Consider the following 72,089-nt stretch of genomic DNA (forward strand, 5'->3'; position numbering starts at 1 on the left):
AACAAAACCAAAACTGATACATAGGATTTTTTGTCCTACTCAGTACATGGCGAATATTTTATCCATTAACCCACTCCAGACGTCTTTTGGAGTATTTACGGGATAAAGGAGTCTCTGTGAAAAGTACGACTGAGTTACTCTAGTAGCTAGCGTTAAATTAGTGCCTTACCAAACGTTGGGTGCCATGTAGTGTAGTTCCTACATTCCCAATAGGCTTTGCGCATTGGAATAACATATCCTATAGATGTGACGTAGGACTGAGGTCTATTAGGTCTCTATCGAATATATTAGATTAATTGTGAGTGCCAGCTAGCTCAGAGGTCACTAGAAACTTTCTTGAATAAACAAAAGGGGTTAGTTTCGGACAAACGCAAAAACATGACAACTTTGTTTCCCCAAGGTAAAACTGATCATCAGAGTCATGGAAACAATGGATAGATATTTCACTAAGTCAATCGTGCATGCTTCGTTTCACCAGAGGTGCAGAGAAATAGATAGACGGGCGTTTTCAATAAAAAGGTTTTATTGAACAGTCTTCTTTCTCAAGCATAAGAAATTAACTGCTACAATCGTAAAACTGTTTGCAAAATATAATGCATATAGTATAATAAAGAGTAGAATAAAAGAATACTGTAAGAGAATTGTATGGTGCCTAAACGATAGATAAATACATACATAAATAACAGAGGCTAAAAGTACTCAACTAGTGCTTCTAAAATACGCCTATCCAGATGTACCTAACATAAGCACGGTATGAGGGAAGAAGTAAGTGAGGTGTAGCATAAATGTAGTATTCTTTTTGCCAAGAATCTGTCCAAGATTTCTCTTAGGATCTAATCAGCTTTGTACCTTAGTTTGGAACGAAGACGGTCAGGCTCAGGACTAGATTTCCCAACAACCCGCAAGGGTAGCTTGGAAACACTGAAGCTGGATTTCTCGGCAGGAGAAAAGAGAGAGTCTCTCTCAGTGCGTCTGCTGGAGGGTCGGCTTCCTTCGGCACTTGCAGTAGCAGGGCGTGTCGGGCAAGTAGATACTCGAACTGCTCCAAACCACTGTGTGTTTGCTAAGGCAAGTGTGGGCATATTTATACCTTGAAGTTGACGAGTTTGACGTAAAGGTGGGCATAATAACTTCATTAAAGACTCTCACTTATTTGAAAACTCCATGAGTTCTTGGACAAGTCAGTTCTCTAGTAAGGGAAAATCCCTAGCTGCTGAAGCCAAGTTTTCATTTTTTTTTTCACCATCAGTATTCCATCAGTTTTTTCACAAAATGTAAACAAAAATGATTAAGCCTCAAAATGTATAAGTGATATATAAAAAAAATAATACCAAGAAGAAACAATAGCATAATACACAAGAAAAAAACACAGAATATTACATATCAGAAATGATTCTTAGACACTTTCCATCGATAATCCGCACTTATGCTTGAGGTAATTAGATCCTAGCCTCCCAGTCCGCTATCGGAGCCCAGATGCTTTTTCCCAGCTTCCTAGCTTTCCATCCTTTCTTCTCATATAGACCTTTTTCCAAATTGTACATGGCCAGAAGCCTAGAGACCCATTGTTGGAATGTGGGGGGGGGGGGGGGTTAGAATCTTTCCAGGCTGCGGCAACACAAATCCTGGCAATCGCCATGGCAACAAATAAAAACTCTCTGTGCGGTATTACAGCCCCCTCCCTAAAAGTGCCTAAGATCATTAATTCATTAGATAAATTTACTGTCATTTTTAGCGATTGATCCAAAAAGGACTCTATAGCACCTTTCCATTGATTAAGTTTTGGGCAGGTTGCGAACATGTGCAAAGCATCAGCCTCCAGGCTGCCACACCGTGGACAGCTGATTCCCGTTTGTCCTCCCCACTGGGCTATTTTCGCCGGAGTATAGTAAAGATTAAAAATCGTTTTAAAGTGTTGGGCTTGTAGGTTTGCTACCTTCAAAACCACGCAGCCCATTTTGAGAGAAGTTGCCAATTCACTACCATCGATACCCAGCTTCTCCCTCCATTTCTCAGTATGTTTAGTAAGATAATCATTTTGTTTTTCATTTAGCTCACCATATAGTTGGGATATGGAGCAGCCTTCAGGATTTTGCAGCCTGTCCATAACTACTTCTTTATCCAAACCCTTTACCCCCCCCTCTTTTTACTTAAAGCTGAGCGTATCTGTAGGAATTTAAAAAACTCCCTTCGATCGAGGTTAAACCGACTTTGTGCCAATTCGAATGTTATTATACCGTCAGAGTCCATTATATCACCAATAGTTTTTACGCCCATCCCAATGCTTCATTATATTATCATGGAACGTCTTTGGAAAGCTGGATTTCTGAATAAGGGAGTATAAAAGTTCATTCTGCCTATTCCTAGCATTTTTCTAACAGAGGACCCAACTGAAATTGCCGCTCCTAGAGTCTTAAATTTCACCTTCTTGTGGTAGCAAGCCTCGAGAAACCTTAGAAGTCATTTGTGTGCCTCACCTTTTAAAAGGAGCCCATATACTTCTGGCACGGTTTTATCCTCCCTCCAGTTATCAGTCACAAATGCCCCCAGCAACCCCTGCATATACTGCAGTGCGGTTGCCCAATAATATAATTTTAGATTGGGAACTACCTAACCACCTCTCTCCCTTGGAAGCGTCATAAACGTATAGGCTCTTCTCGTCCATCCATGGGCCCAAATGAATCCATTAATCATTCTCTCCATCTCTTGAAACCAACTATTATCAAATTTTAGAGGTATTGTTCTAAAAAGATATAAAACCTTTGGGAGAAACAACATTTTAATAATGTTGCATCTACCTAGAATTGTTAGATGTAAGTTGTTCATCTTATCTAGATCCCTCCTTGAATTCTTAATTATAGGAGAGATATTTCTTTCACCGACTTTTGTTAAATTAAATGAGATTACCACCCCTAAGTATGTGGCTGATTCGGTGACACGTGAATCTACTAGGCTAATATGCTCATTAATAACTATCTGAGATCTTCCCCTGTTGAGTTTGTACCCAGAGACTACCCCAAATAGATCTGCCTCTTGTTCAATTTCAATCAAGGCCTCTGCAGGATGAGGGGACATAATAGCTAAATCGTCAGCGTAGCCCAATATTTTTGTTTCAAACCCATTAAACTGTATTGGGGCAATGTGCCTGTTTGAAACTATTTTTCTTATAAATGGGTCGATGTAAAAAGCGAATAGGAGGGGTGAGCACGGACACCCTTGCCTAGTTCCTTGTTTGATATCTATAACATCACTTTGTCCTCCCATCACCCGAACCCAGTTTTTGTATAGGACTTGAAATGCTCTTAAACACCCCCTGCTGATGTAAACTCTTTCTAGTACTGACCAGAGAAAGCCCCACGAGACCCTATTGAACACCTTTTTCGCGTCAAGCAGGAAAAGTGCCGTAGGGTCTCGCATGACTGATGTACCATCAAGAAGGGTGAAAACTCTCCTCACATGGTCAGCTGTTCCTCTGCCTGGAATAAAACCATGTTGCTGAACAGATATCACTTTTCCTATAATCAGGCTAAGGCGATTGGCCAGGATCTTCGGGTAGATCTTGGAGTCGCTATTCATTAAGCTTATTGGCCTATAAGACCCAAGTTCAAGGGGGGGTTTGCCTTTTTTATAAAACACAATAATAGTAGCCCTCCCCATGTTTGTGGTGGTGTTATACCGATCTGTACCTGTCGCAGTATGCTACCAAAACATTTATTTAGCAAAGAGAAAAAGATTTAATAAAATTCCAAGGGAATGAGATCTGGGCCGACCGCCTTTCATGATGGTAAATCAAAAATGGCTTTACTAATTTCTTCATCTGTAAAGTTAGTTTCCATTGCATTTGAATCTTCTGGAGAGAAAACATCAGCCAAAATTGAATCTAAGTATTCCCTATTCCCCTTGGGATCTCTTATCTCATCCTCATTATATATTTTTTGGTAAAACCCTTGCAAGGCCTTACAGATATCCTCCAGGGTTTTAGCAACCGTACCCTCTACTGATTTCACTTCTGTGATCTCCCCTTTAGAAGCTAACTGTCTTGTCCTTACTGCCAATAAATGCCCTACTTGCTCGCTCGTACCGTGTTTGCTTCCATGCTAGAAATTTCCCTGCTGCTTTTGCTGCAATAGCTTCCCCTGCGGTCGCTTTTGCCTGAGTCAATTTGCACAGGATCTCATCTATATTCAAGCCATGAGCAATTGCCTTAACCAGCTCCTCTTCAAGATCCCCAATTAACCTCTGCATAGACTCCCTTTCACACTTTTCCAACCGGCTCCTTCTCAATGAGTAGCTCATTGTTTCCCCCCGAATTCCAGCCTTAAGAGAGTCCCAGACAATTCCAGGTTCAGCACTCCCCCAGTTAATCTCCAAGAAATCCTTGAGCCAATTATTCATAAGGTTTACATATTCAGAATCGTGTAATAAAGGTCGTTCAAATGTCCAATTAGCTGTTTTTTTGCCCCCCCCTCATTGGTCTGGATGTCTAAAATCAAAAGGCTAAGGGCTATGGTCCGATGTTAGACGCAGTAATTTCTTGATTTTGCAGGCTGAAATAATTGAAAGGGAATCTAAGAAGTAATCTAGACGCGCCACTATCCTGTGAGGTGCAGAGTAATAGGTGCTACCGGTGCCTAGGGAATTATAATGCTCCCATACATCGACATGCCCAATATCCTCAATCGTTTGGGTTACCGCCCTATGGCCCTTCTTTTTCCGGCCTGTAAATTTAGTTGGATCCCCCTTCCATAGCCCATTCATACAATTTATATTAAGATCTCCACAGTAGATAATCGGGAGTGGCCAATTTGCTAGTTGTTGGTTAACTGAATCAAACATCTCTGCATCATCAACCGTGGGGCCATAAACCGAACAAAGTGTGAATTTGAATCCTGACATTTGACCCTCTACAATTACCCATCGACCATATTTGTCTGACAGGCACTTTTTAAACGTTAGCCCACTGCTTTTAGCCAATATTGCCACCCCCCTGGTCCTGGTTCCCTGTGAGGTACAAGCTATTAGTTGAAAGCCTAGTTGTTCCAAAAGGTACTTGCGTGACCCCTCAACATGTGTTTCTTGTAGGCAAATTATATCTGCCCGTAGCGTTTAAAGATATTCGCTCACCGCTCTCCTTTCAACTGGGTCATTCAAACCACAGATGTTAATTGTAATTACTCGCATGAACTATAAGGTTTAGCGTAATACCAATCATAATAATCTTGGCCTTTTTGCCAATCAGCTTTATCTTCTTTATTAAGTTGGCCATTTTTCAAACTAGATGGTGAATTCCCCCCCCCTTTTCCCTCCCAAACCCTCCCAGCAGATTCCCCCTCCCAAAACACCTCCCCCCACCTACATTGTGAAGCAAGCAGATCTAAGGTCTCTGTGATGGAGCCTGATAAGTGACCCTCCTTGCTGCAGTCAAACCTCTTTATTTCTGTGCAAACTCTACAGACATCCCTTCATAGCTAACCCTGTTAATAACCTATATGTGTGTCTAGCCTATCATTCCCTCATTATCTTACCCCATGTCTTTTCAGACTCCCCCCCTTTTAAAATAAACTACCCCATGTTTCAGCTGCCCTAGCTTACAGATTCAAGGTTTGTTTGAGCTCGAAATATACAGCAGGTTTTCAGTCCACCTGTGATTTATAAAATGAATCCATATAAGCCTTTGCTTGGATCTCTGAGGTAAAGACTTTGGATGTGTTTTTATAAATAATTTTTAATTTTGTAGGATTCATCAGAAAGGCCTGCGTACCCAAAGCTTGACAAGGTTGGATCAGTTCTCTTAGCCTCCAGCATCTTTCCACAGTTGCATGACAGTAGTCTGGCCTGGTGAAGAAAGACTGGTTCTCAAATGAGCGTTTAGCATTGGGGCGTGCCTTTGCGTAGATCTCTTCTCGTAGCAGGAAATTTCCAAAGTAGATTAAGATTGCTCTAGGTAAGGTGGATCCATGTTTGGTCGCATACGATGATTTCTTCAGCATCAAAGGCAAGCGATGAACGCGTTGAATCTCAATCTCCCAATTGCAATGTTGTAACTAAGGGAAGGCACCTTTCATCAATTTCAAGATATAGGCGCGGATGTTGTCGCTCTCTGCGCCTTCCTCAATTCCAAGAACTCGCAGGTTATTGCGCCTTTGCCTGTTCTCAAAGTCCTCCATCTTCCATTGAAGATCGACCAGTTGTTTGTCAAGCTCAGGTTTACTCGTATGAAGCCAAGTTTTCCAAGAAATCATTGTAGATTTTCGGAACTAGTGGAAGTAGCCCTGCCGTATTTGGGCTGCATGAGCTATGACTAGATATGGTTATGATTCTTATGCCTTTATAAGGACATAGTGATTTATACCTATATAAGGGCATGAATCGAGAAATGTACAATAGTGTCCTAAAATGGTTCACAACAAACTTGCATCCCAACTTCACAAGACATCACACAATTAATTTGTCACCACAATCTAACACACCACACGATTTCATACTCATGCTTCCACTGTTTCCACTGCACCATCAGCATCTGTCGCCCTCCATCAATCTTCGTTTTCGCCGTCATCTACTCCAAGTCAAGAGACCAATTTTCTTCTGCTTTTTACTCTAATTACTCATTCTCCGGTCATTTTAGAGGCAAACCATCCTCTGCTACCATTTGATTATGCCAAATTTACTCCTTGAGTTCCCTATTAGATACAATACAGATGGTCTTTTAATTGCCTGCTGAAACTGATTGAGGGGAGCAAAACAATTCAAGATTATACTTACAATATAGCCATGCTTAACCCTTTCAGTGCGCGCGTCGGCCAATGGCCATCACAAGCACTACCTGGCTAGTGCTCGTGCACGTTCTTTGCCTACGCAGCCCTGCCCACTCATTAAAACTCCTGCACCGCGACGGAATTCACACCACGGTTATGGAGTTAAATGACCACCAACTCCGAACTCTAGTTTTGCGGATTTATTATACGGCCAAAATTAATTGAATATAAACACACCTTAATATCAGAGAATATAGGTACATGAAAATCAATACAGAGCCTAGTCTATAAATATAATTAATTCGGCACAAAAGGCATAATGTGATGAACTCCAAAATCAAAATGCAACACAGAATAGATGCGGAGTCCAATTCTCTTTTCATTGAGAAGAAGAACCAAGTTTATCTTTCCCTACACTGCTCTCAATGAGGGTCCTGCCTACCTCCCTTGTATCATACCCCAAAGGAGTCAGTTCGTGTTGATTTCCTAAGAAGTACTCACGTCAAATGGGTCTGATAGCTTAAGGCTATAGAGCTCACTCCAAGATGCTCCTTCACCTCCCAAAAATGCATAAGCCTCCCTACACTGTACCTGCACATCACACAAAAAGACAATGTTCTGCCCCAATACATCACATGAAAAAACTTTTCAATTGTAACTGTCTGTACTTTTCCACAGGAGCCGTGTTGTTCCGCTTCTGCTCAATGGCCTTGGTTCCCAGATCAGGCAGACACGAAAGGCATCCTCCCTTTTCGTCTTCTTGTCTTCTTCCAAGACATTCCGGGTATATCCTTTAATCTAAGAATAATGAGGTAGAATTCCTGCCCCTGCAGTAGAATGAGAACATACTGTCTTTGCATACAAGAAGGATTCATTTAATTAGTTCTTGAGCAACCAAAGAGAATAGAAACAAAAAACAACCTGCAACTTTGGGCCTACAGTGCAGGCACCTTAAACGATACACGGTTACATTATATGAATATAATGTCATCCTGCACATTATGAATACAGCAATTATAGTCTTTTCTAATACATACATTTCCTACTGCAATGTGCATACAACATTTTAATGCTTATATGATTTGAATAAATGCATCCTAATAGTCATGAAATACTGTAAACGATCAAATATATGTGAGTGCATTTGGACCATGAGTGTAATGCACCTATACCATTTAGAGTGCTGTAAGCGCTCTATCAGTCCTAACTATAAAATATACACACTTGGCTTCACATTTATAAGGATGACTGGCACTCCAAGGCGATCGCCAGTAGGTAGTTATAGTTAGGACCTAGTTTCCCTGGGAAAAACTTTTATATATGTGTTTTGCATAGCATCCACCCATCTAAAGGCAGCAGTGCACCAGCAAAGAAAGGCTATCGTGAGCCACCAATGCTTCAGAAATAAGCAACCAAAATATAGCAGAGTTTGCTTCCGACTTCTCAGAATGGGTTTTCATGAGAATCTTATTCTAAGTTTCACACTGGACCTAACATTCAGCTATGGCATATGGAGAGAGCAGACTGCTGCGTGTTTTGTGAAAATGTATATTTTTTAAAAAAAAACTGCAAGCGCTCCTTCAAGGATAGAGTACAACAGCTAAGTTCAAAAGATTGAGAAAAGGATATCGCTGTTGAATATTCATTAGATATAGTTTCCCCAGGAGCCCTCTGTTGCCTTGCGATGTGTAAATACTACGTTAAAAAAAATCTCATCTACGCTGTGATAAAGTGCGTATGCATTAATACTTTGGAATGTAGAGGCATGTCTCAGTGTTGGTATGGAATATAAAGGTCTTAACCTGTTTAAAATGAGAAAACGAGTCAACACCAGTTTTTTTGCTATTTAAATTTCTGTAGCACCGTAAGGCTTGTTGGTCTCCTGTTTTTCGGGATATAAATTCTAGCCATGTTTTCTGTGAAGGGTCTCAGCGCATGCTGACACCGTGAGTGTCAGCTCCAGATCCCTTTAATCAGAGACTGGATATGCATGATAAAACGGATAAGGGACTTTAATCAAAAAATCCGCTGGTCTGGAAACGTGACGCACTCTGCCAAACACACTCCATCCCGCTTTTCTTGTGCCACTGCCAAGATTCCGCGCATCATGAATATGCATTGGACATGATAGTACATTAAAATGTGACACTGTCGCGCCGTGCCGCGTCGTGATGGGGATTCAGAGTTTACCAAAAAAAAAAAAAAAGTGAGCGGTCGACTTCGACAAAGTTTTTATCCCTGGTGGGGGTAAATATCCTTCCTAACGCCAGTGTGTTGCTTATAGAAAACAGAAGCTGCAAGATTATGCTGCGGAATTTGCAGCGGAATTGTAGCTGCCTTAAAATCTAAAGAACCTGGTATTCAAAGTAAGGGCAAACACCTGTGAAAGTGTTATTTAGGGCTTGATTGTATTTTAGAAGCGTCTCGTTAGTAATCATTTAAATCAACCAGTTCTTCTAATTGTGTTACAAATAGGGAACTTGGGGGGCGGTGGGGGGGGGGGGGGGGGGGTGAGGGGTGATGGGGGAGGGAGGGGGGGTCTAGTAGTAGGGGAAATGGGAAAATGTGCGTACCGGGCTTCCATCTGTTTGGGGCATATGCTTATAAAAGGGAAAATGAAAAAGAAGGGGTTGTGACGACTTGTCCCACTTACGATTTGAAGAGAGAAAAAAATATGTGAATGAAATGTAGAGGATTGCAGTAAAACACACTATCAATTGCTTCTTGCACCTGGCAAATTCGAGTATGGTTTTAGGTATACACAAGAAATGGACGGTGTTCAAGTACATAACTCACAAATGCCTTCTTTTTGTGTTCGATACCTGCTGCATAAAGTATGCATTGAGGGGTTCAAAGAAAGGTAGACTCAGGGCTTTAATTCGGATTAAGAGAATAAGGGAGTCTCCAAAAGGGGTGTGACCTATGTTATTAAGGGCGTCATTCGTGTCTCTAGTGTCATTAAGATCTAAACTAAAATCCTATGGTTCCCAAAGCCATCTGACCAGCAATGCTGTGCCTCTTTCAGGCTTTCTGTTATTTGATTGATGCACATAACACAAACATATGCCTAAAACAAACCAGAACTATTGGCTCTGCCAGTGCTTATTTACTGTCTGAGATAAATGAGTAATATTGATTTTGCTGTACTGAAGATTTTTCAATTCTGAAAATAAGAGACTGTGAATTAAACATTACCAGGGTCTGTGGAAGGTGTAGTGGTCTTGGTTGTTGCTAACACTCCCGTTCTTTCCTCCAGAACACTTTCCTCCGCAGTCTCTCTGTGTTAGACACTAGCGCCCTCCCCAAACCCATCTTTCTGGAAATCCTCCATTTGCACACCTCACACCTCATTTTTTCTCTCGTTGCACCCTCTTTACATTTACTCCTGCATGCACTTCCTTTAATCTGCTTCACTTATCTGCCCCCTGTACATACACCCACTATCCTGTAAGCACAGCATTTTCTTTAACTGTTGCCCTGTCGGTATTAAGACAGAAGTGTATCTTCTTCACGCACTTTACACAGTTACAATTGGCACACATGAAAGTTCTACAGAGGCCCTGTGAGACAAAAATACTGCCTTCAGTCTGAGCTCCAGATCTTTCAATCCTGCGCCATTGTAAGCAGCCACCCACAACCTGAACTCACCCTGCCACCTACAGGCGACCCAGTTCACGGTGCATACTATACAAATGTAATATGCAACACGAAAAAAACTACAGAAACACATCTTGGAAAAATAAACACTTTTATGGGATGCAAGATTTAGTAAAACAAATCAAATGTAAGCAGGGGCAGCATGGATTAGCTTAATATAGCATAATAGCCCGCTGCCAAGAGCTATATAGGTTGCTAAAGGCCCAGAGTCCAAGTTATAGGCCCAAGCCGCTGGTGAGGGTCTTTAACGAAGGAGAGGGCCTTCAACATCTGGTATAGCACGAGGCAGGAGGGCCAGCAGCGGCTCCTCCACTAAGGCGGAGGAGCGTTGCCCCACTGCTTTTCAGCAGTGCAAAAAAGGAAAAATAAAATGATAATAACACAATGTTATTATAGTTTATTTTTCTGTGCTGAAGCCACGTTTCGGGCCGGGTGATAGGGGACTTGGCTGTTGTCACAGCCAGCAGGGGAAGGAATGGTTGGTGCACTTAAGTGCACATGATGGTCTGGCCAACCGTCTTGGGCTGTCCAAATCGTCATGCGCACTTGGCATGTTCTCCACCTGGCTGTTTTGGACAACCTGGGTGAAGAACATGCACAGGCTCCCACTCCCTGTCTGTGCACCAAACCAGGCTGCTCAGATCAGTCACAACGCTGTTGCCATGCTGGTGAGAGCAGCGTTGTGATTGGCTATGGGGCGCTGGTGTGCTTCCTGCTTCTGGGAGTCAGGAAGAGAGGTGGAGGAGAGACGACTGAGGAGAGACAGCAACCGTATTTTTTTTCACCCCCCTCATGCCAACCCCCATTCGGTGCCAGCTGTCAATGAGAAGGGCTATAAGGCTATTAGAAGATTCTATCCACTAAGGATTCTAAATTAAAAAGGGAGAAACATGAAGACAAACATTGGAATATCAGAGCTCGGGCTTGGAGCTACTCCATTGTCTTGAACGGAGCACTCAATTCAATTCAACATTCCACTGTGGGAATGGTTTTTACAGCCATTATTCAGAAATCGTGCAGTGGTTTTGTCTGTAGAGGGAATGATTTAAACTTGGGAGTCCTATAGTGTTAATGTTTCCTGACTGCTGGGACTTAGACCCAGAGGAACTTGCTGCACTTAAAGTCTGGGTAATATGCTTTAGTTTTCCGTTACCTGTAAATGTTTTTAAAGTAAACATCTCTCCTTATAATATCCACCTTAAGTATACCCACCTTGTGAGAATTGCACCCTGTCGTCCACTTCCCGAATATTTCCTGTATCTCTTACACTTGGGGCTTTCATACCTACACTAGATGAGTAGACACAAGTAGGAAATGCATTGCTTAATGTTTGCGAATGACTACTAAGTTATGACTCAGTGGTGGTTATTTTAATGACAGTTCTCTTCCCACTACCTGTAGAATGCAAACTATTTCTTTAAAGAAAATACTTAAATACAAACATATATATAGTATTCACATGTTCCGAACACACCACACAGGCAGACTACACGTGCATATATATATGAAGGTTTGTGAATCATGTCTATTTTACGCACACTTATTCCATGGTTTCTTCCTGGCGTTAACCACACTTACATCTGGAATAAATGTTTGTTAATCGGACCAATAGAACTTCCTAGATGTAAACAAAGGGCATGCAGCAATCAGAGCGCGATGATTTCTCATGGAAAGGGGTTTAAGTGGGCATTTCAAGAAAGGTGTCTGTATTTTGTAAGCAGGGTTATCTTCGTTTGACTCACAACTTGATTACAAAGTTTGCGCACTACATGAAGTTTTCGGGACCACACAGGTTTCTTCTATGGATGTCACAGTTATAAAATCGAGGAAGACGAATACCTCTTTTTAAAGAAATAGTTACCAAGTTCACTGATAAATTAAGTTCCAGCCCATTTTAAAATTAATCTCAGATGAATATAAAAATCGCTCGGCTATAGTTTGAGAAGTTTTTGCGTTTCCCAAACAAATGTCCGTCATAGGCGATACTTTTGTCAACAAGTTCAATGGGTAAAATTGTAACGGACTAATTTTGATGTATTTATGGGCGTCTTCTTCTGGGATTTTTATGTGGATCGCTACAAAGGCACAGGGGGGCATATTATCAAGGGGGTTTATCTCCACTTTTTTGGCTTTAAAAGCCAAGAAAGCGGAGATAAAATGATCTCCCTATTACCTAGCTGTCGCTAACACCAGTTAGCGACAGCTCATAGGAGATAGCGACCATCTTGGGCCCCGCTTTGCATGTCAGTAATATTTATCACTAATGACATGCAAAGTGGGCGTGCCAAGATGTTAGCGACTGGAAACAGTCGCTAACATCGCTATCTCCTATTACGAACTTTTGGAGATATTCGCGCTAAGCTCGAATATCTCCAAAAGCTAACACCTGCCCTGAGCAGTTCTTAGCCATGTTATCCAATGGGAGGTGGATAACATGGCTAAGAGCATTAGCTCGGTAATGCCTGAATATCACTGACTTTTCATCGATATTCATGCATTTCAGCCGATTTTTATCGCTTAGGAGATAAACCTTGATAATAGCAAGGTTCCTAAGCGATAAAAATCGCCGCAGCTCGGCGATAAAAATATCCCCGCTAAACCAACATAGCGATAATTATCACTAGTTGTTGGTAATATGCCCTAACCTTTTTATTTAAAATCTCTTCAATTTTAAGACTTTCAAAGCTCGGAAAGCACACTTTTCCCTTTCTATGTTGGTATCGTGAAAAATATGTTTGGCACTTGATTTCTTGGGGCAATTTAATTGAAACAAATTGATCTGTCCTACTTTGACATTGACCAAATTGTATACCTTTGAATTATTGTGAGCTCAGAGTGTGGATATTAGCAGGTGCACAATTTGCACCCGAATGCAAGTTTCACACCTCACAATCAGAGAAAAAAACGCAAAAAGTGCATTGCGTTCCTATCCCATGGTGAGCAAACAGTGATGTGCACTGTATGCTACCACAATTTGTGCCAAATTGTAATCCCGTATTGGGCACTAAATGGAATTAGCAACCAAAATGGGTTTTCTGACCCCTTCATTATTGGACCATAATATTTAAAAAAAGCCTTTCTCCTTTTTCTAGGCTCTCTCAGTTTTAGAACACAAGAGAAGTATGAATCTTGTACTTCTGTAAAAAGAGGGATGCACATATCTTTATTCAATTTTTGCCACTTGAGTAAATCAAAAGGGATCCCAATTGGACTTGAAACTTGGTAAAACATTATGCAAATCGATTTCACACTCTTGTTGCTATGCTTATAATTTTTGGAGGTTGATTGACATTTAATCCACTTTTTAAAAGTGGAATAAGAGTCCATTGTTTGAGGTATATCAATCAGTGTGCTCGATTCTTAGGTCTCATATCGAGACAACATTACTGTCTTGCCAGTCTCTTGATCGTTAAAAAAAAAAAATCGTAATAAAAGTGCATACCTAACCTATACAAATACCTCCAGGGGTTTCCGGTTCTCCCCCCCCCCCACATCCTCCCCCCCTGATATATTGGTCTGCTCAGGTCTCCTCATTCACATTTTGCGTCTATTACAGCATACAGCCTGTGGCAAGAGCCTGCCCACTTCAACCGTTTGCTGTTTTGCACTCTGAGGGATGTCGTTTTGCCTAATAAAATGTGCACAGCCACCTGAAAATAGCAAGCTTCAGCTCCAGGGCTTGCGTGCCGGGTTTTCTGTCCTACTCATTTATTTTTATATTAAATGTATACTATTTCTTGCATATTGCATATGTTAGCAACTAAATAGATATATAAATGCACGTTTGCCGAGAAAATACTGACTTTAGCAACGCATGTTTATTATTTAAGAGGCACAGATAGTTGAATCAGTTTGTTTAATTTTTCAAAGGTTAATTCATGGATTAGGATTACTTTGTTTGGTTCTCTCAAATCTGACTCGTTTAAAATATTTCGATGGTATACCCTGGAGCAAAATTTGTTTGCTCCATTCCATATTACACAAGATTCAAAACTGGTGCAAATTGATTTGCTATGTTTTTTGCACTGAAACAAAGTTTCTGTGTTATGTCCACAAGAGATTACATATCGTTTTCATGAAATAACTCGGGGGCATATTATCAAGGGGGTTTATCTCCGCTTTTTTGGCTTCAAAAGCCAAGAAAGCAGAGATAAAATGATCTCCCTATTACCTAGCTGTCGCTAACACCAGTTAGCGACAGCTAGTAGGAGATAGTGACCATCTTGGGCCCCGCTTTGCATGTCAGTGAAATTTATCACTAATGACATGCAAAGTGGGCGTGCCAAGATGTTAGCGACTGGAAACAGTCGCTAACATCGCTATCTCCTATTACCAACTTTTGGAGATATTCGCGCTAAGCGTGAATATCTCCAAAAGCTAACACCTGCCCCTCAGCAGTTCTTAGCCATGTTATCCAATGGTAGATGGATAACATGGCTAAGAGCATTAGCTCGCTAATGAATGAATATCGCTGACTTTTCAGCGATATTCAAGCATTTTGGCCGATTTCTATCGCTTAGGAGATAAACCTTGATAATAGCAAGGTTCCTAAGCGATAAAAATCGCCGCAGCTCTGCGATAACAATATTGCCGCTAAGCCAACATAGCGATAATTATCGCTAGTTGTTGGTAATATGCCCCTAAATTTGGTACATTTAGGAAGTGAGATTACAGCTCAGGTTTTCAGTAGTTGCAGTAGACACACCCGTTAGGCAGCTGGACCACATCACTCATATGATCCTGAATCTGGGGAAATATTTCTGTCTGTCTGTCAAAAAATGTCAAGCTATCACAAAGTGGCCAAATATAGTACTCCACCTACTTCAAATAGGAAGCATTAATCCTGATCGGCATGCCTTCCCTCTCATTTTTCAATTTCACCTATATTTGCCCTTGCATTTTTACTTCCAGTTCAACATTAGTGCTTTGAAATTACTCTAAGGTGGTATATGAACTATAAGCACGGGACAGCACACAGCACAGAACAATACAGCCGAAAACCAAGCAACGCCAAAATACAACAGGTAAGTGCATATTGCTGTATAACATATTTCATAATATATTGTAAATTACTTTTTACCTAAGATTACCTCATTTGACCAGACATTAAAAAGTATGGCATTAAACAGCAAAGCGCAGTCTTATAAAATAGCAAACAATAGGAACACATCGGGATATGGAGACCTGGCGCATACACCTTTGAGGTCGACACCAGGGATTCTGGTGCCACAGTGGGGTGGATGGACCCGACTGTTATGTGTTTTTTTAGGATTCATCAACACAAGTTGAGTTGAATAGCTTGAAAATAATGCTTGCTGAATGTAGTACTCTATTTCTCGAGGACACCACCACTTGCTCCGTCGCCTCCACCTTTTTATGAGGGTTTGATGACTTTATGATCTGCACTTATTTACTTGTTGGAGAATGACCGTTGTCACATTTATGAAAGTCATCAGAATATATGAGCTTTGATTACTACTTTGCCTTGATGAAGTCCATTGCTATGGATGAAACACGTTGGCTATTTCTGTTCTAAATACTAGCAACATATATGTGTATACAATATTGCAAGAATCCCCCTAAAAGCACAAAAAAGAATAACATGAAGAATGTAATCTATTTTAATTGTATTTGAAAATTCAGTCACTTTGTAACCCTTGTTGTTCACCTTTACTGTGTTTTACGTTTGAAAACACCCTTTTTGTAGGGCTGCAACTTGGCAGCAGGTGCTAATACTTTTTGCATGCACTAAATTCAATGTTCCGATCAGGTACTGTTTAGTGACAAGGGGTAGGTGCGGTGCGCTGGGGTCCGCTGCAGTTTCAGAGTTTTAGAAACACAGAATAACCTTACACAGCACAGTACTGCATACTTCAGGAAAGCACAACGACACATGAACTAAACCAGCATAACTTAACATGATATAAGAACAGAGCAGAGTATTGCCTGGACAAGCATAGCACAGCATGCAGTATGAAAGAACATGGTGTATCATAGCATAGCTTGTCTCGAGGTTTGCAACGCAGGGCTCAAAAGAACAGAAGAATATGTAATATAGCGTAATATAACAGATGTGCATGGCATAACATGATAACATAGAGTGTGCTGTATTACTATAGCCTTATAGCCCGCCGTAGAGGGCTATACCAGCTATTAAAGGCCCTCTCCAGCTTTAAAGGCCCCGAGCTGAAGGCAAGGGCCTTTAACAAGGGAGAGGGACTTTAATAGCGGTATAGCCCATCTACGAAGGGCTATAAGGTTATTAGAACATTCTGTGACTAGAGGACAGAATGTTCAAACAAAAAAAACAAAGCCTTTTGGGAGCGTGAGGGGATTGGAATCCTCTCAGGTTCCCGAAAGCCTTTGTTCACAGCCAGAGCTGTGAACAAAGAAACATTGGAATGTTGGAGCTCCAGGTTTATACCAGCCATTATAAGCCCAGAGCACTCCATTGTTTTCAATGGAGCTCCCAACATTCCAATGTTCTAATAGTCAGCATGTGTTTTACTTAGTAAGAAAACAAACCATTCACTGTGAATATTACACTGAAGTGTAGTACTATAATTTCATTTAATTTTCATAAAATGGGGTTTCTGTTGGGCTAGGGTATGGACCTAAGCCAAGCAGGACCCACCACTCTAGTCAGGGAAATGGAGTTACACACTTAAAATAACCCCTGCTCACCCCCTTGGTGGCTTGGCCGAGCAGTCAAACTTATCCCAGAGGTAATGTGAAAAGCATTTGCACAATACACACACACACACCAGTGACACATTAGGCACACCACAAATAGAGACTCCACACAAGGTTATATAAAATGATCCTTTGTATTATACATAACACTTTAGACTGCAATAACATAAACCACTTTGCCAACTAGGCAACTGTCATGACGTCACATTGAATATAAATCACTCTGCCATAAGGCAATGGTCATAAACATCACAGATAGTGCATTCATGTAAATACTTCTAAGTTGCATTTGTCATAATACCACCATTAATGCACACATAACGTATACTCTGAAATAATACTGATTATCTTGTCAAGGTAAGGTATGAAATGACCTATACCTGGGAACATGAAATGCAGCATGTAAGGGAACATGAACATTAATCATCACTACTGTCCATGCCTGAGCATGCACAGCACCACTACAATATGCAACATTACATCAGGGCATGAAAAAGGCAAGCAGTTGGGTACAAAATACAAATGGGTCACCAAAACATTCCATATGCATATGAAGTAACGACAATCTCATCACATAGGGCACATCGTTCCTGTGCTCCTATTATATATATATATGCAGTAAATTCCAGTTTTCCCTTTAGAGTGCAGCAGCCACTGCAAGTCTAATGTGGGGAATATGGTAATCCACGGAAAGAAGCCCTCCAGCTGGGACCTATGTGGAGAATCCAGCCTGGACCATCACCCACGATGTCCAGTACATGTGTGTGGCCCCACCTCCACGGGTACGGCACAACAAGGTGTGGAGTAAGCATGGGCGAATTTTGCGGATCTCGCGTTCGCGAATTTTGCGGATTTGCGGATTCGCAATCCGCAAAATCCGCGAATTCCCGCAAATTTGCGGATTTTTTTTTTTTTTGTGTTCGCCCGTGTTTCTGCCAGTTCGCGAGGGTTTTTACAATTTCGCAATTTGCGAACTTACCTGTTGGGTCGCAAGTTTTGCGAACTTGTTGTTTCTACGTGTCCAGCCTGTTTAGGACACTCTTCTTCATCACTGCCACTCTCTGTCACCACTGCCACTCTCTGACTACTCATGCCACCCTCTGGCCCACCCATGCCACCCTCTGTTTCATCACCACACCCTCTGGTTGTCCAGTGTACATTATTTTCGGCAAAGCAAAGCACACCTTCCCTGCCTCAAGTGACCTGAATTAATTTGGGGCTGATTAATGTGTCACAGAATATTTTTTTAGCTGGCACCTGCTTCCTTAGTGCGCCCTGATTAGTGATCTTTTGCACTTGCTAAGTGCTTTCATTGTTGCAAAATTAGTTACAACACCTGCCCTGCCCCAACTGACAATAATGAATTAGGGGCTGATTAATGGATTTTAACTTCCAGCCTGGCTCCTGCTTGTCTCCCTTAGCTGTAATTCAGGACCTTTGTGGCATATGTGTAACTATTCTGAGGTTCAGAGCAGGGTCACATAATAGTTTCAACTGGCAACTGAACTCTGGAGGGGCCCCTCAGGAAGCACTACAGGAAATGGCTACTAATGATGAGCCTGAACTTTTGAACCTGGTAAGTAGTTACTTTCAGTTTTGCTAAAATCGTATTTCTGCAATTTTGCACTTATTCGCGGGGCGCGAACTCACGCGAACTCACGCGAACAGTGCGAGCAAAATCCGCTGCTCGCGGATTTGCGGATTTTGCGGGAGATTCGCGAATCTCGCGGATTGCGAATTTCCCGAAAATCCGCAAAATCCGCGAGCGGAACGGATTTTCCGCCCACACCTAGTGTGGAGGGGTTGCCCACAACAGAATCTGTGTGAAGCCCTTGCTGGATCCCCCACATTAGACGCAATCCAATGCCATGGACTCCAAGAACAAATGGGACCTCCATTTTGGAGATTACGGTAATGCCCCCACTATGGCGCCAAACATGGCTGTGCCCATACGCTATCGATGAAGGTGGGGGAAACCTCCTTGGGACCCCGGCAGCAGACATTCACTAGGCATTCTGCCTGCAAGAGCAGGGGCCAGCTGCCTCATCACAACCCTGTGCAAGAGCCAGGCCAGCCCGATATTGCTTCTGACGTGGACGTCAGCTTGTGGGAAGGCTCTGCAGTCGGGGGAATTCTTCTCAGGCTGGCTCAAAGCTTGTTTTCCCTGGTGCGGCAGCTGGTCGCTCAGACTTAAGAGAGCATGGCGTCGGGGGAAAAGTCCAAATACTGAGGTTCGTGCTGCTGGCGGATCGGGCAGAGGGGCTCAGTCACAGCCCCCATAAACAAGGTACCCACCACACACAGAGCGGGCTGCTAGATACCCCAAAACGGACACTGGTGTCTGTGTACACCGGTCATCACTTGACCATGGAAAAGCTTAGGGAACCGTGAGCCCACCGATGTGGATGCCTGCTTGTTAACTGGGTGCACTAGAGAGTGCAGCCTCCAGAATAGGCCGATCTGAGGCAGACAAGGTGCCCACCATGTGCAGTCCTTCAAAGTACACTGCCAGCCCTTCTGACACTCACAAAGAAAGTGACCCAAATGTGACAGTCACCAGCAAAAGGAGCAGAAGTCTGGAGCAGACCACAGCGCTCACCATGCGCTGTGCTCTTGGGAGAGCATTCAGGGGCACACAAGCAGGGAAGCAAGCAACAGGACAGCAAACTAGGTACTCCAAATGGCGGTTCCTCCAGGCGGCACAATAGACCCCGGTCAAGGTGTATTTTTGTAGAGCCAGCAGCGTCTGGTTACAAGTCAAACACAGTGTCTAACAAACATGGGGTCACAGCCCCTCTACTTATACCCATAAAGATTTTTGCAAAACACCCCCAATCATTCCCCAGCCCTGGCTCTAGACACACTCCAGGGTGGCGGAGACAGCATTGTGAAAGGTAGGCACAGCCCTATTCAGGTGCTGGTGACAACTCCTCCGACCACTCTAAATGCAGACCAGGCCTATTCAGCCCAACTATGAGTCACCCAGGAAAGGCAGGACACACCCCAATACCCCTTGTGACTGTTTACTGTGAATACACATTCCCAGGTCCTGTCAGTCTAAACCAGACAATGATTACACAACCAGGCATAGCACAAAAAGTCATAAACGCAGAAAAATTCCCACTTTCAAAAGTGATATTTCAAAAATAGTAACCACAAATATTCTTTCACCAACAAGCAGGATTTATCGCCACTATTCCAAACATACCAAACATGGCCGCGCTACCCCTTTCATATCAGAAATTACAACTGAAACACATAACAGGGAATTCCAATGCAAACCGATGAGAGGAGCAGCCTCACAGCAGTGAGAAACCAAATAGGTTGTTTGTCACTACCAGGACATGCCACACAACAAAGGCACATTTCCGACCTTTTGCCTACACAGCACACTGCCCATTAAGCTACCTAGGGCCTAATTTAGGGGTGACCTATATGTAGTAGAAGGGGAGTTTCAGAATTGGCATACACTTTAGATTCCACTTTAATCTGGCAGTAAACTGCGCACGCAGGCTCTGCAGCGGCATAGCCTGAGGCAGGTTTGAAAGGGGTCATCCATGGGTGGCGCAAACAGTGCTGATCAGCAGTGGTAAATTGTCCAGAGTCATAAAACCAACAAAAACAGGTCTGAAATAATACAGGACGAAGGCAAAAAGTTCTGTGATTATCCTACAAAAAGGGCTAGGTCCAACAGATAACTAACACAAAACTTGTCTGACTAGTTTAACGGTACTATAGCAGATAGGATCCATTTGACTCCCAGTATCAACACTTTATTGGCCCTCATTAGGGTATTTCTCATTGTGCGATAACTCTGGGTGAAATTCCACAACTCAAAACAAATCTCTCTGGACTCAGGAGTATCAGGTATACTCGATAATTCAGGAGCCAGAGACTGCGGGCAGGATCACAGCCTGGCATCTGCCTAACACCTGCAGCAACACAGGGAGCAAACAATGGTCTCTCCAGGCAAACAGAAGTCGGCCCACACCCCCAGACCCTAGCTCCCTTTCCTTGCCCCCCACAGCCCTCCCGCTGACACTTTCTGCCTACTCAGAGGAAAAGGAAAATGCCAGTATTTTTTGAGTGCCAGAATTGGAAATGACTGCCTGGTGATGGACCCAGTATTCTCCAGGTCCGAACTGATATTCCATATTCTGTGGGAAAAACTCATAATTGTCAAACTTTGGTGCATGGATAGCTGCTGGAATTGTAGATTGAAGCTACCCTCTATCTCCAAACTAAACGTTAGCACACTGGTATTGAGGGCCTCATTGAGGGCAGCACCCCCACTCTTGTTCCTGCACCACTATGGAATGCGAACCAACTTCAGAAAAAAATACTGCCATAAACCATCAAAAGTTTTCAATGTTTGATATGCATTTTACATGGCTATTTTTATTTTCATTACAGTGCTTATTGCTGTGTACTGGTAGGGCTGATTTACTTCTCTTAGCTTTTAGAGGCAGACTTCCAATTTTGTTTATCATAACGCCATCAACGACAGGTCACTTTATTCTGGCCAACATCAATTGATCAACATGCACTATCTCAAATGACAGGTTCAGTTATTCTCTCAGTTGCCATACATAGTATAAAATATGCAGTCCTTTCTTCTTTTCACCCCAAGATGTTTAAAATAAAATCCGAACCACTCTCCTCTGAAACCATAATGTATTTAAAGGCTCAAGGGCATATTTATCAAATAACTATGCAGTACAGCAAGCCACCTTGCTGTGCTGTGTGATAGGGAAATGACCGTATTTAACATTATATGGTGCATTCCTGTCATTTTCCAGGGCTAGCACACAATGTGGTGCCTAGCACCAATGCAGGCCGGTGTTTTAACCTTCCTGCACAAAAACAATTCCTTGAGGCATTTTCCTCTTTCTATGTGGGCTGCAGAATGCAGCCCACATTGAAAGAGGAGCAAATGAGAAGAAATACACCTCCCCTGGGAATTTGTAGCATTTTGATGCGTTCCCAGCTCTTCCAGTAATGGTAAATCTGGGAATGTGCCAAAATCCATGGTCGATGCGTGGGAACACCCACACTCCACCCATGGAAGGCCTCCCTAAGGCAAAGTAAAACCACACAGTGATTTTGCGCTCCATTGCATTACTCTAGAATTATGAAGACACTCATGGCTCTGCAAGGTGGCTTTCCGTGGCTTGATAAATGTAACTCAAGAGTTGCATTGCCTTTTCACCCCATTGCGAGGCGCAAGGGCAATGCAACTCCTTCATAAATATGCCCCTTAATGTAAACACTTTATTTGGTGTGACTTATATAGGACTGGGTCTCTTATGGGATAATAAAAGAGGACGGTGGTGTAGGGCTCAGGAAACTAGCCCGTGGTCCGTGGAGTGACTGGATTGTAAAAACAAAGAGCTGCACAAAACAATTCAATAAATGTATGACAGGAGTTATTACAATCCAATCAAGGTTACTAATTTTATCAGCCACTGAAAGATTCATTGAGTCTATTGGGGTTCAAACCTATGACTAGCAAATTGCACAAATATCAAAATAACAAATATAAACACACTGCCAGCTGTTGCACTACCAGTGCTTAATGGGTAGATTTTGGGTTATTTGTATGTTGTTTGTCTAGCGATCTAGTTATTTTATTCTTCAGTCACAGCCATGATAGATGTTTATGATAGGGTAAGAAATAACAAACTGTGCAGAAAGACTTCACTATGCTTTGCCCCATTTAATGTCATGCTCACATTTATTTCAGACTAACCCCGGTTAAATACTTAGCCCTCAGCTTGAGGTATGCAAAGATTCCTATTTTGTGAGATCCAGGAAGCTGCACATGACAAATTAACACTTGTGCTGGCTGCTGTGGTTATAATTGGGCATTCCTCACACTCAACTCTGTTAGAGCCCCTTTTCAAGGGCCGGACTGGTCTTTTATTCCATCAGGCATTTCCCGGTGGGCTGGAGCCAGAAGAGACTGGTTTTGCAAATCCTGGGCCGCTGCTGGTGCCTCTACCACTTTCTCCAGCTCCCCCCAGGTTAATTGTAGCAGGCATAGGGGGCTTCCAAAGACGGGGGTGGGGGGGAAGTGTGGAGAAAGAGGGGAGCGAGAGAAGGAATGGATGAAAGAGATAGGTAAAGTGAGAAGAGGAAGGGAGCAGGGCTATTTTGAGCACTTTTACCAGGGTTGCTTTTGGTTCCCCAGTCCGTCCCTGCCCTTTTCTCGTTCTTCCTTCCCCACCACGGGAACCCTGAACCCTGCTTTACTCCATGATTGGTTTACATCCTTGTGCAGATAGTAAGTTCAAGTCTGATCTCTTGGTTTCTTTACCTAATTATATCTGAGTCATCTCAGCATCTATATTTCATTATATCATGTTGAACCTTCTTGCTCACCTACATTCCATTATGTGTGCTATTGTTAGTATAATCTAAGACGTATATTTCCATTTCAAAGCTTAAGGTGCCTGGAGGATTCCTTGAGACATACTTTCCATAATCTCAGTCCTTCTCCCCATAACATCAACCCATTAATATATTACCTCATGTTTGAACCCAAAGCGTCAGTACTTCAGCCGAAAAGTTCAGCATTGCAACATATATTAAGTTCAGTCCTTATACCAAAGACCTCAGCCATTAACCCATAAACTCAATCCTTTGACCTTTAACTTCAGCCCTTTAACCCCTAACTGAACTGCAGCCCATTAACTCATAACCTCAATCCATTAACGTATAATTGTATCCTTTCTACCTGCTATCTTATTACATCAAACCATTGCTTCAGCGTGTCATCCAATAACATCAGGCCCTTAACATATAGCCTTAGCTGACCTATCTATAACATCAGTGCTTCAAAACATAACCTCAGACCTTTGACTGTTATCCCCACTTCTCCGTTTAATTTCTTCACATATGCCCAGAAAGTCAGTACTTTATATCATAATGTAAAGAAAACTTCAATTTTTTCACAAAACTTCAATTTTTCAACCCATCACCTCAATGTATATCTTCAATCATCCTTTCCATAACCTCTACTCTTCGATTCAAAACCTCTGCACTCGAATTTAGAACTTTAATGTTTAAACAATAACTTTAGCTATCAACACTTCAGTTCTTTAACCCGCAGCCACAACCCTTTCATACATAACATCAGCAATTTGACAATCTAATTCAGTACAAGTAAACTCCTACCTTTGCAGCCGCTATATATATGTATGCACACACCAGTTAAAGCATTTAGAACAAATCATGATACATATGCCACTAACACTGCGCTGATAGGTGACATTGACTGAAGGGTGAGATGTTGAGAAAGGGTTGGTGGGAAAGTAATCAAATCAGAAGGAAAAAGGCATATGTACATATTTATAATGTAACCTCAGCCATCAAAATTCAAACTTCAGTTCTTCAACGCTTAAGATACGTCATTCATCCTATTGCCTCAGCCATTAAACTCATATCAGCCCTTTAACCAATAACCAAACCTTTTCAACCTATAACCTCAGCATTTCAACCCATAGCCCAAGCACTTCATCATATAAGCCTAATCGTTCAAACCATAAACTCTTTGCTTCTACCAAACACCTATCTCCGTCCTCCCATAAACTCAGGGTACCAGACTATATCTTCAGCCCTACCACTAAGACCAAAGTTGTTTAAGATGTAATCATACCACTTTAAACCATAACATTAGCTCTTCAACATGTAACCTCAAAGACAAACTCGTTAGTGTAGTAATTTATGAAAGAATCCCCTTGGTTCAAACCTACACAGAAGTACTGTGGCAGCGAGTCTCTGAAAGAAAGCAAAAAGGCAACCTTTATGTTTTGGTGCTAACATGAACTCGTGGTAGTTGGGACAGACCAGCATGCGATCAAACTTCCTATCAGCTCGTCCAGAAGATACATTTTATTTGCCCCTGTAGCTGTTCTCATGAATTCTCGTATCTGTTATTTTATAGAGGAATTTCAACAAAAAGGGCACTTAGTATAAGCAAATGAATAGCAGCATCAAAAACATATAAGACGTGTAAACAATAAAGTCACCGGAAAATAATATATGAATTATATATGTATATATTTCTATAGTTAAGATTGATAGGCAATTTAATGATACATCAATCTTTAAATACAGTAGCCTAAATTCATTAATAATTGCTGCAATAGTCGAGTACCTTCTTACAGTTATTCCTTTTTATTCTTTAACTTAGGATGTCACATCTCCTCAATTATATTTTAATGAATCTACACAGACTGGCTCTTTAACAGCAACAGACAACATTTCTAAATGAACAAAATTCTTAATTCAACTGCTGGTCATGTTTGTAGGCCAGCTGCAAGGTCCAAAGCTGTATAAAAGCGCTCAACCTACAGCCTTTACATGGCACTGGGCTCTTCTATCAGTGATCACATCCAGGCCTCTCATGACCTGCATCAAAAACCTGGTGCTGAGCCAACCTGGATGCTACATCAATTTGTTGCTAGGTGCCATGAGCACCTCATCCTAAGTATAAACCAAGCATTGGCAAAGCTAAGAAGTCTGGACCGCCTACAATTTGTATTTATTTATTTATGACAATCATGGAATAGGAATTTAAACTGTAAAAGTAATAACTAGTATAAATGCCACTGTATGAAGGAATTGTGGTGTGTATATGTTTGCAAAAATAAAGTAAAAAAAGCCCATTCCAAATAAAAAGAAAAAAATGAATGCAGAAATGAAAGCAGAAATTATCGTATCAGCCCTGGCACTAAAGTGGACTACTTTTCAGGTGAAAGTGCACATGTGCACAAACAAAATACCACAATTCACAGTGGAAGGAGCCAATGGCTGAAAATGATTTACCTACTATGGCCAATGATGTTTGCTATGATGGACAGAAGCAAAACCTTAATTGTACTTCAACAGACCAATGGATGAAAAAGACACCATAAACTTTTTTATATATACATTTATATGTATATGTTTTTATAATGTTTTTTTAGGAAAACATGTAAATAATAGCTAAAGCTGTCTCCAGGCTAAAAAAACACATGTCCTACAGGGAAAGAGAAAGCAAGGCAGCTTCAGCATGACACTATCTCCTGATATTGACATGTAAGCTGCCTAAATATTAATAAGAAGGTAAGGATTCTGTTAAAATATGTTGCTGCAAGAGTATTGGGTCCTGAAAAGCAAGTGGCCTGGTTCATAAATCTCCCACTGCCTCCGCTGCTGACGACCCTGTTCACACCCCTAGTGTTCTCACTTGAAACTACAATCATCCTCACAAGTAAAAAGCAAAATACCCTAGTGGAGTGAGACCACAATCTGAGAAGCTGTATTTGTTTATCTGCAGATCAAGCTCCGTAATCTGCAGTACTTACTGAATTCTCCCAGTAAACAACTGTTCACATGCATGTTAAAGAAAACTGGGCTTTTGCCTTTGTTGCTGATACTGTCCCTATGAAATACAACATGCTGGCATGTATCTCAGAGATTTAGCTCTGCAAATAATATAACATCTATGTTCTTTGTATTTGTAAAACGCACTATCATCCATGAGGGTATCCTGTCTCTGAGCAGGTGTGGGTGCCTCTCCCTGCCTATGGAATCTTGGTTATTTGAAAGGCCAGGTCTTTAGCTTTTTGAAGATTTCAAGAAGAGAGGAAGAAGCTCTAATGTGGAGTGGGAGACTGTTCTTCATTTTAGGAGTGATGTAAGAGAATGTCTGTCCTCCTGATCTGGGTCTGTGTATGCATGGGGTGGGTGTGAGTAGGAGAGGTGTGAGTTTGAATCTTGCCGAGTAGATGTGACTGGTATTTTGGTGGAAGGAGTTGTGACTTTACTGGTAAGTGGGGCATGACTTGTGTAATGCCTCAAACGTGTGTGTGAGGAGTTTGAATCGAGCACATTTGCGTATCAGGAGTCAGTGGAGTTCTTTGAGGTGTGGTGTGATGTGATTTCTGTTTGGAAGGTTTAGGATGAGTATGAGCGCTAAATTTTGGATGGATTGTAGTCTTCTAATGAGTTGCTTGATGATCCTGGCATAGAGGGTGTTCCCATGGTCCAACTTGCTGGTAACTAGGGCATGAGTGACAGTTTTTCTAGTGTTGCTTGGGAGCTATTTGGATATCTTCCTAATTATCTTCAGGGTTTTGAAACAGGATGCAGTGATGGCATTGACTTGTGCGGTCATGTACAGTTTGCTGTTTCCGATTATTCCAAGGATCCTGGCATGGGTTCTGGGTAGTGGTGTGGTTCCTAGTTCAGTCGGCCACTAGTCGTTGTCCCCTGGTGATGTGTTCCTGTTGAGGATCACTACTACTCTTGTTGGTTTTGAGCTGCAGATAATAGACTTTCATCCATCCAGTTAGTGAACTTGCTTCTTGTGTTGGCACACTTGTCTGAGAAGGAGAGTATGAGTTGCATGTCATTGGCATAGGACATGATGTTGCTGTCCTGTGCATGGGTTACGCTGGCCAATGCAATCATGTACGTGCTGAAGAGGTTGGGGCTCTGCCTTGAAGTACTCCATGAATGAGTTTGAGAGCTTCCGAGGAGTAAGGTGCCAGGCTGACAGCTTGTGTTCTATCTGTTAAGAAGGAGCAGATCTAGCAGAGAACTTGTCTTTGGATGCCAATTTCATGCAGGCACTGATGAGGATGGGGAGTGAGACCATGTCAAGTGCTGCACAGGGGTCCAGAAGAAGGACGGCTGCCGTGCCTCCTCTGTCAAGGATCATGCAGGTGTCATCAGTAGCAGTGATTAATGCTGTTTATGGACTGTGGTTAGGTCTGAATCCAGATTGCGAGGTGTAGAGGAGCTGGTTGTTGCTGAGATGATTGGTAAGGTGTTGGCTGATTAGTTTCTCTAAGCTAATCGCAAATTGAGAAAGTATTCTATTATATTTTATTTTGCACCTTATAACCATGAAGTCTTCATGGTGATAAGGTGCAAAATAAAATATATTAGAATACTATCAGGCACAGGCATCAATATTGCATTTTGCGATTCCTTAATTGCGAAAAATAAGGAATCGCAATTAAGGAATTGCAAAATGCAATGCATCAAGAAATTGCTAAAAAAAATGCGATTTCTTAACATTCCTTAATTACAGCTCACAATTTGAGAGTCGCAATTAAGGAATACCTCCCCTATGGGCCTAGAGGCCCATAGGAATGAATGGGAAGACATTCTCAATTTGCAAATTGAGAATGCGATTTCAAGGGTACAGGGGTGTCCAAAGGACACCCTGTTGCACCCCTGAAATCAATCTGTGCACATATGTTGTGCACACACATGCGCTTAGGGCATGTGTGTGCACAACATGAAACTTTGAAAAATGCACAAAAGTGCATTTTTCAAAGTTTTCGCAAATTACCATGAGGTTCAACTTCATGGTTATTTGCTCCACCTAATTGCGAAATCGCAATTTTTAAAAGTTTCATGCATTGCCTTTAAGGAATCGCAAAATGCGATTCCTTAAATGCAATCGCAATTCGAGAATTCACAAATATTTGCGAATTCTCAAATTGCGAGGGCCTTCACCCTTCATGCATTCAAAAAGCAGATTTTGCGATCGCAAACGGCCGATTTTTGCGATTCGATTCGCACCATCTGCGATCGCAAAATCCTTTGATGCATGTACCTGTATATTGCTGTACCTGCCACCTATCCCTTTGTCATGAGTGTCACCTTCATACAGTCCTCATTTTTGCCTACCAGCACTCTGCATGCTGTCAGTTATACAGGTCGATACTTAAAATGTGTAAAATTAAACTACACAGTGCAGTTCCTTGACAAGCGCATATGACACGAGGCAACTGTGATTTGTTAATTTACTTCGAATAATAGAAATGTCGTCCTCAGGTTCAACTAATCTACCTGAGTTGTATTTAACAAAACCAAGCACCGTGCATGCAGGTATAAAAGGTTTGTAAAAGTCATACGGGTTCATTTTAGTGGGAAAACCCATGTTAGACATTTTCAGTTGAGCGAGTCCGTTTAAAGGCATCTACCTTTTAAGGCAGCGTTTTCTTCGCATGAGAAACCTGAGCGAGAGCCCGGCATCAGCGAGACAAACATATATATCTACAACAGGAAGAGGGAGCTGCCGGTGCATTTATCACATAAAGTCGACACAGCTGAGGACCGTCTCGTGTGAAATTCAGCGTCTCTAGCGCTGACGACGATCTGCGGTGTGCAGAGGAAAGGCGCATTTAAACTACACAGCATACATTCTTTTCTCGTCGCCTGGGCCTGATAGACGAAGGTGTGTGTGTTTGTTGAGGTTTTGATATAGTGCACACCTCTCTCCAGATAACAGCGCAGCGCTTTCCAGAGAACACGTTTAGTATCCTGGGCATATGGCGCTGTCGTGGAACGGAAACTTTTTTCGTGTAGTTGAGGCGATATGAGACAAAACTGCGGTGGTGGCGAAAGGGCAGGACCAGCCCGCTATTCAGTTCACTTTAAATTATTGGCGGCCCTGGGAGCTAACGAGGCTTGCACACGCTCACACAATTATGGTTAAACCAAGCCACAGAGCCAGAACCATTGTCTCCTGATCCCCACGTCAGAAACTTCAGGCCTGAGTCACAGAAGCATGAGGGTGGGGTACATTCGAGGTGGGCGAGTCACTCAAAGCTCGAGCCAGGCTCGAGCCAGATGCCTGGTTCTGGCTCAGACAGAAGTCCTCTTGCACCCTCGAGCCCAAAACGGGTCAAACTTTCATGTGCCTTATGTCTGTCACCCCGGTCTGATCTCTTAATCAATTACAATCAATGCTTTTACCTGTGGTGTAAAGCAAGACAGAGAAAGAAATGCCCATCTAATGACAGAATTGTACAATATGAAACCAAAAAACCTTGATCATTCAAGCCAGCTTCTCCTCTCGATCTAACTCTGGGAACCAAAGGCAAATACTTTTTTCTTCAATAGCCTTTACAACAGCAGCTTCAACTACGTGTCTTCCGGATGAGTGTTGTAGAAAGCCTCTTGTTTGATTTAGTAGCCTATAACGATGCTCCATGTATAATAAGCATCTAGGCCACTTAAAGGGTGCACATGCCAACAAACTTGCCTCTTAGTTTCAGAGTGACCTTGTTGACAGGGCAGGGTACAGGCATGTTTCTAAGTTCATGTTTGGCAACTATCACTTTTATAAACACCTCTAAACGCAGTGATAAAATATGATTACTAGAATGAAAGGCTTCTGTAGGTTAAAGAAATATAGGGGCATAGTTCAAAAGAAATGACCCAGCGTGGCGCTGCAAGTAATTTAGCATCATTTGAACAATGCGTACACCTGTGTTTTCCCTTGTACCAGCACTAAAAAAACTGCCTAGCGCCAATATAGGCACCGTAGCGCCATGGTGTAAGGGTATCTGCATTGCAGGGATGATTGTTTATGTGCAGGGAGGGACAACTTCTACCACCTAAACAATCATTAAAGGCGATTTACTCATTTTATGTGTGTTGCAGAATGCAACACACATAGAAAGAGGAAAAAACCAAGGAAAAATACAAATATTCATCCCTGTAGTGCCACTCTAACGTCTGCTTTACAATGGCATCAGTTTTTGGTGCTGCCTCAAATATATAGATCCTTGTAATTCTGGGGCAGCATCAAAAAGCAATGGGTGCTGTGGTGGAACATGCACAGCAACACCCATTGCATGCCCCTTTCACGCAAAGTGATGCCTGAAAGGGAGCCTTATTTACAAGGCAATGAAAAGCCACACAGGGTGGCTTTGCAAAGCCTTGTAAATATGGGTCAGCACACATCGTCACTGGAGCATCAAAAAAGTGACACTCTGGTGGTACGTGGGGCGCGTAAATATGCACCTCAATTTTTTTCTTTTGAAGAGGCTTTATCTTATTTTTATATGTGTGTTGCATGATTCACATGCCAAACGATTTCAAGACTTGGCTCGCGTATTGGCTCTCAAAGCCGAACCAGACCCTTGGCTTGGCTTTGGCTCAATCCCTCTTAATTCTTTGGCTCACCCACCTCTAGTGGAAATATGATTTATGCACAAAAATGGCTGAATTTACAAGCATAAGGTATTCCAAAGAGATGACATTGCACTTATGCATCCTTTCACGCCGGTGTAATATTACCCCACAGTAGTTTCATACTATGTTTGAGTGAATACCACTCGAGGTGTGAGACGCGGGTGTTCCAGGGTGGAGTTTGTCTGCAAAATTTGAGAAACCCCAGAATCTCGAAGAGTATGTAGAGTTCTTAAAATCCTCTCTGACTGCTTCCCACCATTCAAATGGAAATAAATGTGTTTATATCACCCATTTCCATGGGAAAATGGATAGAAAAACTCTTCAAAAAGTAGAGGGTGTATAGGAGAAAGGGTTTTCCAACATGAAGAAATATTTTTCCCTCTGAAAGAAAAAGATTTTGCCTTTATGCAAAAGTGATACAACTTTAGCAGGAGTAAAGGTACAGCACGTACAATTACACTGGTCGGGGCACCAACGCACTGATGTATTTAGAAATGTGAAACATTTTTCTGAAAAAATACCTGGAACCCTGTGACTTGCGAAGTTGGTAGAGGTATTCTAGGAAGGTTTTGTGAATTGCGAACAAGTCGTTTGAGGATGTAGCTCCGGGGAGTGGGTTGGCGGGTGGGGGGGCTGTTACGACTTTTCTGTGAATGTGAATTGTGCCCTTAACCATTAGACCATGCACCGACGTTGCAATCTTTGTGAGAGACAGTGCAAAAGTGGGTCAAAGCTCGATTTCAAAACCATTGGGCTGGTTAAAACTGCAAAGACATAGCTGTTTAACTGATTTATTTTCAAACTGCTTCGGCTGAACAGCAGGGAAGATATCATTTTATCATGCATTAATTCGTTTTACACTGCCTCGCATTGCAATGGTCATACCAATTGTAGCGTTTATGGCTGCATCGAGGGTTTTTTATTATGCCTCTGTGCCATTTAAATGAAAAAGGCCAATATCGATTTCTGGTGAGTTTTTTTAGTCTACAAGTGTAGATTCCCTTAACACAACCATAATTGGGCACTGCTGGGGGCCACGAGGATTGCATTATTACTCAGTTGCCTTAGTGATTTCGGCTCATAAATGTGCTCGATAGGGCCAGTAGGGAGGTCACGGGGCACTGCTGGTGGCCATCATGTGGCCTTCTATTTTAGCTCGGCGGACTAATTGATTTTGGAACGCAACCCTGCTAGATATTGTCAATATAAAGGTCACACTATTGAGCAGATGGAATTTAGTTTCAACCTCTTAATGTCTCAGTTTTCAGGAATGCGCACCTTTCTTCTTTCTTAGTGTATCATGTTTACATTTCTTTATTGAAATATTATTAAACACGCTTATCAATGAGAGCAAATCAGTAATGCGTCGTCTGTGCATTCAATGCTCAGAAAATGTATAACCGCAGAAGCGTAGAGCTGTCGCCGTTCTAAAAGTATATCACAAAGTGAAAAAATTACTCGATCAAGAAGATTCGAGAAAGGCTGAGAGATTGGCGCTCGCACGCCTCTGCAGAACCCACGACGCAGGGGCCCAGAAAACCTTGAAGGAGACCCTGGACCTTCAGGGGGCCCCATTCAGCCGAACACCAATGCCAATGTGTGCGAAAGGGGAGACGTAGTGGCCCCTCATCCCATTCTGTGTAGGGTATCATCATTATGTCTTATGCCACTGAATGCGCAAATGAGTATTCATTAACTTTATGTGTTGTTTTGTAGCTGACTCGTTTGTCATATTGTGGCAACTTCTCAGCACTTGTGAGAATGTCTTGTTCATGATTCTGTCCTTGTGCATCGCGTAGATGTCATACAGGTTGTTGAGGAATGGAAAAGGGAGCACATGTGGGTGTTGGCCATCAGTGTGGGTGTTAAATTTTAACAGCTTGCAGTTATTTTTTTTCTTAAGAATGTGTCTTAAGAGCTATGTGTCTCCTTTCTGCTACCTTAAAGCGGTTGAATGAAGGGTGATAGGTGCAGCAGTAGGGAAGGGTAAGGAGTGTTACAGTTCAGGGTGGCAGGTGATTGGCCCTGTCTGAAATTCTTCACTCCCAACCCCTGTATCTCTGGAAATTTAGAGTGAAGGACAGTCTGAATAGGCCAGCCTTTCAGAGGTTTCCTGAAACTTGGGCTCAGACTCCGGGTATTCCAGAGCCTAGACTCTTGAGCGTCAAAGACATTTCTCTGTATCTCAGTCTCAGGCTTTTGACTGAAGACTGGGTGATCTGATGAATGAATGAACAGGCCACCAGAATGGGGAACAGCTCCAGAAACCCGATGTTACCTGTGAGCCCATGGTCGTGCCACCACACCGGCCAGGGCCGTGCCTACCATTGATTACCAAATATGGCGCCAAAACCTACACTCCCTGCTGAGTCTGTCCACAACCCCAGCTCTTCGGAGGAAACTGGCGGTTTGTTCCACATGACACGCCCGTTGAAATCCGCCAGAAATGCCAGCCATATGCGCATATCCTGGCGAACCTCTGCTGATAGTCTTGTGCGGTGGTGCCCTTCCTTGAGGCCAACCATAGCTTGGGCGATAGAGCGGGAAAAGGGGCGAGCCATCGGTATCACTCTAAGGGCAAAGTTGAGCTGACCCACAGCTTGTTGCAACTGATGGAGAGTTACTTTTCTCTCGCCGAGGCACATTTCGAGCGAGGCCTTAAATTTCATTACCTTCTCCTTGGGCAAGCGGAAGCACCCCTCCACAGAATCTAGCTCAATTCCCAGAAACTCGAGTGTAGTAGATGGCCCTACCGTCTTGCCTGGTGCCAGTGGCACGCCAAATTCCTTCATGAGATTACAGAATTCACTCAAGGCCTGAGCACATTCCGTGTCCCCGGCTGCCCCCAGGAACAGAAAATCATCAAGGTAATGCATGATCAGTGTAAAACCCGTGGCTCTGGTGAAAGCCCATTGCAAAAAAGTACTGAACTTCTCAAAATACGCACAAGAGATGGAGCAACCCATTGGCATACATTTATCCATGTAGTAGCGTCCTTGAAACACAAAACCTAAGAGACGCTGATCCACTGGGTGTACCGGGAGCAACCGGAACGCTGACTCGATATCTGATTTAGCCATCAGCGCTCCGGGCCCCAGGCGATTCAAAATGGCGACGGCCTCATCGAAGGATGCGTACCGCACCGAACAAACTCCCGGGTCAATCGCATCGTTCACCGAAAGACCCCTAGGAGCGGACAAGTTGTGGATTAACCTAAACTCACCTGGGTCCTTCTTGGGGACTACTCCCAACGGTGAACAAACAAAGTCTACAACTGGCGGCTTGCCATATGGTCCCGCAACCCGACCTCGGGCCACTTCCTTTGCAATCTTTGCCTGTACCACCGTCGTATTTTGTTGAACCGATACTTGGTTCTTACATTGTGCTTTCCCCCGAAAATCCCCCGCCGGGATGCGGAAACCATATGAGAAACCGTCTCGCAACACCCCGGCGGAGACATGATCAGGGTATTCGTTCAGCCAGGGGATCATTGCCATGATATCAACAGGAGTAGGTAACGGTGCCCCTCGGTCGATTTTAGACCTGTTTGGCGCCTCCTCTACCTCCCGTCTCACCAGTCTTGGCTCTGCACGAACTCTCGGGGTGCGAGGACTGTCCGCACCCTGCACACTCATGCCTGAACTTGCATGTCCCATGTGGCCTAGTGCACTTGCCTCTGTTAAAGCTCCAACAGACCCCTTTCCTACCTGAGTTCCCATTACTCTTTGCGTTCTGATCATTGTTTGCGCCCGCCCGAAAGGGCGCCCCCAAAGAATGGCGGGAAGGCTCAGCCCCATTCCCGCCCAAAGAAGGCGACTTCGCCGTGTTGGACCCAACCAGTTTCTGCCAGGAAATGGAGTCGAAACAATCCCACGTCAGGGATGGGTCGTGCTCCTTGGCCTTACGAAATTTGTTATCATAACCAAACCATTGATTGCCTCCGTACGATTCATAGAATTCCATAATACGTGTCTGGTAACAAGCTAGTTCCAACAATACTTCAGGCCTACGTTCCCCCATAATTGCAGTGAACATTCCAAACGCCCTGGCCCAATTAGCGATCGTTTCATCTACTCTGAAACCCGCCATCTTTGCACGCCATACACTCGGATGCAACAACTCCTTCTGATTTCTAACATGCTCTATCTCGTAGTGATCGGTCAATAACGAAAACATGTTCACATATTTATCTGCCCAAATCCTTTCTTTCACATCCATCAGGATATGTTGAACCACCTTTTCCCTCCTTGAGGGTAACGATCCCTCCCCCGCTATTGGCAACGGCTGCTTACCCGAACAAGTAGCTGTGACTGTTTTTGCTGTTGTTCCAACGCTCGATACTGGTTGTTCCATGGGAACCTGCGGGGATACAAGAGGACAAGGTGCCTTCGCAGCATCTTTCGATTGCCGCAACTGCTTCATTATCGACCTGGCCTCCTCGGCCGTGACCCCCTCGTTGTCCCTGCCCAACCATGCCGCCAATTGGGCAGCCAATTCAGGAGGCATATCCCCCTCGTTAACAGGTGTGACCACGACAGGGATCGGTTGTCCCGCGTTCGGGACCGGAACTGGGGCCTCGACCGGACTGACCGGGCTCGCTGGAGGTGATTCGGGAACCGGAGCCTCCCCTCCTGCCGCCCCATTCCTGGTCCTTTTACCCCTCCCGGTAGGGACTACTCCCGGCAATGCTGGTCCGATGACTTTTTTCGGTCTCCCCGTACCATTCATTGCCGCCATCTGCTTCTTCATGTTCGCCATGTCCTTTACCAGCATACGAAGCATCTGTTCGGTCCCAACCTTCTTTCCGACCTTCTTGCCAGGCATCGTTCACGGATATTCGACTCGAGGTCCTGGATCAAAGCTTCGAAATCGCTGAAAGAAGAAACACAAAATTACAAGTTCTCAAAATTGGCTCTTTGTTCCGTCTCGGGCTCACGTGCAACGAAGAGGTGCAGCTTCCAAGCACAGGAACAAGAGGATGCTTCCTTGGATTGTTGCTCCTTTTATTCTTCTTTGGGAGGGCGTGGACCCTCCTCCGACCGCCTACAGGGCGTGGCCAACGGTGTAGGTGTCTAGGACAACCCTTCTTGGGCGGGAAAAGGCGCGCCCCGGCTACGCCGCTTCGGGCATACCAGCAGTGACACGCCTCCCGCCCAAAATGGTTTCCCGGGGGGATCGGGGCACCCGACCATACGTTCGGGGGGACCGAGTGGTCGCCCCTTTCCATGTGTCTCCTTTCTGCTACCTTAAAGTGGTTGAATGAAGGGTGATAGGTGCAGCAGTAGAGAAGGGTAAGGAGTGTTACAGGTAAGGGTGGCAGGTGATTGGCTCTGTCTGAAATTCTCCACTCCCAACCCCTGTGTCTCTGGAAATTTAGAGTGAAGGACAGTCTGAATAGGCCAGCCTTTCAGAGGTTTCCTGAAACTTGGGCTCAGACTCCGGGTATTCCAGAGCCTAGACTCTTGAGCGTCAAAGACATTTCTCTGTATCTCAGTCTCAGGCTTTTGACTGAAGACTGGGTGATCTGATGAATGAACATTGATCTGAGGTTTCTGGATGAGTTGTAATTAGGAGCAGTTTTTTTGCAGGTATACAAGGCCTTTGCCACAGAAAGCCTTATGGATGGTTCACAAGACTATGGTAATTGGAATTGGATAAATGCACAGCTTGTTTGATAGAACTGCAGTTGTGATGATTAATCAAATTTTATGGTGCACCGGAAGGTGGCGTCGAGGGTCCAACGACGTCAAGTATACATAGGTTAAGAAGTGAGACTAGAGATTCTCTAGGGTCATCCCTTCACGGGCACACATTTGGCTGTCTTCCCTCCAAAAGAAGACTTTCACTCCAATGGTTCAGTTATTCACATATTTTTTATTTCGTTAGATTTAGATGATGTTGATTTTAAGCATAGTTTGTTATCCTTCGTTATATGAATCACATATACTTATGTGTCAGACATTGTCATTGTGAAGCATCCAATGCATTTCGGGCATTTTAGGCATGCCCTTCATCAGGGAAATCAACACTGCAAAACGTAATAAAGTGCTATTACTATTAAGTAAAACGATATATGGTGTACATCATGAAATTACATCAAGCCATTGTGCATGTTGATAAACAAACAACGATATCGGCATAGGTCTGAAAGGGTTCAATGAATGTCATGCTGTGGTAGGTGATAATAGTGTGCATGCAGAGTGGTAAAAGATAAAAGAATAAAAATTAAGAATAACGCGGCGTCACTTACATGACTGGTTCACTAAGTTTACAAAGGACTCTGAAAAAGTGAATCAGAGCAACTCTGTAAGAACATGAAAAATAAACTGATGGAACGCTCGGAAAAAGATATTTCATCCTATCTACCAAACTGACCTTGAAGGAAGGCTGCGTACGCTCAGTAACCGATTCTCCTCTTCACTCGCGTCGGCACGGCAATTGCCGGTCGCGCTTTACTATTTAGGAAAAGTTCCGGTCATGTGGGGTGTCACGTGACCGTAGACATGGTGGAAAGACTCAACTAGAAGAGAATAGATCGTACGTTAGAACGGATGGTGTCGAAAAGAAGGATAAATGGGAAAGCCTACTGTAGTTATTACCGGAATGTGACGCGTGGGGGTGAAAAATCGGGTTATAAAAATAGCGTTATAATAATGGTGCTTGCAAAGGGACAAAAGAACCTGCGTTAAAAAGTGTGCGTTGAAGATGTGTGGTGAATACGTCAGGTCGCGAACCTGTGAAACAAAGGTAAAAGAACAGTCTGTTCTGTGGCTGCTGCCACTCTCAAGGATTGGAAAAGATAAGGAAATGTGTAGATGTGTATAGGTGTAAGTGTCAGGTGTAAGTGTGAACTGGCACAGTATACATAAGATACAGTCTCCAGAGCAATTGATTACAAATAACAAGCAAATTCTATTCTTTCATTTAAACCCATTGGTATCTGGGTGGAAAGCTTTTGTATCCAATAGTTCTCTCTCCTCAAGAGGTGTTTTGAATTATCTCTCCCCTCCATTTTCTGGACAGTTTCAAGGATAATGAATTTGATTTGAGAAACGTTGTGGTGTGCCTCTACAAAGTGCGATGATAGGGCTGATTTCATATTTTTCAAGTGGATGTTTGACTTATGTTCGGTTAGTCGCACTTTGGGCCACATGCATCATTTAAAATACCAGTTGCAAAGGGACAGATTCGCAGAAACTGACCCCTTGCAACCGGTATTTTAGCATTTGTGATGCATCATCCCAAATGCAAAAATCGCAATTTAACTAATTGCTAAATTTGCGATTACTTAATGCAATGCATTAAGCACCCCAAAATTGTGATTTCGCTATTAAGAAATGCAAATTACCATTAATTCAAAGTTGATGGTAATTTGCGAGAACTTTGAAAAATGCAAGAAAGTGCATTTTTAAAAGTTCCAGGTTGCACACATACATGCCCTTGGGGCATGTGTGTGTGCAACATGTGGTAACATAGCAATTTCAGGGGTGCATCAGGGCATCCCTTTGGAACTCTTGCACCCTTGAAATTGCATGCGCAAATTGCGAGTACGTATTTGGTACTTGCAAATTGAGCATGCAATCCCCGGGCCTCTAGGCCCATAGGAAAGAATGGGAAGCAATTCCTTAATTGCGATTCACAATTTGTGAGTGGCAATTTAGGAATGTGTAGGAATCACAACTTGTTTTGCAATTCCTACATGCATAAAGAATTGCAATTCCTAAATTGGGATTTCTTAAAAATCGCAATTTAGGAATCACAATTACAAAGTTTGATGAATGTGGCCCTATGACATTTATTCTGGCATCACCAAGCAGCCAGTGGAGGACTTTAAGTGTGAGTTTAATATAATCCTACCGGTAAAGGTTAAGGCAAAGTTTGGATGCCTCTTTAAATGGAGACTGGAGATGACTTTCTTGGGAATGCTAGAGTAGATTATATTGCATGAGTGGAGTCACACCGGAATGAGTGCTAGAGAAAGTTATCCTCTGAATTCAACATGGATGGATCTCAGTCTTGGCACCATTCAGCTACAGGAAGCTCTTCTTCATCTAGTGGATCCTGTGGTCTAGGTCGGAGTTGATATTCGATGGGTTGATAGGCCCATTTTCAAAGTAGAAGTAGATTTGCATGTGTCAACAGAACACATTTGGAAGTTCAGAGACACTGCTCATTGAGCTGAGCCATGTGGTGCTCACGGATATTGAAGGCAAGACATGAAATGAAAACCTATAAGGAATACCACAGGGACACGTGGCTTGTCGATGATTGAATGAGTCTTATCCTAAAATTTTGGCTGCAATTGGTGAGAAGAACGGACCCATTCCAACAGGGTCCGGAATATGCCTGGCCATCAATCACGACTAATGTATAGGACTGCATTTACAGTATCATAAGCAAGTGACTGTTCAAGGGCTGCTTTAGTGACATTGTCTAAAAAGAGGAGGAGTTCTACACTCATGTTAGCCCAGTCGATTTTGGTGCCTCATAAGGGATAGAATGCTAATTGATGATCTTGGAGGGAGTACATACATTCTATGTAGTCTTGAAACTGTCTCGTCACCTTACTTTCCATTATGTTAATAAAAAATGGGAAACAGGGAAATAGGTCAGACTTTTGGGTGAGCCAATATTCAGGAAGGGATGATAATGGTGTGTTTCAGGGGCCCATGCACAATGCTAGAGAAAATGACTCATTAATTCACCACCCTTACTTATTTATAGATTTGGTTTAAGTTCACATGCATATTATAACCTTATCTTGTCCAAGAGGGTCGTGTTTTACCAAAGCTGGAACATCAGCATGAGTTGACTACTAAAATAGGTTGAGAATAGCCTGAAAACAATAAGTGTGTAACAATATGAAAGTTTCATTCTGTGTTCTGATGTCAGCTCTAGTTCCAACAACTATTCAATAATATATACATATGAAAGGTCCAGTGATGAAACGTAGGGGGTTTGAGGTACAGATTCGCTGTTTCTGGATCATCCTGACAATTATATTCTTAAGAACCTTTTTGTCATTTTCTACTTATATTGGCATTAGGTAGATTGAATATAGGGCTCTTGAGAAGAGTAAAGCGAGCCATTTCCAAGTGCTGCATCTTTCTTATATTAACTATAGGGCACTGTCAAACATGGGTACTATCTTTTTGCCTATTTGAGGTCATTCAGGATAGGAAGCATGTAATGTGAAGTATGTGTTGTCCTTTCACCTCCCTCTGATTAGGTAGATTATAGTTTCAATGCTTATGATTCTTTTATAATACCTGACAGTGGTTGTATGACAGAAAAACACATGCCTAAACCACCAGTGCTACCTGTTTGCCTATTTGAGGTCATTAATGATACGAAGGATGTAATGAAGTTTGCGTCTAAAGTACTACTTTGTCTTCACCACATAATCCTTAAGCACGCAAGTTGTTACAATGACTTGCTTTAGTGAAGCGCTGGAATTTGGAATAGTACAATTTACTAATCTTACTCCGGTCTGTGTATTAGTAGGGAAGGTGTTGGACTTAAAATCCAATATCAGTCCAACACCACATTCCCTTAAGCAAGTCACTGTAATGACTTGCATGCTAAAGAAATGTGTGGTAATGTTGCAGTCGCTGTAGTGCCCGCGTTGTAAAGCTACTGTGTGGTTTCGACTAAGTGGTAAATTATGTTTCTCCCTGACAATACCTATCATGGTGGATACACCAGCGGTGCAGTGGTGGTAGTAAATTCATGGGAAAAACAGTTGCGGCACTGAGCTTACTGCCTAATGCCTTGATCATGAAAGGGGTGTCATCATATTTGAATACCTCTACTGAGGATTCAACAAATAAATCTTCAAATGCAATTTTATTAGTGAATTAAATTGTGAGCCTGAGCATAGCATGTGGCCTGCTAAAGGGTGTTGCCCTAGCAGGTAGTACAAATTGATTGATCAGACTTCTAATTTGATGTTAAGACGGAAGGTCCAGTGGTCAGCTCATGAGAAAGTCATAACGACCACATAATGATGGACTCTAGTGACATCAAATCAAATGTCATTTGAGAATGCTGACGGAACAGCAGAATTATAAATGAAAGAGATAGAGAATGAGACAATCTCGCACTCTGTTGCACTGTGATTCCCATATTAGTTTGAGGAGTACAAGAGATAATAATTCTGCACTTGGCAAATGAAACCACGCACCATGGTGAAACATTTATCCAACTGCAGGAGTAAGTTAGGTGCATCACAACCATGCTTCACTTTTCGCAATACTGCTATTCAAACAATGGAAACCTTCATGGAACAGATGATTTAATTCCTTTCTGACGTCTGTCCCTGGGCAATAGTATAACACATTGAGGTGAGCAACCTGGCAGAGCAACTAGCATCATATTCAGACATTAGTAACCGCCCAGGTGCACTGTCCCAATACTCCTGTAGCTACAAATGAAACAAGGGGAAGTATAGTCGTAAAGAACAACTCAGACAACTGCCCAGCAAAGGACATCAGGCCGAACATGCAAAAAAGTGTGATACTCGTGGAGTCAATTGAAGCCAGTGACCACACAATGGCAATCATGGGCGCACAGGAAGGAACCATAGGGCGCAAAAAGCCTATCCAACTCATCTGGGCAAGAAGGGGACTCATGGATAAAGTCCCTTTTTTTACCTAACGATTCTCAACTTGAGGAACTTACAGAGAGAATTACAAAGTACATTGATTCGCAAGGGAGAGTATCACGACCAGAACACGGTTTCGACGACCGTCATCTGAGTCCAGGTATGCTGGTCTCAACCCCCCGGGACTGTAAGTCACAAAGAAGCCAACAAAGCACTTGCGCAAATGACAGCATTATCATGCAGGCAAATAAATTACACCCCATTTATGCTGCGCCAATTGCAATTTCATCGGGGGAACATGTCGACCTGGAACCCAAAGATTCCATCCATGCTGCGCCAATCACAATTTTATCAGGGAACACGTCGGATCTGGAACCCAAAGATCTAGGTAAAATTCAAAAGGACGAGACCTCCACTCCATGGACTCAAGCTTTGCTAAGCACTTTGGAGCAAGCGATAAGGGTGCTGAATTATCAATCAAATAAAATGGAAGTCCAGATTGACCTTATCACATTAGTGGCTGGACACATCTCGGGCATAAATGCAAAACTGGACTCCCTATCATCGCTCATAACAATACAAGGAAAATTAGAGACTAACACAAACCGGAGTAATCAACAAGGAAACTGTGGATGTGGTAGTATAATCGAAAAGCTAGCAAGCCTCCCGGACATTTTGAAGGACATTCTAGGGGAGGTTAAACAAGCGAGCGGCCACAGCCAGATGATGGAAACCAAGCCTATCACGGAGAAAGTCCAACTACCCAAGAACAAGCTTGAGGGCCACATAAGAACCAAACATGTAATGGACCGTGAACAAGCACCAAAGGAGGGCGACTTAGGCAAAGAGCCTTAGACATGGATGAAATACAATCTATCCAAAATTCCATTGCTAATGATAAGCCAACAAAGCGGCAAAGAAAAAGGACAAGGAAGGCCAGGCTCAAGTACAAGAAACAACCAAACGTCGATTCGGGCAAAATCTTCCCTATATTTCAATCCAAAATCCACCATGAAAAAAATCCAACTTTTCAAACGGGTCGCCTACAGGTGAGGAAATATTCAAAGACTGATTCGACACATCAAATAAATCAAATACACCAAGAGGTGAAGGCCCCAGGACTGGAGCTAACTCAACTTAATTCCCATCCTTAGGCTCCATTAGTCACAAGGAAATTAGACCGATCCAGCAATCATTAGCGCAAAAGCAGGAAAGAGAAAAAAGTAAACCAACACAAATGGACGTTCCGGGAGGGTGGGAGCAAACCGAGCCGCCGTCACCCCTGGAGAAAATAAGCTTGGACATAAAACGTACTCACAAAGAGGTCACCAACCCTGGTATAAAACACATAATTGAACAACAAATATCTACAACAGTTGGAGGAAAGCTATATGAGGCAATTGGACCAGCAGCAGCACCAGAAACCAAAATCGTGTCAACCCCAATGCGAATTACTGTCTTGGAAAAGGAACGCAAATGTTCGTTAATTCGTCCGGAGCAAAGTATGGCCCTTATGAAGCTAACCAACGCAGTATTAATCCAGAAATATGTAAATAGATCTGAGTCTGTACAGAATGAGCAAGAACATAAAAAGAACCAGCCTGCGTGCGAAAGTACCCAACCTCACAATCTGCCATCGTGCAATGCAGGCTCAACTCAAAAGGAGCCAAGCAACGTTCAAGAACTATTTGACTTAAAACTAACCTTCATCCCAGAATATTCTACAACGGGGCGCTAAGACATCTTGAATCGAGGGAACTTATTAAAATTATTCAATGAAACATCGGGCCTAAAAGAAATTACTTCCCAGGACCTGTACTCTGTCGAATTCAAGCAAAATGTAAACATTGAGGCAATCGAAGAAACAGTTACAACTTGGACCTCAAGGGACCTGGTAGAAAGGATTTACCTCGCAAGACAACAATTTGAATCATGGGGTATATACGACATAATCGCCCAAGGAATCCCTACCCCATACAAATTAATACTCTTGAGCAAAAAAAGGGGCAGAGGAGAACAAGTCAACAAGCCCCTTGCCTACGCGGTGCCCGAGCATCCACGCCAGAGCAACTAAGAACAAGTCACCCACAACAAACAACCGGTTTCCACAATGCACACAGAACGGACTGGTCTTGGGTACCCAATGTCCTGAGCAACAAAGCTACCTAACCATAGCCCCAAATCCTTCAGTAACCTTACGGAATGAGACTCCCCTCCAAAATCTAACGGAGAAATCAATAGTTTCAATCTGTTCATGGAACGTGCACGGATTTCGAGAAATGGCCTACGATTACGAAACCCTAGCATTCTTCCTACGACAAGACATAATCATGACCCAGGAGTCATGGATATTACAACCCTCACCAATTCCAGGTTTTAAGGGACATCATATATATGCAGAAATCCTTTCAAAGCATGGACACCCCCGGGGCGGACTATCGACATACATAACCCACAAATACAACTGGTGTTCAGAGGAGATAGATGTGGGCCTGAAGTGGGCTATAGTGATCAGAATCATCAAAACCCCGTTGCGGGGGACAAAACTGTAGCAAATGTTATTATTTAACGTCTACATTCATCCAGATAAAAAATCTCAAAAAGAAAAGCACGCAACTCTGCTGTCACTTATTAAGGCCATGCAAAGGACCTATCCACTGCACCCATTGGTTATCTCAGGAGATTTTAACAAGGTGCTCATTGACTATAATAAAGCTAAGGCGAAGAAGTCCACTAACAGTAGTGGAAAAAAGTTAGCATCCAGCCTAATTGAATATGGATTATCAATCCTGAATGGCAACAACAAGGGGGTAGGCCGGCAGCCGTCACATATTTGAGTGGAAAGGCGCACTCAATAATTGACTAATAGTAAGTGACGAGTACTTCCCAGTATCGAATCCTTTCACATAGAACAGCGGGCAGAAAGTGACCATTTTCCACAACTAATAAGGCTGAACACTGCTCCAAGTACAGCGCCAACAACGACCTCCCTCCTGCTCCACGCTTCAAAATTCAATCTGAGGAAACTAAAATGGCGCGGTGAATGACCTGGGTAAAATTACGGACCTAGTAAAAACCCATTTGGCAAATCTTGGAACACAAAAGGAAGAGCAACGAGTATTCAACTGGGAGCAAATGATTAGGGTCCTGCAGGATAAATTCCCAGTAAGGCCAGGGACCCGTAGCAAATGTAATATTGAGAAGGAGCCTTGGTTTGATACGGAGCTAAGAGCTAAAAAAAGAATGGTAGCAAAGGAGGCTCGAATACTAGCAAGCCAAAAAACATCAGGGTCAGTGATAAATAAATCCAAACTAAGGATTGCCAGGAGTATCTACAGGAAGGCACTGAGGGCCACAAAGTATAAATATAAAGAAACCACCTGGAACAAACTGTTAATAGCTGGCAAACACCAAAACAGCTTAGACTTCTGGGGTATCATAAATGACTTAAATCAAGGGGTAACACTCCAACAAGAAGCCGGGGTTGGAGCTGAAACCTGGACCAGACATGTATAAGCTTTGTTCAGCAATTCAGATCAAGGCCATGCAAATGGCTCTTGGGCAGCTAAAGATAATTCAGGAAAATCTAAAAAGAGCAAACAGCAAGGAGCGAGACTACGTGAGGAAGGAACCAGACAACCTTACCTCCACAAAGGAATTACGTACAATTATTTTAAGATTAAAGCCAGAGGGCGCAGCAGGCCTAAATGGCCTGCCGAACGCAATCTTTAAACATGATCCAGATCTGTGGTCAGAGACCCTAACGCCACTGTTCAATCAAATATACCGACCAGTAGAGTTACCACCATCCTGGAACGGTAGTATTATCCATCCCATTTTTAAGCACGGCAATCATCGTAACCCCAAAAATCACAGACTGATATCATTAATAGACGTTGAAGCTAAACTCTACGCTTCCTGCCTTTTACTTGAACTACAAGCATGGATAACAGAAACAAGGATCATGCCATTATTTCAAACAGGTTTCAGGCAAGGAATGGGAACAATAACCAACCTAACTTGTCTGTCTATCCTAAGGGACACTGCGGTAGCGAAAGGCATTCGTTTATACTCCTGTTTCATAGACATCAAGTCAGCCTTTGACCGGGTGAACAGAGAGCGCCTGTGGAGAAAATTAGAGATCTGGGGAATGCCACACCAACTCTTAACAGCCATCAAAGCCCTTCATCTTCACACTTGGGCAAGAGTGAAATTAGGTAACAGAGGCAGTACAACCGGGAGCAGCATTCAAACGCATCAAGGCCTAAAACAAGGTTGCGTATTAGCCCCCACCCTCTTCAATCTTTTTCTCTCTGATCTCACAAGCGAGATCGTCTCAGCAGACAGTCACCCTCCTTCTTTGGCAAACAAATCAATGCACTTCTTACAATACGCAGACGATATAGTTTTGTTGAGTCAAACACCAATTGGCCTACAAAGAGCGATCAACAAACAAACATCGTATTTAGAACGAGAAAGCCTCGAACTAAACAAAGAAAAAACCAAAGTGGTTCGGCTCGTGGATCCGAAAAGACTAAAGTACAAATGGACGGCCCAAGGGGTAATAGTGAAAGAACAAGAGTATTACAAGTACTTGGGAATAACATTAACGAAAGGTGAAAGCCATAAGGATCACAGAACCGTACTAAAAGCAAAAGCAGAATCCTTAATCTTCGCGTACTGTTCTCTAAAAAACAAAATGGATTGTCCAAATTATAACCACCTACTAAAAGTAATGGCAGCACAAATTATGCCCTCCCTAACTTATGGCCTAGTTACGTGGTGTGGCAAAGAGGTTGAACTTTTAAAGGCTCTACAGATAAAAATTTACAAAGCAGTTTTCAATCTGCCAAAATCTGCCTCAGCCTCTCAAGTTAGGCTTGAATTCGGCCTGCTAAACCAGAAGTTCCGGAGCATGAGCGGCTTCGTGAAACTATGTTGTAAACTTTGAGCAGCAGACCCCGATTCACTTGACTGGCTGAGTTGGGAGGAAATAAAAAAAACAGGGGGAAACTGATACACTGAACACCTGGGGAAAGTACCTGAAACTCTGTGTGGAAAAGTTGGAGCTGGAACCAGCCTGGAAATCTGGGACAGATAAAGCTAGCCTAAGCAAACAAGCTAATGCGGCAGCAAAAAGGAAATCCTTTTTGGAGGATAAAGATCTATTGGCAAAACGATGGCACAGCTGGACCATTATTAACTCTTTTAAAACCTTAAAACCATTTGCATATTTAGTAACACACTTCAGCGGTCACCTAAAAAAAGAATTTCTAGCCTATCAGACGGGGATGCACGTGGCAAAGGATTTGCTACCGTCCTGGAAACCGTCTGACCAGACGGAAAAATGTCGCCTCTGTGGGTATAAAATGGAATCACTCGTACACCTTTTTTGCACATGATAAGTCAGAGATGACTTTTATTGAAACCTATCTTCAACGAGCTAAAAATTAGTTCCTGCAGACATGCAGTTATAAGCTGGCTTGGAGAATCCTCTATAATCCTGGCTTGTCGGGGGGTCAAATTTCTGGCTAAAGTAAAAAAAGCCTTAGAATCAATTGAACAGGAGGATCAGCCAATAATTTAATCTAAAGACCTGACACGCACAGGCCCTAACAAACAGAGACAGAGAGACATAACTGCAGTTTTTAAACTTGTATTGTAATTTTATCATGTACATTTTGTAATAATTTTAATTAATTATGCAAATGAAACTTTCTGATTCTGATTCATATTTAGACTAATTTCTTTCCTTTTTGTGAAAACATCCTAACACAATTACGATAATATACAGTATGCCAGGTAGGTATAAATCTGAATAGAACAGTCTGTTAAAAGGACTCCCAGAGCAAATGAGGCACACTGTAGGAGATCTGCTTTTTCTGAACGGTCTCCAATATTTTTTCACCTTGCTAAAACCTGTCTTTGTTTGCTGGCTTTAAAAACTCTGTGTATTTTGTCCCTTCTAACCTATAGTAAAGTTCATGTGCTTCCACTTTGAACATATTAGCATACCTCTAATTGCTATATTTAACTTGCTTTTAAGTTCCTCGCATATGGTAAAAAATGTGCCAAGGACCTGGAAGCTAAATGATACTAGGGGATTGCAGCACCTATTGTGCCATTCACTATGGTGGCAGTGCATGCATGGCTCAGGTCTCCTACTGTAGCCTGACTATAACTGTGAAAAACATGCACTGCAATGCGTCAAAATAGATATTCTGACTGGTAAAAACCTTCCATTTAAATATGGATAAGTCACCGAAATGTAAGTCTTGTAGCCCACAAGGAAAGATGTTTGGTGTTTAAAAATAGGACAGGTAGACATTTGAAGTTAAAATGTCTATACAATGACTCGCTGAACTTGCTGCCTGCCCTGGTCCTATTGCCCAGGTGGGACTTGTGGTTCCAGGGCCCCCTGCTCTTACCACAACTTCTGCATGGAGGAGGCACCAACATCATACTTATAGTGCTGCCTCTCCCCAGCAGCACAGGATGCGCTGGATTTGTTGCCTGCACTGATCTTGTCGCCCTTGGTGGGACTCGTGGTCCCAGGGTCCTTTGCTCTTGTCACAACTGCTGGAAGGGGGATACACCCTCATCATGATGATAGCACTGGATCTCTCCCCGCAGCGCAGGACAAACTGAATGTGATGCCTGTCCTGGTGGTGTTGACCTGGTGATACTCATGGTCCCTGGGTCCTTTGCTCTTGCCACAGTTGCTGCAAGAGGAGGTGCCTTCATCATGTTTATATCGTGGACTCTCCGCCTGTAGCACAGTGTGCTTGGGCCAGGCACGCCCGTCAGCAACTGGCAGAGGCCATGCCCCCCCTCGTGGTTCTGAGCCCTGCGACTGCTAGGGATCGCTCTGGCAGAAAGCATGGGAAAGAGAAAGATTACAGCAATCACCACAGTGGGTGATACTATCGCTACCATTGACTCCTTCCTGGTTCAAGCAGATGGGGTTTTAACAGAGGAGACTGTACTGACCGAAAGACATCGTTGTATGGATGAGGTAAGGGCCAACTTCCTAGCATTTGAGCCCCATGATGGTCAGCATCAGAGACAAGTTTGGTAGCGAGTGATACTGGGCAGCCCCATTCCTACCAGCCACCTTACTGGAATAATGTTTCGTGATAGATGACCTTTGTAACTCCACCTCCATTGGTTAAAAAGAAAAAAGGTGGGGGTCTGTGCAACAAGTCCACCCTACCTCCTAAGGAGGCCAAGGTGGCCAGAGAAAAGCAGGAGTCTATTCTCCCTGAATTGGAAACTATGATGCAACACTACTCAAAACCATTACTGGAGCGTTTTGATGGTCTAGAGATAAAAATGACTAAATTGTTTAACCACCACATTGACACCTCTTGACAGGGGATACCACATGGGATGTCACCAAGGCACGCTGCTCCGACAAATAGCGTGATAGGCCTTGATGATAAGGAGGGAGGAAAGAACAAGTCCCAGTCTGCTACTACGCCTGATTCCAGTAGGGAGGAGGGCACCTCTCTGTGGCTGCCAAAAATAGGCAAATATCACCTGTACAATTGCAAACCCATCAAGCCTCTAGTGCCATTACTCCACCCCCCACCCCCCAAATAGGAAGCAAACCTTTAATTGATGAGGCAAGCATTAGGGAGACACTGGGAAACCCTCAGGGCAAAAGCCCAGTAAATATTACTATACCAGGAAGGCCACTAGGCAGGGGGAGGGTCACCCAGGTTAATAATCTTCCGCCTGCACCATGCCCATACTTTGTGGTACTGGCAAATGTCCCCACATCTAATCCTATTGAGTCAACTGACCAGCTGATTCTAAAAGTCTCTCACTGGCTAATGAAGTCCCTGGGATCTGTTTACCCCCACTCTCTCCATATTCTCATGCCCAGAAGGGTCAATTGGGTGGGCTTGTTGCAGAAAACAATCCAAGTGATTGAATAGTCGTCAACTTTAGAAATCCGTCCGTAGTCCTAAATATTCTTAGACAACTAGAATAACTAACCCAAGGTCCTGCCCAGATAGCTTCCCTTGCCTTGGGCTACTTCTATAAACACTACAACCCTGCCAAATCATGGCATAACCTCGATTTATAAACAAGGATAGAGTACAACTTGGTGAGCCAATTGGAGAAGACCCCTGGGTTAATGCTTAGTAATCAATACTCCCCTGTGGAAGGATTAGAGGATTGGGATTGACTGGCAAACCCAATTGCCACTGTGACAGCAAGGGGTGCGGCCAGACCACTTTATAAGAGAACCCCCAAAGTGAATATCCCTGGAGTGATCTCAATTTATGCCATATCATGGAATATAAAAAGTCTTCTAAGTAAGGTGGGGGATCCAGCATGGTTAGATCAGGTGGCAAACTTCCAATCAATATGCCTACGCAAAACCAGGGAGCACATTAAAATATATTTATATTTATATATTTCAGTAACTTTATACATTATTTCCGCACCATTGGATCTGCATTTATGCAGGGAAACCATTTGTTGCACTATTAAATAGCGTTATTTGCACATTTATCTTAGCATAATTTTTGCACATGTAATATAGAATCATTTATTGGTTTTTACACTGGATTTTTATCATAGTGATTTTAACATATTTATGTAAGTTAATATGTTATCTATGTTTAATATTATGTGTATATAACGTGCTATATTATTATGGTTTGACCTAATGCTGCTAGCCTATTTGCACAGTTTCACGCATTTAAGCGAAAATAATGTATAAAGTTACTGAAATATATAAATATAAATATATTTTAATGTGCTTTAATTAGCATCTATGTCACAGAATAAGAGTGCTTCAAACCCATTCGACATAAAGCACATTTTTTTCATAGTATGTTTTCACTGTTTATCATCAGGGTCACGTGGTGTTTCCACGAATGAAAAAAAGAATGTGTTCATTATTTAAAGGTGACCATTACTGCATGTCCGCTATGTGATCGAAAGCAGTTCCTGCCCGAAACGCGTCGTGCCTGAATCTACCTGTAAATGGATAATAAACTTTTCCTGTGACACTCGATGAGCTGCGTGGTGGTCCGTGATTCCTGTGGTCAAAAAACGTTCTAAGCAGAGACCTACTTTTATATATATATATATATATATATATATATATATATATATATATATATATATATATATATATATATATATATATATATATATATATATATATATATATATATATATATATATATATATATATATATATATATATATATATTCACTGAAAAAAACATAGGTTATAGACCATATATAGTTAGGAATTTGCATTTACAAAACCTTGAAAATTCACTGAAAAAACCATTGGTTATAGACCATATATAGTTAGGAATTAGCATTTTCAAAACCTTAATTTACTCGCACAAAACCATAGAAATTCGCATATATAGTTAGTTGCAATAACTATATATCGCGCACCCGCAATCCACTGCTGATGATGTCACATATTACATCATTCATGACATGGTCAGTGACATCACTGATGACATCACTGATGACATCTCAAATGACATCACTGATGACATCCAAATGACATCACTGATGACATCACTGATGACAACATCCAGTGACTGTATTTTTCTGTAAAGTTAAAATATGTCTTACATATTGAAGAATGAGTGGATGTATAAGTGTCTGGATGAAGGATTTAGCAGGTGCATGACTGACTGTATGAGAGAATGATTAAATGTGTCTCACTGAGTGCATGGGTTAGTGACTAAACTGTCTTAATTTGTGCATCATTATATCTGTTGTTCTGTAAACTGCTGCATGTGTTGATCAGTAGCTATATGAGTAACTATATGGGTTATTGATTGATTGTCGAAGTATTTGTATGGGATACTGAGTGTGTGTGTGGGTGGCTGGGAGGTGTATGACTCTGTGCATAGATGTGTGAGCAGTTGATTCACTAGATGTATGGGTTCAAAAGTGCGTGTGGAAACAGCTGTATGGGCGGTTGACTGTCTGCATGAGTGTATTGATGAGTGAATGGATTTCTCAGTGCTACATGTCAAAGTAAGTACATATGTAAAACACAGTACGTGTAAGAGTTGACATATATAAATAACTGTGCATAAGAGCCAGTGAATGTGTGAGTGGCTGTATGGATCATTGTGAACTTGTATCAGTGATTGTATAAGAGAGTAAATATGTGTTAGTATATGTTTGATTAAGTAAGGTGTGTATAACTGTATAGTTGAGGAAATGGAGGTGTGATTGATTCTTTGCATGACTGACTAGGTGTGTGAGTAACTCCATGGATGAGTGACAGTCTGTGAGTGTCTGTTTACACTGATTGTATCTAAGGTTATATTAGAGTCTGAAGAGGTTCATCGTATTATCACATGAATGATATCATCAGTGATGTGATCAGTAATGTCAAATGAGATGTTATCAGTGATTTCATCAGTGATGTCATTTGAGATGTCATCAGTGATGTCATTAGTGATGTCATTTGAGATGTCATCAGTGATGTCATTTGAGATGTCATCAGTGATGTCATTTGAGATGTCATCAGTGATGTCATCAGTGATGTCACTGACCATGTCATGACTGATGTAATATGTAACATCATCAGCAGTGGATTGCGGGTGCGCGATATATAGTTATTGCAACTAACTATATATGCGAATTTCTATGGTTTTGTGCGAGTAAATTAAGGTTTTGAAAATGCTTATCCCTAACTATATATGGTCTATAACCAATGGTTTTTTCAGTGAATTTTCAAGGTTTTGTAAATGCAAATTCCTAACTATATATGGTCTATAACCTATGGTTTTTTCAGTGAATTTCATTTGTTTTTTTAAAAGCTAATATCTATAGCTGTAAAATATATTCTTTATTACGTGACGTATCACGTAGCCACGTGAGACGCCTCATGACGCGTCACATAAACGTGACGTATCGTCTCTGCAGCGCAAACAAAACCTGTAACGCAAGCGCGCCAGAGCACGCTTACAGATATATATATATTTTTTTAACCTTAATTAGACAAAATCCACACGTGCACATATCTTAAGGCCTTGCAAAGGCACATCAAACAAACAGTCCTTACAATTTTGCCAAGTTTGGTGGAAATCTATTCCTTTAAATTTTATTTTACTTTTTCTCTTGGTTTTCCCCTTGTTACGCTTACTGGAACGCTACCCGGTACGCAAACCGGACGCTCCAAAAACACAAGATGTCGGACTCCCGTTACGCTACCGTTTAGCTGCCCGGTTGGCGTACCGGGAAGCGCCTCTACCGCGAAAAATCGCAATTTTTTTTTCTTTTTTCCTTTTGCCCTGCGGGGCACTTTAATATCCCCCCCATCAATCCTAGGGGGTCAGGAGGGGTCTACCTTGCCCCCTTTCCTTCATTTCCCCCTTCGTTTTTCACCACCTCTTGTCTCTCGATCCTACCGAGAGACAAGATGGCGGCCACTCCAGACTCCCGTTACGCTGCCGGTTAGCTGCCCGGTTCACGTACCGATTTGCGCCTTTACAACAAAAAATCGCATTTTTTTTTTTTGGGCCCCGCGGGGCACTTTAATATTCCCCTCATCAATCCTAGGGGGTCAGAAGGGGTCTACCTTGCCCCCTTTCCTTCATTTCCCCCTTCGTTTTGGCCTCCTCTTGTCTCTCGATCCTACCGAGAGACAAGATGGCGGCCGCTCCGGACTGTTTAGAATGTTGACAGACACCGGAGAGCCAATCAACTTCGCTTCGCAAAGCTCCGTTACGCGAAAAGTACGCGAACCGGCGCGCTATCCGGGACTCTGTCACAGATATATCTGTTTTTTTAAACGTTAATTTCTCAAAATCCACTGGAGCACATATATTGAGACCCAGCAAAGGCACATCGGGCTAAAAGTCCCTACAATTTTGCCAAGTTTCGTGCAAATCCATTCAGCCGTTCGAGCTAAAAGTGAGGCCAAACGCCCTATGGAAAAATGAATGGGAAAAACGCGTTTTGGGACCCCCCTTTTTTCTCGGCCCCCCCTTGACGGAACTCCCCCAAATTTTCAGGGGCAGCTCAGAAAAAAATGGGCCATTTTCCTGAATATTTCAGCCGATTCCGTCCACAAACGCCAAAGTTATTAGACATAGAATTTTCAAAAGTTCAATAGAGAAAAAATCCTAACTATATATACCTACTGGCGACCGCCAGTAGGTAATATATATATATATATATTCACTGATAAAACCAATAGTTAAAGGGACGTTATAGTTAGGTATGGCAATAATATCTTATTTTGCATAAAAAAATGTTTACATTCACTGAAAAAAAGGTTAAGAAAATCACTGAAAATAATAGGTTAAAAGGGATGTTATAGTGGGTTGAAAATGTCAGTAAAACATACCATTTTAAGCTGAAACAAAACCACTGAAATTCACCAGTTATAGTTATTTCAAGTAACTATAAATCATGTTCTAAGTAACTATAACTTGTGCCGCTGCCATGCACCGTGTTCTCATGAATGATGTAATTTTAGATGTGGCATTGATGTTATCAATGATGTAATCAAACATAGTGATGTAATATGTGAAGTAACTAGCAGTGCATGGCAGGGAGAGGATCGAGGAGTTTCTAAAATTGATTGTGCCACAGCCTCGAGCCATGCCCCCTCCCAGGGGGGGTGCTTTTTCTTGAAAGCGCAAGAGTCCAAGTTTTTTTACATGTAATTTTACAGCAGATTTACTGTTAAAATGGCAGAAGGCTATATAATGTGGGGCACTGCAGGTTACAGGTTACAACCAGGGTTATGGTACAATGTATTCTGGTTGTTAATCAGGCTGTTTGGGAGAAGATGGGGCATGCTATTGTATTGAATTTATTTGTATTGGAATATATGCCTCATGTTGCTTGAACACTCTGAACCTTTATAAATTAAATAAAATGTGAACCCCCCCAAAAAAAGTGGCAGAAGGCTTTGTCACTTTCTAGCTCGATGTGGATGACTCTGCCAACTAGAGACACAATTTCTAACACCATTCCATATCCTGTTTTAATTTTTTAGTAATCCTTCTGTGTTTCAACTATGTCTTTTAGCTTCATTAATTCAAAACTAATAGTACATTTTGTTTCTGACAATACAGGAATCATATGTTTCTGTGATGTACATCAAAAGTTAAAAAATATCTCCATGCGTAATATAAGAATATCTGCCTGCCATAAGCATCCGTACTTTTCTATTAGGGAGGTGACCACTATGGTTAACCAGTTTTCTTGTTTCTTTTTTGTGGTATAACCTTGCAATATTTTTTAATCATTTCCTAATCTTGCCAAGGCAAGACCTGTTGTCTTTGCAAATGTTTGTTTTTCTTGCTCTATCACCTTTCAACAAATAACATTGATTAATAACAGGGAAACAGCGGCCTTCATAGTGCTCCTTCCCTTCTCAAAATAGCAATATTAGGATAAGCTCTTAGAAGAATTCCTTTCTCAGGTCCATATTTGAGTAGGTAATTCAGTTCATGTTGCTCTTCTATGCATTCTAGTATTTGTAGCTATGTTTATTCAATTGTATTATCAGTAGTACAAGTAAACCTGAATGCACCACTCATGCCTGGCCTCAGAAAATTGAAAGCTCTGCACCTTTTGTGTGTTTGAGTCTCTGAGCAGCCTATGGAAAGGTAGCAAGTGAAATGGTCAGAATGTCCAAGAAGAACAGCTTTAAATCATGTAATGCTTCTCCTCAGCAGCTCAATGAATATCCATCAAGTGCACGGAGTAAGGGCCATCAGAGAAAAGGCTATATGTCTGCACACCCAATTAGGATGGGGGACATAGACAAAGCCAGTCAGTGAGGGGCAGTAAAATGGTAGTAATGCTCCCCTCGCCATGAGAGATGGCTCCCATTGCGAGGGGAGCATTACATGTTTTATTTTCAAAAAGAAAAAAGGAAACTGTTTGGTGCAAGGCTATGTCAGTCATACGCATTCCTGCACCAAACAGCTAACATGTATTGACAAGAATCATCATGACGGTGGTTCAGTTTCTGCCAACGCATTACAAATGACCGCTTGCTTGACAGTCATTTCTAATTGTGGCAGGAGGTCCTACACCAGGGGGACAGAGTAATTTACTCAATTTCACTGCCAGACCTATGGGCCATCTGCCCACAATTAAATCAGGCCCTAAGTCAGAAGTATAATCTTTGACTGGATGGGCCTGGTTGGTGTATCAGACCTGTGCCTATCATGGTCAGTCTGAATTTGGGCCTAGGTCCTGGTCTACCGTGACCATAGACTATCATTGAGGCTTTGTGTTTTAGGTAATATATTAGGGGTGCCGCTCGTAGCAGTGTGTGTGCTGACACTTGCCTTCACTGCCTTCTTTGCCGTTTGCCGGACCTGGGAGTAGCTGATTGTTGGAATCGGACTCTGTTTCCCTGAGGACCTGGAGTAGAGGGCAGCCACTGCGGGACGCCGGGACTGCGAGGACCAGCATTCCCTTAAAGACCAACAGCTGGTGCCTCTTCCCGTGCTAGCCCCGCCTTCACCGGCCAGTATTTAACCACCCCCAGTTCGCGCAACGCAGGACGAGCGCGGGTGGTGCCGGGCTTCGCCCGGGCCAAGGGCGGGCCCGTTGTAGCCCGTTGGAGCCGGGGGAGACCGGACCGGGCAACCCCTATGGGCTCGTGATTAGCTGCTCAAGACTTACCATATTCTGTGTCCCATTGTTCCAGCGTGCCCGAGACCCAACAATACCAAGATCAAATCAACATGACAACAAGGGAGATGAGGAGCAAAGCCAGGGCATCGTCTACCATGGTTGCAGGTACTCTGGACAGTTTTCTTATTAGAGCCAACACTGTGGTAAATAATTAACTGACTGCCCTAGAAAAACAGCTCGCGGAAGGGATTGAAAGTACTAAGCGATCTTCTCTGGGTTTAACCGTGAATGCTAGATCCCCAGAAACACTGGATGCCTCCCATCTATCCCTCCTGGATAGTATTGATCAAACAATCGAATCTGTCTACAACAGCTGAAGACTTCCTCAAACTCACATCATGACTCCCTCCAGACTATACCTGAGGTGACTCCTCAGCCAATATCTGACTCAGTCTTGACTCTGGACGAGGGGAGCGATCCCAACTTAACTCACTCACGGGGTCTTAGGGAAGGTGCTGTTCCAAAAAGAAAAAGAGCTAGACAGTCCAAGGGTGTAAAAAGGGATAAATTGTATCATGTCCCCAACATCACTGATAACTTGCCTGACATAATGGAATCTTCTTCTCCCACGACTGCTAATGAAACTCTGAGTTCAATAGAGCCCTCCCAATTGCAGGTGCTGGTGCAGTCTGACCCGTTTATTTTCAGTGAGGGGTCTTGGGGCGGAAGGGAACCGTCTATTCATTTTATTACCAATGTTCTGAAGAAACTCTTAGACCCCCTGTTGGCTAGGCTTGATTGTATTGACACCAGGCTACAAGCAATAGAAATAGTGACCGGGGGTATGAAGGATCAGCTAAGAGCTCTGGGTAGTATCCAACGTGTAACTACGATGAACGTGGGGACCCCCCCTCCCTCTAACTCACCCAGTACCTTAACCACAAAGAAGACTAACCCCCCTCTACAGTAAGCATACCCTTAGTAACCCTACCAAATCCTACCCCTTTACCCCTTCCAAGGCAACTTCCTCCCGTGCCCTTAGTGCGGAAATCAAAGCCGCCTGTGGCAACGACCATAACGAGGCAAGAAAAGACGCCCACTAGGATGGTTGACCGTCCCCACCAGAATACTAACAGCCTAAACTGGTCAAATATAGTTAATCTTCCTCCAGAGGCGGCGGCCCATACTGTAATCTTGACTGGGGTCCCTGAGCTTTCTAACTCTGCACCAGAATCCTTTGATTCTTTAAAAAACAAAGTGATTAGCTGGTTGAACATTCATAGGCCCCTCCCACCGAACCTGAGAGGCGAAATATTGATGGTCAGGAGGGCCCCTGGGTGGGACAAACCACAAAGAAAATAAAGGGTGATTGCATTTTGGTAAATTTTAGGGATTCGCAGATCGTTTCCCCTATTTGTAACTGGTTGGGGAGCTCAGGAAACACAACCATCCAACTGCTACCACTGTCCTTTTTCTATCCAAGGAATCACAACTTGCATTCCGGGGTGAATGATGACTGGACAAGGGTGGGATTCGCCATTGATGGGACAAGGTATAGGCCTATGCGTCACGATATACAAACACCGAGCAACTATATACATGCCAACAGGTATAGTTGCCTTGATCAGGTAGCCTGACTTCAGCGGGATGAATGTACTGGGGAAAGAAAAGGGGTGGCCCCCCACACATCTCAGCTGGGGACAGTGTGAGATATCTCTGATGCTGGCAATCTTACCTGTGTCCATTTATCCTCTGATCAGCCAAGTACTACTAGTACCTTAGAATCCCCTATACAATCGCACAGTACATCCCTGGGTCGGCATGTATTAAAAATCCTTCCTCGGAATATAACATCTCAACATGCCCTAGATTCGGGGTTTTTGGAAGGACAGGTACCCTCGGCAGGGGTGTTATCCACCAACCAAGATCAGGACGGTGAGTGCGAGGTGGGGAGAGTGCCTAGTTTGGGCCCAAAAAGGATGAAGGTTCTCTCATGGAACATCGCAGGCATTGCTAATAAAATTGATTGCAGTGACTGGGGCTCCCTAGTGGGCAGTAATGACATCTGTCTCTTTCAGGAGACTTGGGCTAGGGAAGATAACCCCAGGGTGCGTTATGCAACTTTCTATGTCCCTGCTAAGTGGGGAGGCAAAGGTTGGCCGTCTGGTGGACTTGCAATATGGGTTGCTACCCATTTTGCTTGCACAGCGGAAAACATACCAACTCATTCGTAAGACGTCCAATGCGTTCTTCTTAAATGGCCCCATGCCTATAAACTAGCAATTGTGAATGTCTACTCACGTCCAGTGAGTGTGTCTTTGGAATCAACCACTATAGATAAATTATCTCTCTTTCTCGGGCTATTACCCACTGATTGTAAGATTCTGGTGGGAGGGGATGTCAACTGCTTCTTTGAACCATTACATGGATTAAAGGAGGGCGCCCTGACAGGCTGAGGATGACTATTTGGGGATTCCCCCCTGCTGATCGCCTAGTCCAAAATCTTGGTCTCCTTTGGCGTTGCAGATTATGTCCCTTACCCTGAACTGCGCCCTGAGGGCTTGTAATGGGCGCACTCCATCTGACAGCCCCTCAGTGTGTACCTTCAACAGGAAGGGCCATGAATCACGTCAAGACTATATCTTTGTGGACACTAGCATGTGGTCTAAGGTCCTGGATTTCAGGGTGACGGTGAGAGCTGACAGCGACCACAATGCTCTCTGTCTGGAAATGGTTTACCTAGGGCCTAAAGAAATCACATCATTATACTCTACCGATCAAGACACAGGGGCTTTAGTATTATCCAACAATAGACGTAGGGTAAAATGGGGGAAATTAGTTAACTCTGCAGATTGTATCACGAAAATCTAATACCTGGCGCTCCCAAGACTAGTCGAAATGGACGACCTGATTAATCAACCCATAGATACAGACTTTAATGAGAAACTAGGGCAAATCCACGCAGATCTACTTGACAAGCTAGGAGAGGTCTTCTACCCTGTGTCCGTTAGAAGGAAGAAGAGGACACCATCCTCAGCCTGGTATAACTCTACGTGTAAAAAGATCAAGACTGAGCTGATTTCAATGGTCAAGTCTGGAACTAACAAACACAAAATACATGAGCTCAGACGGAAATATAAGGAGGCAATTGCCCATGCCAAGTCTGAATGGGATTGGGATAGATGGCACAATCTAACAATGGCCCTGGAAAACAGGGATTCTAAAAAATGTTGGTCATTAGTACATACAGGATCAGGGGCACCGAAAACTGCTGTAGAGCCAAACATCGCTGCTTCGGTATGGGAATCCCACTTTAGTAAACTGTATCAGGATGGTCCCACCATGTCTATAGAGGCAGTCTCTGACACCCCTTTTGATCAAAATGAGCAACTAGAGTTCACTCTGGGTGAGGTACTAAACGCAATAGGGAGACTTGCATGGGGGAAGGCTCCAGGCCTAGATAAACTGCCTGGAGACCTATTCAGGCACCAACCAGAGATCTGGGGTCCCTATCTGCTCATTATTTTTTAATTCTGTCCTGAGGGGAATGGAGATCCCCAGTACTTGGCTGAGAGCAGAGATAGTACCGATTTTCAAAAAGGGCTCTCCTCTGCTCCCAACCAACTACAGGCCGATCAGCCTTATAGATGTACCCCAAAAACTTTTCACTCGTCTTCTGCTGGACCAGCTCTTGGATTGGATGGAGGACAATGAAATCCTTAGCCCTCTCCAAGCAGGATTCAGGAAGAACACATCCACCATGGATCAGATTTTTCGCCTCGTTCTTCCTTTTTGGAAAGCGGCAAGGATCAAGGGGGGAAGTATGTACATGGTGTTTGTGGATCTGAGGTCCGCATTTGACCTAGTACCACGTGCGAAATTATGGGCGGTCCTTAGGGAGTTAGGTGTTCCACCACAGCTCCTGGATGTATCAATTAGGCTGCACAAAGGGAATTCTTCCCAGGTCATCTAGGTTCCCAGTTGACAGGGGGGTGAGACAGGGTTGTGTCTTAGCACCAACCCTGTTCTGCCTGTATGTCAACGACATAATATCTCACCTTGACAACGTCAACAACAATGACGCCCCAAGGCTGGCAGGCAGGAGGGTTCCAGGAATTATGTTTGCCGATGATACTCTCCTGCTCTCTAAATCCCCTATGGGAATACAACGGATATTGGACAGGTTTGTGGACTTCTGCAGAGCCCACGGCCTTGAGATCAATGCAGACAAAACCAAGTTCATGGTATTCAATCCCTCGGCAACAACTAGGCCAAATCCAACCTTGGGATCGGATAGGCTGGAGAGGGTCACAACGTTCCAGAACTTGGGGGTAACCCTGCACAAAAATCTATCTTGGGGTCCACAGATAGCAAGATCTCGTCTAAAGCTATCGCAAATGGTGGGGGCCATTTTGAAGGTTTCAAATTCCTCAACCTTCAAGCCAGTTAGTCCAGCACTGGAGATGTATAAAACCCAAGCCAGAGCAGCCTCATCATATGGTGAAGAACTGTGGGGCTATAATGCTGGAACTGAACTCATCAAGGTAGAGACTAACTTCCTTAGACGGTTGCTGTCCCTACCACAAAGCACGCCTTTCTTACCATTGAGACTATAGGGGATGAGCTAGCCCTAAAACCACTGAGGTTCTGGCACAGGCTATGGTCCACTACCGAACTGTCCCACTACAGGCAAGATTTGAAGCATGTCCTGAGCTATAGTTGTTCTGACAGAATCCCATGGTTGGCCTATGTAAAACGAGAATTTCTGCGACTAGGCTTGGGTGATCTGTGGGATGATCCCGAAAGAGGCTGCCTTGAGGTCTCTCGTAAATCGTTCACTAAGCTCTTCAAGGACAAAAGCCTAACTACGCTCTTTTGCGCCCCAAAAATTGCCACCCGCACTGAACAATTTTTGGTTTCCAAAAGTTCATTCAAGTTTGAAGAATTTATGGACATTATTTTTCCTATTACCGTAAGGAAACTTTTTATTCAATGGAGGTTTGGTACACTGCCCATTAAAGACTTTACAAGCAAACGGTCTACACCGGATGATAAAACCTGCCCAGGGTGCAGCCCGACTGTGGAGGACGAAATGCACATGTTGTTTTTTTGCCCTGCCTATAGCAGACCAAGAAAGCACTGGCTAGTACCTCTGTGCAGGAATCTAGGCTTTAGATACTGTTTACATTTGTTTAGAATTTTAAAGTCAAGCACTTTACAGTGTATTGTATTTTCACAATCCAAGTATTTTATGGCCATGTGGTTGAAAAGGAAAAAATTGCTTAAAGCTAATCCCTAACTTTGTGAAGAACTGCACTCATAGTATCTTGATTCACCTGGATCCTGACAAATAATGAATGAAGTTAATTTCCGTTTCCTTGCAATTGGTGTAAAATTGGTGTTAAATTGTATCTTAATGCTTCTTTTTAACTTGTATTTTATGGCACGTGGATTTTACTGTTTTTATTGCATCTTTTATGGCCTTGTTGGCCGAAATAAAGAACTTTTGGATTGAATTGATATTTTCCCTTAACTTTTTAAAAACTCAAATCTCTGATTCCCCTTATTGGACTGTTATCATTTAAGTGTCATTTTGTTTATTACATTATACTCTATTTTTCCAATTTAGTTGGATATTTTGATTGTTTTACATTTTGACTTTGTTACTGTTTTGATACTGCTTATGATACTGTATTACCCTAAGTTGAGCTTGTCTACTCTATGCCTTATCTACCAATAGGTTGAGCCACTATTAATTTATTGAATTTAATGGTTCACCCTGACAAGAGTAGTGATTATTTCTTGAGATGGGCTGTCGCCCAACACAAATAATAATCCAATTTCTTACACACACATTAAGAAATGGTCGCAAAGTTAAAATAACAATCTAAATGTGGACTAGACCATTTAGGTCCAGCGATTTTAACAATTTGTACATTCGAAGAACCTAACCCCTAAAACCACATTACACCTTCATATGCTTAAAACAAACATGTGATATGTGATTTAAAAAATGTCAGGTCTGCTGAATTTTCATATGGTCTCAACACATTTATACTTTAAACTAAACTGCAGTAGTAAACATTTCTAAATATGAAACATTTCACATTGTTGCCACAAATATGGGCTTATTTTGCCTTTCACCATATTGACTTTGACATACATACATTTCATTAAAAAGATTTCTGTGAAAGTCTGATTTCTGCCTTGATTTGCATTTGCAAGACCCAGAAACCAAATGTGTTCCTACAACCACTGGGCACACCAAAAAGACCACCATAGGAGTACTTAAAATTAAAAAAAACTTTCTCCTGGGGTCACCTTGGAATTAGGATTGCAATTTATCAAAAAGTGTAGGAAAGTCGTTCTCTTCAGAAGGGTGTTCCTTAGCATATTCTGCCAAGAGCTCCTGGAGCTTAACCTTGGTAGGATTGGAACCAGATTTAACTTTTTTAAGTTTCGAGAGGGTCCTTATCTCCTTCCAATCAAGGTAGAAGTAAGGGGTCAGGTTGAGTTCCACAAACATGTTCTCTGCATCCTAAATTATTTCACTAATAGTTGGGGTCTTTTTAAAAGGACTAAACAAACTTCTAAATACTTTTCCCTAACTAAAGTAGACATTTAAACTTTGAAAAATACTGCTGTTATAGGTGGCAAGGATGTATCATTGATTTAATGAAATATAAAACAACTAAATGCCTGGTTGTTTATTCTTAAACCAAGAATACAGTGATACGGTAAAAGTTGTGTTATTGTGCATTTCACGTTTTATCTGTGTGAAAGTTATTTAAACTAAGAAGAGAGCATTGTGTTACTTGCATATAGCACTTTCAGAACGTTTTCCGGGATGACTCAGTACACGTTCTCTTTGGCATGAACCAACCGACAGGAGTGTGCACTTGAAGTTTTCAGGATGACTCAGCATATGCACACATGCAGAAAGAAATCAACAGGCATCATACAAACACGTGTAAACTGACAGAAATGTGCGAACATGTTTTAGATCCAGAAGCAGAGCACTAGAGTATTTAAACCGTACCCACTAACAAAGAAATGCTTTGCCTCGTTGGTGATCCTGGCACTTACCGGGTTTTCAGTTTAAGCACCGGTGTTTCTACAACACACACTCCAGTATTCCTGCTTGTTCTGCTGCGGCAACTTCCGGTCCGGTCCCTGGTGTTACCTGAATTCCTTCCCCAACGCTTCTTCAAGTTTCCTGAAAAAGAAAGACAGAACTTGAGAAAACATTGCTTAGCAACTCCTGAAACAATACGGTAACACATTTTCTTTACTCCTGAACATTGCTGTAAGCTTAATTATGGCTTTCCTTTATTACTCTGCAATTTTTATTTACTTTGTGTAACGAGTTCAAGTTTCAAGTTTATTTATTTATGTTTTGGAACTTGTGAGAGGTCCACATAAAATTTACATACACAATAACACTCCAATATTATACAAAAAGAGAAACTTACACACATGATTAATACAAATCTAAAAAGCATTTAAAAAAGTTGAAGATTCTAGAACAAAATATTTCATTAGGGGGCGAAAGAATGGCATCAGAAAAGGCACCAGCAGATAAAATTCCGAGTTCTAAACAAATTGGTCTCACCCATTTGCGGCGGGATTTTTTCAAAGCCGGACATATAAATAAGACATGGGTGAGATCTTGGATCGAAACATTGCACAAGGTACATTTGTTAGAGGAACCATTCCACTTAGCTAAAAGATTATTCAGTGGTAACATATCTTGCCTTAATAAGAACCAAAAACGGCGAATGCCGTGTGGGAGATTCCAGGTAGTGTAGAGTTGCATAGTTTTAAGACTAAGGGAATTAATAACGGGCAAATCGCCTTTCTTTGTCCTTATCTGATCTCTATCCAACGAGAAGCTTAGCTTCCATGTTGCAAATTTTAAGGAAGCTTTTAACTGATAAAGGGAAAGAGAAAAAAGGGTAGATTCCTCCAATTGCAGTAACATGACCGCCTTTCTGAAGTTTTTTACAATTGGTGAAAACTCCTTTAAAGGACCTAATAATTCCTTTTGGACAAGATGTCTTAATGAGGATGGATCACATTTAGCTAGATGAAAGATCCATCTCACAATTCCGGCTAGCCCCTGAACCCAACTACTTCTCATGCCATACTCAAGCCTAAGAGAGGCTACAGGGCAGGCGGTATTAACAGAGGTTAGTTGACGCAGGAGTCTACCTTCAACAGAGTGAAGAAAACCCCAACTACTCACTTCGATAAGTTCAGTGCCGTAAAGCAGGGAAGCAGGAATTTTTGCACGAAAAGCTTCAAGAAAATAGGGAAAATGCCGTTTTCCTGTGGCTTTATAGAGTGCATTTAGGCGCTTACCCTGCATCAGAGCCTTACGCCTGTTATTCTCAATATGAGCCTTGTTGCTCATGTTACCACATATTATTTTTCCTAAAAACATATAGGATTTCACAGTTTCTAACTTTTGGCCGCCTATTGACCACGTGAAATTCCCATGAGAATATCTTTTCTTACCAGTCAAACACATAACCTTGCTTTTGGAAATATTAATCTGTAAAAAATGCAACTCTGAAAACACCTATAATGCATGCAGACGATTTTGTAAGCCTTTCGGAGTCAGATATAATAGCAAAATATCGTCGGCATACATTAAACATGCAATGGATTTATCTCCCAAAACAGGGGCAATGCCACTACTCAGAGACAAAGCTTGAGGTAGATCATATACATAAAGGGAAAATAATAAGGGGGCCAGTAGGCATCCTTGTTTAAGACCATTGGCAGAAGGGATGGGATGCGACAAACCTCTTTCCCCTCCCATCATTATACGGCACCATGTATCTGTATGGAGATCCTGTATTAGATCCAACAGTATAGGTGGCATGCCTAAGGCTGATAGTTTCCTCCACAGCAGAGGGCGGTCAACTTTATCGAATGCTGTGGAGAAGTCTATGAAGGCTGCATATACTTTTCCCCCCCGGACCGTGATATATTTATCCATAATCACCTGAAGAGCTGTTAGGTTATCCAGGGTACCGTGGCCTTTACGGAAGCCCGTTTGCTCAAGAGGTAATAAGCTGCATTGATCCACCCATTCATTTAATAATCTTAGCAGGCATTTAGCAAAGACTTTGCCAACGGCGTCCAGGAGAGCAATCTGGCGATAATTTTGGGGAGAAAGTCGATCGCCCTTCTTAAAAAGGGGGATCAAGATACTCCCTTTCCATGAAGGAAGCACTGACCTGCTTAAAAAGCAGTATGCAAATAAGGGATAGAGAATTTTACTCCATTTTAAACTGCTCTGCTTTATAACAGAAATAGGCAGCTCGTCTGGGCCCATAGCTCCAGAAGCGCGCATTTCCATTATTGCCTGTTCTATAGACTTTTCAGATGGAGATTCCTCTACGGTCGATATGATCAACCCAGGCACATTCCTCAATGGAGATGGGAGTGGGCATCATCCTTGCGCCACAGCCCCTACCTATCATGGACCATGGACCAAAATGTTCTCGCTCGGCCATGAAAGGCTGCCTCCCTCAATTGTATCCAAAATTGGTCCTCTCTATCTTTGCGTAATCTGAGTTTCAACCTTTTCCTTCTTCTTTTCAACAGGGCTATATATCGAGCTCTTTCTGGGAGAATATTCAAATATTGATCTCTTACCAATTTGTTTATTTCTTTGTTTAACAAACAAAGGGAACTAGAAGGAGGGATTGGGGGCCTATCTCTTTTGGGATATCTAGCTAAAGAGGTCACTTTCATCAATAGATCTGAAAAATGTACAGTTACAGCCCCCTCCCAATTGACCAAATCGGAGATTGCTTCATCAAGGATGCTCTCCAGTCCACTAAGAGCCTTTCTATCCCAATGACATCTCCCTGATGTGCTGCTAAAACTGACCAAATCCTTATTTAGCGACCAACGGTCAGCCAAGGGGGGGAGAATGTTTAAAGAGATGACCAAAGTGGAATGGTCACTGAAACATGTTTTAGAGATTACCAGATCATTCAATAAGACAAAAGAAGAATTATCAGCTATAACATAATCTAATATAGATTCTCCCTGGTATGATTCATGAGTGAAATTTGCTGGGGAGTCAGACGGAAGACGTCCATTAACCACAATCCCATCCAGCTCGAGTACCTCCTCCAAAAGAATTTTCCCTCTTTTATTAGTTTTAATATTCCCGGGCCAGACAGATTGGGGAATGTGCAAGGATTCTTCCCTATATTTATTTCTAAATAAAGACAAACTTGAGTTAGAAACCTTGCAATTGAAATCTCCAACCAAGATTATATGGGCAGATGGGGTATTCTCACGCACTTTCTTAGCGTAGGAAAAAACTTTCTTCAAAATTGGATTGAAATACTCATCAGGAGGAATATACACATTGATCAAAACCAGTGGGGACGGAATTTACACATTATCAAGGCAAATTAAAGTAACAGCCTGAAACAGGTTACTGGGATCCAAAAAATGTGAAAAGTTCCATTTTATCTGATTTGTTAAGCAACAGGCAATACCCCCTCTTGCGTGGCCTCTTATGGAAGCAGAGGCTTTACCCTCCAAGATAATGTAGTCACTTCCCAACATAAGATTTTCAGTGCGTTGGGGCGCTAGAGGGCGCCGGGCAAGATGGCCGCACTCGTGTGAGGCTCCGCCGAGACCATTAAAAATCCTCACATTAATCCTGCTTTCCCCGGCGCCTTAACCCTGAACTCCGGCTGAGCTTGCTCCGTTCACATTGGGGGCCCCCTGGAGCGCTCTGTGCCGTGTTTGAGGCTGAGCTGTGGGCACCTGGAGCGGCCCGATCCCGGGCCGGGAAATTGAAGACTGCGGCCTCGGCTGAAGCGGAGCGGAGGTCCCGCTGTGATCCGGATCCTTGTCCCCGCTGCTTCCTGAGACATCGGCGCTTTGGAAGCGGCGCTTGTGGCTGCGGAGGCGGTGTAGCGGAGGCGGCGGCGGAATCTGTCTGGGGCGGCGTCGGAGCACCGGACGGCCTGGACTCGGCCCTGCTGGTCTCGGTGAGTGGGGCGGGGCGCTACGCGAGCCCGGGGCTGCGGAGGTGGTGCCGGGCCGCGATAGCCCACGTCGCGCGAGCTTGGGCCGGGGGGGGGCTGGGGAAGGGTCGGCTGGGGGGCGGAGAGGCTGGGACGGACGAGTGCTTCAGCGTGGCCACGACCTGGGCTGCAGGGGAGCGTTTTCTCCGCTACATACATTTCGCTGGGAGGCTTGCTGCACTGAACTGCTGGCCGGCGACGCGCCCGCCGTCTTGGACCTTCTTCTCTCCTGGCTGCTGACCATCGGGCTCCGGTGTTCGGCGCCTCTCCAGCGCTGCCTATCCTGACCTTCGGTGCTACCGGGGAGGGGCCCTGGTCCCGGAGTCCTTCTCAGGGCGGCCACTCCGTCCCTTTGGGACCTGCGTGTTCTGCATATAATTCCACCACATAGCTGCACAGGGGTCGACTTGGCGCGCTTTGCCCGCCGGGGCTGATGAGCTGCTTAGCCTAGACTGAAAGTGACTGTGGGGCCTGTCCCTGGGCCGTCTCTGCGGTGTGAGACAACTGGTGGGTCCCCTGCTGCAGTTTTGAGCGCATTATCTGGAGCCTTTGCCCTACATAGCTGTGCCTTTGACCGCGCTGCTCTTGATCGCAGACATGGGCAGAACCGAGAGAAACCAGCCTAAACTCAACTTTGAGGCGAAAAAGACTGCGCACACATCCTCCCAGGCGCCTGCGGACCCTGACCCGGCTGGGGCTGTTGGGGGCACGCCTAATCTGGAATCCACACTGGTGGCCATGCAGAAGACTCTACAATCTATTGAAGGCACTATGGAGTCAGTAAATCACCGGCTTGACCACATGGCGACGCAATTTGACCGTCAAAACGAGCGGATGGGAGAGGTGGAACAGCGAGTTTCCGCCGCGGAAGATGGCCTGGCCACGGTCTCGTCCAAAGTGTTTAATATGGAAAGAGTGCTGGCGGTCATACAAGCGAAGAATGAGGAGTTAGAAGGGAGGTCCAGGAGGAACAACGTTCGCGTCACGGGCTTGCCAGAGTCCACAAACGTGGGGCGCATGGAGGACTACATGGAGCGTATGATCATCGACATCTTTGGGGCGGACCAGCTGTCTCGGGTCTTTATTGTGGAACGGGCACATCGGTCTCTGGCTAAGAGGCCTCCGTCGGGGGCACCGCCGCGGCCTATCGTGGCTAGAATCCTGGACTACAGGGACCGGGACACTATTCTACGGCTTGCCAGGGAAAAGGGCTCCATAGAATACCAGGGTAACAAACTGGAGTTTTATCCCGACTTCACCATGGCGGTGCAGACTGCACGTAAAGAATTCGCTACGGTGAAACAGTTGCTGAGGGCCGAGACCATAGCTTATGCCATGTTGTACCCTGCGCGCCTTCGGATTGGGCCGCCTTCGGACAACAAGATCTTCTCTTCGCCAAAGGCAGCCATGGACTATGCTAAGAAGCTGAAAAAACGTGCTAAAGAACCAGCTGGGCGTCATGAAGGTGATGATGAAAGACTGGACGAAGTAGCCTGAATTGCATTGCACTACTAGCTGTGGTGATGGATGGACTGCGGAGTAGTGCGTTGGGACGCCTCTGTTACGGCGCATTTATTACTTGCTGTGAGCTGTCCGGACGTTTTAGCTCCTGATCCACTTTGTACTGTTGCTCTACATGATGCGGGAGGGGGACTGCTCCGGCTAAGCGCTGCCCTGCTGATAACGACATGTTGCTTCAATGGGGCTCTCCTCCAGGTGACCTTGGCTGAACGTGGCCCGATTGAGCTCTACGTGATTAAACGCCAGATGAGGTGGCATTTCATGGTACAGGGGCTGCTGTGGTGGGCATAGACGCCTCCGGGGGCGCCCAGAGCAATGTACTGTTATTTGATTACCAAAATGTTTAATGCTTTGACCGGGGGTGTGGGTGGAGGGGTTGGGGTTGAGGGTAACGGAAATGGTCTGCGCTCTCGTCGGTTCTGACGAGAGTGGTGCGCCACTACGCCCCCGGATATGGGAGCTCCCCAAATGTTGCTGTTTGCATTGTTGGGGGTTGTAAAGGGGGGGGACATGGGGAGGCTTTGGCAAATTGGGGGTGCTGAAGTGGGCGGCGGGTTGGGGGACGGGGTGTTGGACTCTGTTGGGATGTTGTTGATTTTCCTGGTTGAGGGGACCGAGTCTAAAGGATCCAAGGGCAATGATTGGGACTTCAGATGGGGGTTTGGGATCTTGAACAGTGTCATTGGTGTCATCTCCGGGTTGGTGAGACTTGAGGTCTGGTCTAGTGGGTGGGGGCTGCCGAGGAAGAACTTACTGTTGGGTTGCATTTACCTTCGGAGATATGGATAGGGGAGGTACTCTCACGTGTGTTACATGGAATGTGCGAGGACTTAATAAGCCGCAGAAAACTCGACGAATGCTTGCCTTTCTAAACAGACATGGTGTACAGGTGGCGTTTCTGCAGGAGACGCATCTCAGGGGTAAAGCGGCCGAGATGGTGGGCAGACAGTGGGCGGGGGCGAGGTGGGCCACGGCGTATTCTTCTTATGCCCGTGGGGTAATGATTCTCATTAAAAAGAATGTCCCGTTTGAGGTGCTGCATGAGGAGGTGGACCAGGATGGCAGATATATTGTCGTGCAGGGTAAATTGTGCGGCACATTGATCACCCTTCTAAATGTCTATGGCCCTAATATTGATGACCCTGATTTCTTCGGTACACTCTGGAACAAGCTGTATAGCCTACCACCATCGGCCCTCCTCTGTGGGGGGGACTGGAATGTTACATTGGACTCTGAGTTGGATAAGAGGCATGACCGGCCATATGAGCGTAAGAGAGCGGCGGATGCGGTGTGCGAGGGTATGTCTGGGCTGCAACTTTTGGATGTTTGGCGCTTGCGGAATCCTGGCAGGCGGGAGGGCACTTGCTACACATCTGCGCATGATACGTGGTCGAGATTGGATTATTGGTTGTTGACCCGAGATGTGAGTGGATGGGTGCTGAATACAGAACATCTGCCCCGTACGATTTCCGACCATGCCCCTGTTACTTTGAAGCTGCAGATACCTACGCATGCCCCTGCTCCATTTTCTTGGCGACTCTCCCCTGGAGTGTTAACTGATCAGGTTTTGTGTGAACGTCTGCGGCAAATAGTTGAGGAGTTCTTTGTGAACAATGTGGGCTCTGTCAACAGTATGAGCACAGTGTGGGAGGCCTTTAAGGTCTCAGTGAGGGGTGCGTGTATTGGGTTGCGATCCGGGGTTCTCACGTCCATCAGGGACTCTATGTCCAAACTAGAAAGGGAGTTGCTGGTTCTAGAGCGCCGACTGGAGGAGGGGGGAGAAGTCGCGTTACTAGCGGATGTTAGGGCGAAGGTCACAGAATATAATGACTTGGCGGACCAGGAGGTGAAATTTCTGTCCAAGCGTGCTACAGCCAGGTATTATGGAGAGGGGGGCAGGCCGGGTAAGGGTCTTGCGGATCGGATTAGAGAACCTTGGGCAAGACACTGCACAGTGTTGGAAGTTGAGGATCAGGGGGATGTGGTGACTACGACAGATGGTATACTTGCTTGTTTTTCGAGACATTATGCGCAACTCTATGAGCACAGGGAAACGGCGGAAGAGGAAGAAGTAACGCGATACTTGGAGGACGTGGCGTTGGTGTGGCTTTCCAGGGGTCAACAGGAATTCCTGATGCATCACGTTACTGCGGCTGAGTTTAGAGATGCAATTGCAGCCCTCCCAAATGGGAAGGCGGCTGGCACAGATGGCTTGCCCGCCGAATTCTATAAAACATATGCAGATTTGCTAATTCCGCAGTTGGCAATGGTCCTGGAAGAAGCTTTTGAATGCGGACGGCTTCCGGGGACTATGAGGGAGGCGCTCTTGGTGGCGCTCCCTAAGCCGGGGAAGCCTCTGAATAGGTGCGATTCATACCGTCCCCTTTCACTCATGAATACTGATGTCAAAATAATTGCCAAAGTGTTAGCCACAAGGCTACGTCTCCTCCTACCGGTTATGGTATTGCCGGATCAATCAGGGTTTATCCCTCTCCGGTCCACCACTCACAACCTGAGGACCTTATTTGCCGTCCTACATCTCCTTAAGCCAGAGCTAGCCGCGGTGGCGGTCATGCTGGATGCCGCCAAGGCCTTTGACTCGGTAGCATGGAAGTATATGATGGCCGTTCTGCATCGGATGGGGGTGCCTTTCTTCTTCACGTCACTAATTTCCCTGTTGTATACTGCGCCCACTGCGAGAGTTAGGGTCAATGGTCATGTCTCTTCCTCCTTTCCGATTCAGAGGGGGACGAGGCAGGGTTGCCCCCTTTCGCCCCTGCTTTTTGCCATCATGATGGAGCCGCTGGCCTGTGTCTTGCGGCAGAGATATGCGGAAGCAGCATTGAAGTTCCCTCTCCGATCGTTGGCCGTGTCGATGTACGCTGACGACATGGTACTATATGTCAGGGATCCGGCGCTCCACCTGGAAAACATTCTCAGAGAGTTCATTAAATTTGGCCGTCACTCGGGACTGACCATAAATTGGGACAAGTCTGTGGTACTGCCCCTCACAGACGTCACTAATCCAGTCCCACTGGAGTTCCCGCTAGAATGGGCGGCGGAGTCGGTTAGATACCTGGGTGTTTGGGTGCATAGGGATTGTCAAGAAGTCATACGGGCCAACTACGGCGTTGCCATCTCCAAATTAGAGGACCAGGTGGCGAGATGGACTCGTCTCCCTCTGACCCTGGCTGACCGCGTGTCTTT

General features: G+C 43.6%; 1 pseudogene; it reads left to right on the plus strand.

Annotated features, from left to right (window-relative positions):
- Positions 1-42,928: 42,928 nt before the first annotated feature.
- Positions 42,929-45,423, plus strand: LOC147690158 (uncharacterized; annotated as a pseudogene).
- Positions 45,424-72,089: the final 26,666 nt, after the last annotated feature.

Source organism: Lissotriton vulgaris, chromosome 9 (genome assembly GCF_964263255.1).
Source record: "Lissotriton vulgaris chromosome 9, aLisVul1.2, whole genome shotgun sequence".
NCBI lineage: Eukaryota > Metazoa > Chordata > Amphibia > Caudata > Salamandridae > Lissotriton > Lissotriton vulgaris.